The 63,793-nt window shown below is 45.2% G+C and overlaps 1 protein-coding gene across 1 annotated transcript; it reads left to right on the plus strand.

The window, feature by feature from the left end:
* Positions 1–19,038: 19,038 nt before the first annotated feature.
* On the plus strand, positions 19,039–57,687 carry LOC147104264 (uncharacterized). Its single transcript, XM_085962176.1, has 6 exons — positions 19,039–19,054; positions 20,374–20,424; positions 22,902–23,015; positions 41,704–41,769; positions 55,633–55,698; positions 57,620–57,687. The coding sequence occupies exons 1-6, from the start codon at positions 19,039–19,041 to the stop codon at positions 57,685–57,687; spliced, it is 381 nt and encodes a 126-aa protein (XP_085818302.1).
* The last annotated feature ends 6,106 nt before the right edge of the window (positions 57,688–63,793 follow it).

Consider the following 63,793-nt stretch of genomic DNA (forward strand, 5'->3'; position numbering starts at 1 on the left):
ATCTGTCCTATTATTATGTTCGGGTCACTTCTTGGGAGATACCCGCAGGTCGAATAGAGGGGAAACGGGGTCAAGGCATTATGGTCAGTAGGTGTGAGGGTTTGATATGCCGTTTGTCAAGCGTGGGTAATGGAGTTGAGCTTTCTGGGAAAGCTGGGCGAATTGGGGAGAGGGGCTGAAAAATATATTCTCAGGCAGTTATAACAGTAGAGTAGAGACAGTGCTGGGGTAGATTGTACATTGTTTATGAAAGGAGTAGCCTTAATTGGCCAAAACATCTTTCCTCATTGTTGTTGTCATGCTCCGTGCACCACAGAAATGGGCCTGCATTAGTACCATTCTGCTGGGGAAAATTCAATAGGGATGACTTGACTTTTAGACATGTTGGCATCATAATGTTGGGAGTATTGTGCATATTGTATCAAAGATAGACTACACATGTGAGCCTTCAGTTAATTTATCCCAGTTTAAAAATGTCCTACAGTTCAACATTCACATCTTTTTCCCTCAACTGATCTCATGTCACCTGGCACCATTAAACATCTGAATCAATCTAGTACACCATCAGCATCATCTGATCGTGAAATGTCAACGAAGACTGGCATGGCATTGTTATTGTGCTGACTGCTGACACTTGAGTCTGGCACCAGTCAAGATCAGCATTGGCTCTGGAGGAGGTTGGAAATATGTTGTCACTGACTGATGCCAACCAGCAGAGCCAGCTTGTTGCCAATTGACACTGAGGAGTGTGCTTTATTCACTGCCTCATTGGTACGAATCGGGATTGGCTAGATCTGATCACCATTCGGCAACAATGGAGGATGCCCAGGCACTGAATAGTGACAAGGGCCCAAAGAAGAAATAGAAAAAATACTATCTGTCATACTACTGAACTCCACAAATAAACTCTAAAGCCTGCACATCTGCCAGTGCACTTTATTATGTTTATGTTAATGTATTACAAGCCAAATGAATGTTGAATGTTTCAATGTCTTAATCTAAATGTACACTCTCGGGAGCCGCAAGCCTACATTTCATTGTACTGCACTTGTGCACTAACAATGACAATAAAGTTGATTATTATTATTATTATTATTATTATTATCACTCCTCTTACAGAAGTCTTTATTAGCTACCAAGTACAGTTCTTTCTCCAATATTGGCATTGATTCCCTTACACATCACACAATTTGAGTGCACTACTTCAATTAAATGAGCCGGACCCCATACGTGACGTTAAGAAAATCCAGAATCCTTGTCCCCATTTTTTTATGAGCCTCAGTTTCCACCTACCACTTTGCTTCACTCACTGTTAACTTTTTACATTTACTGGGCTATGTGCTGGTGCTTAGGGCTTTGTGCCAATGGAGTGGGAGCTGATTCCTCTGTGACACCTGTGGTGTACTGATGGCTCATCGCTGCCCATCTCCATGCATCCAGGCCTTCCCCAGGTTCTTCTCTGTCAGTTGCCTGGATGTCCCAGCTTCTGGAGAAAAATTAGGAATCTGACCTGGTTTGTGAGGCATAAGATGACCCATAACCCCTGAGAAATCCCATGCACAATCAATCTGTCTGGAGTATTTAATTCATTTAGCACTCGGGGTCACTCTAGGTATCCTTGTCTGAAGATGTTGTCTCTACTATTAACCTTTGCAGGTTGGGACTAGCTCGCCTTCATCTGGAACAGAACTAAGGGAGTTTAGCTGGACAAATAAAAGCCCAAATTGAGAGAAGAGATAAGGACCTAGAAATTGGGTTGCCTAGCGCCCGTTTTTCAGGTGCTACTCAGATGACTAAGACCCCAAAATGGTGGGCAGGAAGCATGCCTACACATCCGGCTGGAAGTGTGCTGACCGTAATATTGGGTAGGAGAAACAAGAGGAATCCTTTACCCACGCCATTGTATGTGCACATAAGGGACCTACGCCTGCTTGAGGTTCCCGCTCCAACATCAGTCAGGAAGCATGCCTACACATCCGGCTGGAAGTGTGCTGACCGCAATATTGGGTAGGAGAAACAAGAGGAATCCTTTACCCACGCCATTGTATGTGCAAATAAGGGAACAACGCCTGCTTGAGGTTCCCGCTCCAACATCGGTTTGCCCTGAGGCAGCCAGCGCCATTGTGGGCTGCCCTCAGGGAAAATAGCCTTACAAAACACTTGCAGACCAAGAGCAGGAGCTCCTCCTGACCCCACATTAAATAACCCGATCGCCACTCCCGACCCCGCCTTGCCCCCATCCTCATCAATCCCCCTGCGACACCAACAGCGGGCAATTTTTATTTGCACTTTCTCCGGTTTTTGCTGGTGAGCCATTGCACTGCGCCACCGCTTTGACAATGATGTCTGAGACTCTACATATTGGGAGTCTTGTACCTCACCATTGTGGCACAGGTTCAACTCGCCCCTGCACCTCCGCCTCGCTCCCCCCACCCCCGCCCAGCCCCTTGAGCGCCTAAAATTAGGTGCTCCAAAATTTCTAGGCCAAAGGGTTTCTGAGAAGATTCAAATGGTTCCAAGGAAGCGTTAGGATGCTTTCTAAAAGAGATGTTGTAAAGAACTTTTGAAGTAAATTTGCAAAAAGCAGAGACTGTGAAGATTAAAACATGTCAAGAGTTTAGATTTTAAAAATTGTGAAGTGTATCGTAGCTATAAGTCAATTGCTTAAATCTCTGAATCCAGAGAAAGTAAAGTTACAATTAGAGACATAATATACATGCAAGGTTAATTAAGCTAGAATGAGAGGAAGATGACCGAATAAAGAAGACAATCACCAGCAGTGACTTGTCAAGCTGAGTATCACAGAAGAGGTCAAAAAACAACCATTGCTACAACAGCCAACCTACTAAAAGGAAGAGGTTAGGAACAAAGGAACGTAGAAATGATGAAAAAGGACCACGGTCCATGTAGTTCGCCTTCTACCATCCTGGTAGTTGCATGCTACAATAATGGAATTGTTGACTAATACTAGCAATCAATCTCTATATATTAGTCTACAACAGACCCAAACATGATGCAAGGAAAACTGCAATAGTTTTCCAAAGTCTCCTGCTCCTTCAAAGCATGCTACACTTACCACATCATGTCTCAAATTACTCCTATGCTGTATCCCAAAATGTTATTTGCTGAAAGAAATCTATCTAATTTGCATATGAATGAATCAGTCCTAACTGCTTCTACCATCTCCCTAGGGAGCCTGTTATATAGCTTCACCACTTACTCACAAATATTGTTTCCACACATTTATTTTGAATTTACCCCCCTTCAAGGGCAGGCCGTGTCCTTTGGTTCTGGTATTCTGGACAGGGTGCAATAGCTTGTCATGGTCTACTTAATCTAGATTGAATGTTTCATGTTCATATTTTGTCAGTGTCAAATTAAATAAAAACTCTGTACTTAACCCTGCCAAGCTGTAGTGTAATCTTAGACATTGACCATAATTCTGATGCTGCTATTAAGCAAACCTCACTAAAGGAGATATGGCCTGAGATTCCTGGCCATTCTAGCTCACCTTCTGTGAGAGAAAAGAAAAAAAGTCATGAATTTTGCAGTGAAAGCTAGGCAGGGTCTTTTGTTACAACAGTTTGACATATCAAGTTATTTTAGGGGCAAAAATTGAGAAAAGGCAGGTGTGCTGACTTAGGGAGGCTTTCATATACTGTGAAGAAAGGTACATTTGTGGGTAGCAGATGTCACAGGATGGAAGAAAGGATCAGAAGTTCAGAGTAATGTCCTAGAGCACTGCATGGGTATGAACGAAGGAGTGCCACACAGATCAGGGGAGTAGGTAGCGTAACTTGGCTGCTCTGGTGAAATTGTTGAACTTCTGACACAGCAAAGGAGCCTTGGGGTCAAGAAGGTGACACTCAGCGTCAGTGCGACCTCCTTCCAAAAAGTGCAGATGTCATGCTTCATGGGTTTCCCGCATCCGATTCCAAACAGCTTGTCCTTTCTGCTCCATATCTTCATAAGGAGGACATCCAAATCAGACAACCTGAAGATTGCCGCTTGTCTTTGTTCCTTGCTGCCATCCTTCTCACTCAGGTTGCCTGCTTTCCCGCTTCTCCCAGTGCTGCTATTTTCCCTTTAAGCAGCAACAGATTTTATATCCTGCTGCACCAGGTTTCCAATTCCTCCAGATGCTGCCTGATCAGGTGAGTATTTCCAGCATTTTCTGTTTTTATTCCAATTCATAGATCTACTTTCTGTCTACCTCAGTGCTTTGTCAGCCATTTAGGACATTATTTTTTCATAACTCCTGCCTTTGCAGGAGCTTTACACATCTCTGTGCCCTTCCGGCAGCATACCTGAGGTGTTGCAGGCTGGATTTACACAGCCCGCATGTCTCTCCATATTCAAATTATCTAAATCCGCAGTTTAGAATTGGGTCAAAACCGGAGCATCGTGACGGGTTGAAGTCCTACAGTGGCAGTACAATGGCGCTGTTAGAATTTCAAAGCTCCCAAGTTTAACCTGCATTAGAACCTTATTGTCAGTGAAGAAAGACCAAAGCGCCCTTGGCTCCTTCTCAGCACAGTGTAGAACTGTGTAGTTGCTAACCTTGTCATCCCCTTGGAGACTCAAATACTAATATGAAGTAACAATTGGGACAATAATCCATTTAAGACTTTCTCGAGTCATGCAAAGCCATAATACAGCACTTGGAAGCACCCACCAATGTATCCCACCGGCTAGCCCAATGTTAAAGTAGCATACACTGGGAGTGAATTTCCGCTGGGGTTCTCCCACTCATCTGTCATGACCGGTGGAAGAGCCATAGAAATCCTTGAAAAATGGTGTAAACTTTCAAGGCCGGGGCTTGCTACAGATTCCAATGAAACTCCCAGACATTCCCTTGATGCCTGCGATAAAAAAAGCTTTCAGAATGTTCTAACAAATGAAAGCTGTAGGCCATAATCTCATAGCTGTCAGTTGCTGCATTTCCTCGAACTGATTTTAAAGCCTGCATGTAGGCATGATGTTCCTCAAATATCCTGCTTTTCAGGTGAATACCCATGAGTTCTGGGTCCTACAACTCTGAAGCCATGGGCAGCTTTCTACTCTGTTTCTGCAGGGAGGATTGCACATCCTCACACACTCCCCAGTCCTCTTACTTCCTTGTGCTTTATGGATCACCCAGTATTCTCCCCTTTATATGTAAGGGGCCTAATGTCTGTTTTAGGCAGCCGCCCAATTTTGGGTTGGACGCCTTAAGGCATCCTTGGAGCACAGGAAATTGTGCCTGAAATTGGACCTCGTTTTGCTCGTTTTATGCCTGTAAAACAGGGGCATAGAGGTCCAATTTCTACCCCATTAACTCACTGGATAATAAGCCCCCTCTACATGAGACAATCTGTGCAAGAAGTATCGTAGAAATTATCAGAATGAGCTGACCTTGTGAAATGCCACTAAGTCACTTTAGCTCCACATGTTACTTGCATTCTGTGCATAGAGTTCCTACTGCCTATGGCATTCGCATTCTCATTTAAGTCTTATCAAGTGTGTAGTTACATGTTAAATAAGTTTTAGTCACAGTAGATGTTTGTAAATGTAAAACTTGAAATGAGCCAAGAAAAGTTATTCATTTAACTGTTGACTGCAGTTAGCTCTTAAATGACTTTCAGATGGAGAAAAGGCAGAATTGGCTCTCTTTGGACCTTCTCACATCGTGACAGGTATATTTTGCATATGTACTGTAATATGTAAGTGCTTTTTCGGATTTATTTTCCTTTCAGAATACTTTTCTTCAAATTAAAACTCCAAATTTTCTGAAGCTCCTGTAGCCGCACAGAGCCTCACTGATGGCAGGCACATGTCAGAAAATCAGATCCTTGAACTCATGCGCTCAATTTACACCATGATAATTTTTCGATGTATATTTTAGGGAGCTGCATATGACTATGCTATAGGAAAATGTGAGCCTCAATTAATAGAATCATAGAATGATACAGCATAGAAGGGGGCCATTTGGCCCATCGTGCCTGTGCTGGCTCTTTGAAAGAGTCCCATTCCAATTAGTCCCACTCCCCTGCCCTTTCCCCATAGCCCTGTAAATTTTTCTCCTTCAAGTATTTATCCAATTCCCTTTTAAAAGTTATTATTGAATCTGCTTCCACCACCCTTTCAGGCAGTGCATTCCAGATCATAAACGTTCACTGCGCAAAAATATTGTCTTCATCTCGCCTCTGGTTCTTTTGCCAATTACCTTAAATCTGTGTCCTCTGGTTACCGACCCTTCTGGCACTGGGAACAGTTTCACCATATTTACTCTATCAAAACCTTTCATGATTTTGAACACCTCTATTTAATCTTCCATTAACCTTCTCTGCTGTTAGGAGAACAACTCCAGATTCTTAAATTTTATCTGCCATGTGTTTTCCCATTTCACCAGTCTGTCTATGTCCTTCTGAAGTCTATTACTTTCCTCCTCATTGTTTACTACTTTTACAAGTTTTCTGTCATCTGCATACTTTGAAATTATGCCCTGTATACCCAAGTCCAGGTCAATAATATATATCAAAAAGATCAGTGATCCTAATACCGACCCCTTGGGGACACTGCTGTATACTTCCCTCCAGTCTGAAAAACAACCGTTCACCACTACTCTCTGCTTTCTGTCTCTTAGCCAATTTTGTATCCACGCTGCCTATGCCCCATCAATTTTGCTAAAAGCCTATTACAGTATATGGTACTCATTTTGAAAGTTCATATACACATCAACCACACTACCCTCATCAACCCTTTCCATTACTTCATCAAAGAACTCAAGTCAGTGAAACACAATTTGCCTTTAACAAATTTGCACTGGCTGTCATTTATTAACCCATATTTTTCCAAGTGACAATTAATTTTGTCTCAATTATTGTCTCTAAAAGTTTTCCCACCACAGAGGCTAGGCTGACTGGCCTGTAGTTGCTGAGTTTATCCCTCTTCCCTCTTTTGAACAGGGGTGTAATATTTGCAATCCTACAGTCCTCTGGCATCCCGTTTCTAAGGAGGACTGAAAGATTGTGGTCAGAGCCTCCGTTATCTTCACCTTTACTTCCCTCAACAACCTAGGATGAATCCCATCAGGACTGGGTAATTTTCCTACTTTGAGCACTGCCAACCTTTTAAATACCTCCTCTTTATCTATTTTTATCCTATCCAATATTTTTACTACCTCCTCCTTTACTGTGACATTAGCAGCATCCCCTTCTTTAGTGAAGACAGATGCAGTGTTCTCATTTAGTACCTCAGCTATGCCCTCTGCCTCCAATAGAATAGATCTCCTTTTTGGTCCTCAATTGGCCCCACCTTTCTTTTGACTACCGTTTTACTATTTATATGTTTCTAAAAGACCTTTGGGTTCCCTTTTATGTTACCCACTAATCTATTCTCATAAACTCTCTTTGCCCTTCTTATTTCCATTTTCAATTCTCCTCTGTATTTTCTGTATTCAGCTAGTTTTTCTACTGTATTATGAGCCTGACAGTTAACATAAACCTCCTTTTTCTGTTTCATTTTAATCTTTATGGCTTAGAAATTCAATGTTGCAGCAACGGCCTTTAAGGCTGGTATAGTTGAAAAATTGGCAGCCGCCTCGCTTCGGCCTGCTTCTGGCGAGAGACACGGCGTCCACCATTTTGGTGAGGGCCATAGCACTGCCGTTGACAGCGCTGGCTTCTCAAATTTAAATAAGCAGATTGTGACGTTAATCAGCATGCAACGCCTGATTTGACACCACGGCTGCTATTTTGAAAATTTTTGCTTTCCATAATGCTGTATCCTAAATACGCACAGAGAAACGTGCATGAAGCAGCCCTGCAGAGACGCTGTTAGCGCTTCTTAAAGGGACACAAACATCTTTCAGGTAAGTTTGGATTTCAGCTTTTGGACTTTTTTTATATTTCATTGAATTAGTGGCTTGGAGCAATAGATGTGAAAAGGTGTTCAAGTATGCAGGGAGTGCTGCTGGGCACTTGCAAAGTTTTGGATGGTAAAGGAAGGCTTCTGAGAAGACACAAAATGCTGGAAATATGCAGCAAGTCAGGCAGCCTCTGTGGAGAGATAAACAGAGTTAACGTTTCAGGTCAAGATGCTGCCTGACGTGCTGAGTATTTCCAGCATTTTCTGCTATTCAGATTTCCAGCATCCACAGTATTATGCCTCTGAGAAGACCACTTGCTCATAGTCCTGAGGGGCACATGGAGGTGAAGCAGAGGCAGCAAAGGGGACAAGCTGCTCACAGAGGGAAGAGAAAGAAGCAGAAGAGGAAGACGCAGAAGAGGAGGAAGTTGAAGGAAAGATGCAACCCAGCCAGCCCCTTTTTTTCCTTTATTCGTTTATGGGATCAGGGCGTCGCTGGCAAAGCCAGCATTTATTGCCCATCCCTAGTTGCCCTTGAGAAGGTGGCGGTGAGCTGCCTTCTTGAACTGCTGCAGTCCGTGTGGTGATGGTACTCCCAGTGCTGTTAGGTAGGGAGTTCCAGGATTTTGACCCAGCAACGATGAAGGATGGTGTGTGACTTGGAGGGGAACTTGCAGGTGGTGGTGTTCCCATGCACCTGCTGCCCTTGTCCTTCTAGGTGGAAGAGGTTGCAGGTTTGGGAGGTGCTGCCGAAGAAGCCTTGGCGAGTTGCTGCAGTGCATCTTGTAGATGGTACACACTGCAGCCACGGTGGAGGGAGTGAATGTTTAAGGTGATGGATGGGGTGCCAATCAAGCTGGCTGCTTTGTCCTGAATGGTGTCGAGCTTCTTGAGTGTTGTTGGAGCTGCACTCATCCAAGCAAGTGGAGAGTATTCCATCACACTCCTTACTTGTGCCTTGTAGATGGTGGAAAGGCTTTGGGGAGTCAGGAGGTGAGATACTCGCCGCAGAATACCTAGCTTCTGATCTGCTCTTGTTGCCACAGTATTTATGGATGGGATAATCGGGATAGGATCATCTGCCTGCGGTACCATTGACCACAACCCCAATTCCCCTTTCAACATTTGTCCCACGCCTTACCTTCCCTCTGTTACTGACCATCACAGTGTCCTCCTGGCCACATTGCTGAAATAAAAGCCACCACATGGCAAACTTTCCAATCCAATGTTATCCATATACTGTCTTGTGTGTACCTTTGCCTATCCTAGTGATGTCATGCGGTGCTATCCCAATGACTTCAGCATGGCTGGCGGAAGGCTGCTGACTTTCAGTGGGGGACACTGCAGATAGCCTTGCAGGATGACCTCGAGGAGCTGGGGTTGGGAGTGCCAAGTCGAGTGTAAGTGTTTCTTCTTCTTCTTCACTCTCCTCTCCCTCTTCTTGGTCAACCACTGGCTGGGCAGGCAGCAAAATAACTGTGCTGCCTGTGCTCTTTTTACGGGCGGGAGTTAACCTCGTCCCACAGTGGCACCGGCCGTTTTCCCGCGCTATCGGATTTCTAGGCCTATGTCTTTAGTCATCCAGGGAGCTCTAGATTTGGATGCCCTTCCTTTCCCCCTTGTGGGAATTTGTCTCATCTGTGCCTCTTTGAAGGCCTACCATTGCTCATTTACTGTTTTACCTGCCAATTTTTAATTCCAATCCACCTGGGCCAGACGCCCTGTCAACTCATTGAAATTAGCCCTACTCCGGTTGAGTATTTTCACATTTGATTGTTCCTTGTCCTTTTCCATAACTCATCTAAACCTAATGATATTGTAATCACTGTTTCACAAATGCTCCCCTGCTGAAACAAGCTCTACTTGCACCATTACATTTCCCAGAACGAGATCCAGCACTGCTTCCTTCCTCGCTGGGCAGGAAACATACTGATCAAGGAAGTTTTCTTGTACACATTTCAGGAATTCCTCCCCCTTTTTGCCCTTTACACTGTTATTTTCCCAGTTTATTTTAGGATAATTGAAGTCCCCCATTATCACTACTCTATAGTTCTTGCATCTTTCTGAAATTTGTCGACAAATTTGCTCCTCTATCTTCTTCCCCCTATTTGTTGGCTTATAGTACACATCCAACAGCGTAATAACTCCGCTGTTGTTCCTTATTTCTAACCAAATAGATTATGGCCTAGAAATTCGTGGCCACCACAAAAGCTGCCGGTGCCACCGCAGCCAGATGTTAACGGCCAATGAAAATGGTGCCGCTAGCAGGACCGAAAAATTGCCGCTGGAGACTAATTATCATTAGCCCAGTACTAAACTCACAGTGTAACGCTATCCTGGAGGCATTGGTCCCGGCAGCAGGCCCCAGTGTGGTGTGGACCAAGGAGCGTTGCTGCTTCAACCGCCTCTGAAAGCGAGGCTGTGATTTCACATTGCATTGTGGTATCTTAATAGGGCAATGCCTTCTGAAGTTATAAAAATAAAATGATGTAAAAATATGCAGATTTTAGCCCTTACAGCTTGTTATAAATCTCATCATCATAAAGAAACTACTCATGAAATAACACTGGACGGCAACACTGAGAGGATTTGCTTTTAACCCTTTCAGCGCCATCCAAGGAGTATAAATACTCGGATGTGGGCCCAGCTTGCCCGGGGACATTTTGTAAGACAGGAACTAGTGAAGTACAACTAGATCTCCATGTTCTGAAACAAGTTGATTAAAGCCTTGCTTTATACTCAAACCAAGTGCGTAGTGAGTTTTATTACGTCAATTTAATCAACTTGATATCGACTCCATGCTCTGTGTGATTTCGGGAACAGCCAGCTATGACTTCAACTGCAGAAGGGAACTCCGGCATAGTAATCAATCCATCATGGACAAACTACTCAGACCCGCCCGTCTTGACCTGGACCCGAATTCAGCTACAACTGCTAAGGTATGGAAACACTGGTATCGCACTTTCAGCAACTTCCTCAGGGTGTGTGGTGAGAATGTTCCTGATGAATTAGAGATACTTGCTAATTATGTATCTCCTCATGTGTTTGACTATATCGAAGACTGTGTAGAATATGACTCCACTATCCTAATATTACAGTGACTATATGTTAAGGCCCCAAACGAAATATTTGCTCGGCATCTACTGGCCACAACTCGACAACAACCTGGGGAATCACTTGATGAATTCCTTCAGAAACTTTGCAGGCTCAGCAAGGATTGTAATCTTAAAGCTGTCACAGCTGAGCAGTACCAGGAGGAGTTAATTCGTGATTCTTTTATTAATGGGATCGCATCTCCCTTCATACTCCAGCGTCTGTTGGAGAATAAAACCCTTGAGTTACAGGCTGCCTATGACCAGGCATGTTCCCTGGACTTAGCAAAGAGGAATGCAGATACCTATCTTTTACCTCATGCACGGGCTGCTGCTATCACTTTTAATAACTCCTTCGATAGGTCTCAGGCGGAAGCCCTCACTGATGGTGACTCTAACCTAGCGGATGACAACCCTACCCTAGAAGCCTTCACTGATGATGACCCCACCCTAGCGGCATCTTGGCAATCTGGAAGGAAGTGTTTCTTCTGTGGAGGTGCGTTCCATTATAGGAAATTTTGTCCTGCTCGTAACGCAACCTGCAATCATTGCAGCAAGAAAGGTCACTTTTCTAAGGTATGCCAGTCAAGAGCCTCTGTTAGTAAGAAAGGCCACTTTTCTAAGGTATACCGGTCGAGAGCTCCTGTTAGTTTTGCAGCTACTATCTATAAAACTGCTCCTCCCCCAAGAGCCACTACTAAGGTTACAGCTGCTATCTATGAAACTGCTCCTCCCCCAAGAACCACTACTAAGGTTACAGCTGTCAAGGGTAAAACTGCCCCTCCTCCCATCACAGCTGTTTTTCCCCAAAGTCTGTCCCATGCAGCCACGAAGGTTTCGGTAAATGGACACATTTTGAGCGCACTAATCGACTCATGCAGCTCTGACAGCTTCATTAGTGAGCAGGCTGTCAGTAAGTTAAAACTGCGTATTTACCCCTCAGACAGGGAAATTGCAATGGCTGTGACGACACTGACCATCAAGTCTTCTGGCTTTTGTCTTGTCGACCTTATTCTCAATGGCCGCACTTATTTCTCCACCCGGCTTGGGGTGCTCAAAAACCTATGCAGTGATGTGTTCCTGGGACAGGATTTCCAGAAACAACACAAAAGACTCACTTTTGAGTTTGGAGGGTCAAAGCCGGAGCTTACCACTTCCAAAGTACCGTTTTGTGTGCTTTCGGCGGCTTCGCTCAACGAGCCCTCCTTGTTTGCCAATCTTTCCCCCCGATGTAAGCCCATAGTCACTAAACCACGACATTTCAACCAAGATGATCAATCCTTTATCGAGGCAGAAATCTCTTGCCTTCTAGCTGACGGTATCTGAGCCATGTTCATCTTCCTGGCGGGCTCAAGTCGTCGTTAAAAATCCTCTGAAGTAACACAAGAAATGTCTTTGCATCGATTACTCGCAAACTATTAACCAGTATACCGACCTGGATGCCTACCCACTACCACGCATCAATGACATGGTCAATAACCTTGCCAACTACAAGGTATTTTCAACTTTTGATTTAAAGAGCGCATATCACCAAGTACCGTTAAAGGACTCTGACAAAAAGTATACAGTCTTTGAGGCCAGTGCTCGGCTTTACCAGTTCTGTCGCCATCCATTTGGGGTCACCAATGGGGTGGCCATCTTTCAACGGGCAATGGATAGCCTAGTCAAACAGGAGAACTTAACAGACACTTTTCCATATCTGGATAATATCGCCATTGCTGGTCATGACCAGAAGGAGCATGATGCCAATTTCCAGAAATTTTTTGACGTTCTCCGTCATCGCAACTTAACCTTAAATGAGTCCAAATCTGTGAAATTAGTACCATCAGTCAACATCCTTGGCTACTGGGTGGGCAACGGTGTCATCAAACCGGATCCAGAGCGACTTCGTCCGCTTCAGGAGCTCCCTCCCCCTACGACTCTCAGCTCTCTTCGTCGGGCACTCGGCATGTTGGCATATTATGCGAAATGGATACCCCACTTCTCTGACAAGATCCAGCCCCTGCTTCACGCAAAGTCAATTCCATTGGAGGCAACGGCTATTTCAGCTTTCAACCTCCTCAAGCGACAACTGGAAAAAGCCACGCTTCGTTCCATTGATGAAAATCTTCCTTTCGTGGTTGAGTGCGATGCATCGGATGTGGCGATCTCTGCTACCTTGAATCAAGGTGGTCGACCCGTTGCATTTCAGCCCAGAACTTTGCAGGGTAGCGAGCTGCATTATCCTCCTGTCGAGAAGGAGGCTACGGCCATCATCGAAGCTGTACGTAAATGGAGTCATTTTCTCGCTCATCGCCATTTCACACTTATAACTGATCAGCGCTCCGTGGCCTTTATGTTGGATAACCGGAAACACACTAAGATCAATAATAACAAAATACAACTCTGGAGGATGGAATTGGCCACCTTTGGATACACCATACATTATCGACCCGGCAAAGAGAATGTGGCCCCGGATACCCTCACACGGGCATTCTGCTCTTCCATGTCAACTTCGACTCTTGCGGATCTTCATACTGACTTATTCCATCCTGGCGTTACCCGTATGTTGCACTTTGTGCGATCTAAAAATCTCCCATTTTCTATGGAAGATGTGAAAAGAACATGCTCCTCCTGTAGAATTTGTGCGGAATTAAAACCGCAATTCTTCCGTTCATCGGATGGCTCACTCATACACGCTATGCAGCCTATGCAGCGACTCAGCATTGACTTTAAAGGGCCATTGCCTTCCTCAACACGAAACACTTACTTACTAACTATGGTGGACGAATATTCACGCTTTCCCTTTGCTTTCCCATGTCCCAATATGCTTACTTCCACAGTGATCAAATGCCTTGATCAAGTCTTTTCCCTTTGCGGTACGGCCAATTTCATCCACTCTGATCGGGGTCCCTCCTTCATGTCAAGCGAACTCAAAAGTTATCTTTCCCAACGGGGAATCGCCACAAGTAAAATGACACCATACCATCCCATCGGTAACGGACAGGTTGAGAGATACAACGCTATCAGACCAGCAGTGGGAAACTATGCTCCCTGACGTGTTGCATTCCATCAGGTCTCTTCTTTCTACATCCACCAATGTCACACCTCACGAGCGATTCTTCAGCTTCCAGCATTGTTCCACTCATGGGACGTCCCTACCGTCATGGTTGGCATCTCCCGGTCCCGTGCTGCTCCGAAGATTCGTCCGATCTTCTAAAAACGATCCCCTCGTCGACAAGGTAGAACTCACGGACGTCAATCCCACGTACGCGCACGTGTGGTACCCTGATGGCCGGGAGTCCACCGTTTCGCTCCGGGACCTGGCTCCCTGTCCAGCCGGTTCCACGGACCCAACTGATAGAGGGACCCACGGTGATGATGCCGACACTCTGCGCTCCCTTGAAGATGACGCCCTACCTGGGACATCGAGAGATCTGCCGGCTGCCCCACCGGATCCACTCGGGGAGCCGAGCGCTCCCCGTGGGATGGCCACCCGAGGCCAGGATGCCGGTCAATCCCCGGCTATCAAACAGGGTGAAGCCAGCTCTGTGCCTGTGGGGACCTGCACCCGGAGTCACAATCTCCCCAGCCTCCCATGGGTCGATCAGGGCAACACGGGCCCTGTCGATCCACCAGTATGGATCAAGCGGCCCAGGGACCAAGACACGGTCTGGGGAGACGAGCCTTCTAGCCATAAACAAAGATCTAAAAGACTGCGGCTATTCGTGGTCCGCCTAATCCGTTAAGAGGAAGTCGTCGGACTTCCAAATCTTTTAGGCAGGAAGAATGTTATAAATCTCATCATCATAAAGAAACTACTCATGAAATAACACTGGACAGCCAGCTGGTGGCGCCGTCCAAGGAGTATAAATACTCGGGCGTGGGCCCAGCTTGCCCACAGACATTTTGTAAGACAGGATCTAGTGAAGTACAACTAGACCGCCATGTTCTGAAACAAGTTGATTAAAGCCTTGCTTTATACTCAAACCAAGTGCGTAGTGAGTTTTATTACATCACAGCTCAACTGCCTTCTGAAAAAAAAATTTACATTAAAAAGCTCTTAAAGCGGAATTCCCTGCCGCACCTAAAAAAATTGGGAAAGTGCTTCAGCACCAACACAAATGGCTCAGCAAGCCAGGGAAGGAGCACCCAAGGTCTTGCACGTGGCACTCCAGCTTTGTGCAGCGGGTCAACACTGCAAGACTAACCCTCTACCCACAGGGGCCAGGAGGCCCTCCAGAAAGAACAATGTGAGACCATATCACTGAGGCCATCGCCGCCAGCAGTGTCACCCCCACCCCCTGGCTCCAGTGCCCAAAGAAGTGTCATGACCTCAGACCAGTGGTCAAGGTCAGTGAATGCTTCTTTAAAAGTCATCTCCTACGAACTGCACCACTAGCCTCACACACTTCTCAATATACAACTCATCCCCCCGCCGCAATCACTCATCTACCAACAATCTATACCAACCACGAGGCACATCTCCCATTCCTAGCTTCACCTCACCCCCTTGGAAGAGACGTTGCTGCCAATTCTTGGCAGGGGCATGGCTGAGCCCTTGGCCAGCGGTGGGCTGAAAGGATACAAGATGTTGGTATCTTCATACGTTATCCTCCTTCTCGCATGCACCTCTTGCATTCCCACCCTACCTTCACCACAACTCAACCCTTGTACCTTCCTCATTTTAAACACCCAAAAAATGCAGCCTGCCCAGCCCAGTGGTTGACCAAGAAGAGGGAGAGGAGAGTGCAGAAGAAGAAGAAGAAGAAACACCTACACTCGATTCGACACTCCCAGCCACCAGCTCCTCAAGGTCGACCAGCAAGGCCATTTGCACTGTCCCGCACTGAAAGTCAGCAGCCTTCCACCAGCCATGCTGCAGCCACTGGGGTAGCACTGCATGACATCAGTAGGATAGGCAAAGGCACACACAAGACAGTCACTAAGGGAATGCATAAGAGTGATGAGTTGATTTCTTGATATCATATTGGATGGATAGATGTATAAAGTTGAATTGGAAAGTTTGCTTTGTGGTGGCTTTTATTTCAGCATTGTGGCAAAGAGGACGCTGCGATGGTCAGTAACAGAGGGATGGTAAAGTGTAGGACAAATGTTGAAAGGGGAATTGGGGTTGTGGGCACTGGTACCGCAGGCAGATGATTCCATCCAGATATCCCGGGCAGAAAGGGGCTGTTTGGGTTGCACCCTTCCTTCTGCTTCATCTCTTCTATTTTTTCCTCTTCTGCATCTTCCTCTTCCCTCTGTGAGCGGATGCTGTAAGTCTGAAATAAAAGCATAAAATGCTGGAAATACTCAGCAAGTCGGGTAGCATCTCGACCTGAGGCGTGAACTCTGTTTCTCTCTTTATGCATGTTGCCTGGCCTGCTGAGTATTTCTAGCATTTTCTGTCTTCTCAGAGGCTTTCCTTTACTATCTGAAGCCTTGCAAACATCCAGCAGCACTCCCTGCACACTTGAAAACTTTTAACATGCATTGCACCAAGCCACTACTTCAATAAAATTAAAAAAATCCAGTCCAAAAGCTTAAATGCAAACTTACCTGAAAGATGTGTGTGTCCCTTTAAGAGGTGCTGACAGTGTCTCTGTCAGTCTGCTGAATGCTGGGTTTTCTTGGCGAGCTTAGGACCCAGTGCTGAACTCAGCGCTAAGGCCCAAGTTTGCTTGGGCCAGTGCTGCTATCGGCAGCGCTAAGGCCCTCACAAAAATGTGCCCACCGAGTCCTATGCCAGAGAAGGGCGCTAGAGTGGCGGCTGCCATTTTTAGATCATGGCGAAAACTCGTGGCGGTAAGTGGGCCAATTTCTAGGCCAGTAACTTTGAACAAGTACATCATCCCTTCCAGTGCTGTAACAGTACCTTTTATCAATACTGCCACCCCAACTCCTATTTTTCCTTCCCTATCTTTCCTGAATACTTTGTAGTGAGGAAACCTAAGTTCCCAATACACCCCTTGTTGGAGCTAGGTCTCCATTATTGGCACTGTTTCATAATCCCATGTGGCAATTTGTATCTGCAATTCACCAACCTTATTTACCATGCTCCCTGCATTTCCACACATACACTCCGCCCCATCCTAATCTGCCTTGCATTTACCCCCTGTCTGATCACTCCTAATACTGAGCTAATGCTGTTTTTCTCCTCTCTAATGCTTCACCCTCATGGCCATCACTCTGCCAAATTAGTTTAAACCTTCCCTGCAGCACTAGCTGACCTCCTTGCAAGAACATTTTTCCCAGCCCTGTTGAGGTGCAATCTGTCGATCTTGCACAGGTCCCTCCTGCCCCAGAGCTGGTGCCAATGCATCAGGAATCTGAAGCCCTCCCTCCTGCACAATTTTTCCAGCCACACATTAACCTGCCTCATCTTACTGCTCCTATACTCACTAGCATGTGACACTGGGAGTAATGCAGAGATTACTACCCTTGAGGTCCTGATCTTTAGTCTCTTCCCTAGCTCATGAAACTCTGACTGCAGGATCTGAACCCTTTTTCTTCCTATCTCATTGGCTCCAACATGGACCACGATTTCTGGTTGTTGCCCTTCCTTCCGCAAAATATTTTGGACCTGTTCAATGACATCCTTTACCCTGGCACCAGGGTGGCAACACACCATGCGAGACTCATGTCTGCGGTTGCAGAAACACCTGTCTATCCCCCTGACGATCGAATCCCCCATGACCACTGCATTTCTACACTTTGCTGTCCCCCCAGTGCAGTCATTTGTTGCATGGTGCCGTGGATTTGCTCTGGACAGCACTCCCCGAGGTGCCATCAACCTCACCAGTATTCGGCACTGAAAACCGGTTTGTAAGCACCACACTCCCGGACGATTCCTGAACTGCCTGCCTCTTCTTCCTACTCTGCCGATGGTTACCCATTTACTGTCTTCCTGAAGTCTCTGTGGCTGCGGGGTGGCCACCTCCTGGAATGTGCGATTCAGGAAACTTTCACCTTCCCGTATGCCCTACAGTGACACTAGCCACTCCTCAACTTCAGAAACCCTGAGCTCAGGCTCAAGCAACAGGACCACTTCCTGCACACATGGTTATCCAGGACACACAAAGCGTCCTGGAGTTCCCAAATGGCACAGGAATTCCAGGTAATGGATCTCAGCTGCCCATCCATTGCACTGGAATTAACTGTCTCTTTACTTAAAGTTCTCTTTACTTAGAGTGCCTCACTCTCTCCCTCTTTCTCTTTTGCTGTTGTCCATCAGTTTATATTACTTAGCATTTCTTTCCCCCTTTGCACAATTCCCACTCTCACCAAATTCCCATTTTAAAGTCTTCACTCTGTTTGCAATTCACTCCGTTAAGTTCACTCTCTCTGTACTTGAGCCCTCTTAGTATATACCACTTAAATGGTATATTTGTGTAAATAAGGCTGCACGCTGAATTCATACTTCAGTGAGGTTCCATTTCCAGCACACACATTGCCTCTATAGAATTAGCACATGACAGGGAAACAGGCATACTGCATGAAACCTGTTTGTATGGAGTCTCCAATGTGGGTAAAGCCTGTGCCACTACTGTTTTAAAACAATCTGCTACTCTGTCAAATTTTAATGGTGTCAGTCACAGCGTACAGGAGAAAGGGTTGCTCCACACTTATTCCCTCTGTGCTTTGGGGCTTCCCTGCAGATAGCCATAAAGTTGCCCCCTGTTCCTTGGTACTTTCTATTACAGTAAATCCCTCCCACATGATTGCAGTGATGTCAGAGGTGCATTGCTATACATTTTCAACCAGTTGTTACAGGCTGCTTATGGCAGACAAAGAGGATATTGAAAAGCCTTTTGCTCCCGTATACCAATCCCTTGCTCATACAGTTGACAAAGGACATGGGGTTGTGGTGTCGGTAGGTCTTTCTTCCTCCTCTTCTCACTTGTGACTTGTCATTGACCTCGTGCCCTTCCTCAAATTCACTAACTACATTCTCTAGGGTTCTAACACCTGTGCTGCTGCTAGGGGCAGGTGGAGTGCTTGATACAAGATGCTGTGAAGTGCCTGGGTTGGTGATGCCACTTCCTCTGGCTTCCTTAACGTGGGAAGAATCTAAAGGAAGAAAATAGGAATAAGATTTGCAATGCACCCCTAGCCAATGGCTTCCAAGATAGGTAAGATCTTAGATTTTTAAGCATATCATGCAGCTGTTTTGCAAAAGTATGCCCTGATGTCAGGATTTACAACGGGAGTCAATGTATGAAGTATCATGACAAATGAAGAATACTTTCTGCCTGGTGGAACTACAGAACAAAGCTCAACTTTGTCAATGTCTTCTATAAATTCATGGTCAAAAAGAGTGAGGGCCATTTCCTCAAAGTTAGACAGCTGCTTCAGCACAGCTGGCTTACCAACAATGCTGTTTCTCTCCCAATGGTTGACCTGTAAGCAGAGCATATTTATGAAGATGTCAACAGTTGTCTGACCATCACAAGCAGCATCCTTGTGTCCTGATAACCTACCTCCCTCTGCCAGGTCTTTTCATACTAGCTTGTGTGGCGCTTTTCTTGCCAGTACTCTTTTGCAGGTTATCTATGAAGTGCCATGTGCATGGTATTATTGTTGTCAACTACAAATGTGTCATGCAGCTTCTATTGAATGAAGGAGTGTTGCAAATAGGTCTCAGTGTTCGGTGCATGCTTTACATTTCATCTCCCTAGGGTGCAGCAGATTAACATTTACATTGCATGAAGGAAGAATATATATGTACGCAAAGGTGTCTACACTTACCTTGACACATTGTCGGATGCCAGTGACATTTTTCCACACTTGCTTGCAGGTTTAGTGGACCTGGGAGCTTACATTTATTTGCTTAGTGACCTCCTCCATTCAGCTTGCACCTGAGATTTTACAGGTGGGTGGCCTTGGCACCAAACAGGGTTATCATCCTTCACTGCGTGTGCTGCAGCAACACTTCAAGAACTGCTGCTTTGTCCAGTTTTGCAACTTGCAACCAAGCAACATGCAGGCCTGACTCCTTACCATGTTCCATGTGCAAGGAGTTTATTCCGATGAAGGAGAAGGGTTTGCCTCAAAAAATTCGGCTAAGCCAGCCTCCCACTGCCGGCATGTATAAGGCCACACCACGAGTGAGCATAGCCCTGATGCTGTCAGAGTCATACAATCAAGCCTAATATCCTTGACAAAATCTGAAGAATGCGAAGTGTAAAGGTTTAGAATTTTACTGACTTCAGTGACCCTTAAATGTCTTTCAGATGCAGGGTTGGATCTCTTTGGAACTTCTCACTATCTGACAGGTATACTTAGGGTTGTATTTGCACATACCTTTTTAAAATTAATCAGGTATCATTTTAGTTTTTTTGTTTGAGGATACATATCTTTAAATAAAATCCCCGATTAAACCTAAAGGACAAGGTAAAGTGTAAAGGTTTACAATTTGATGACTGCAATTTCTCTCAAATGTTTTTTTCAGTTTTTCATTTCGCGAAGTTTGATCTCATTGGATCTTGTCACCATCTGCAAGGTATTGTTTGGGATGCATGTAAATACTTTTTACTGTCATTAAAGGCTGTATTTTCCTTTGTCTGTTAAGTTTAACAGCAAAGTAGGCATGTATAAACAGTTGAGCAAGATTTGCAGGAAGTGATAATGGATCCTTTTCCATTTTTACTGCTACTCAGTCTTGCTCCCAACCTAAAAACATGCTTGTTGACTGTTAACTCCAAGGCTGAAGCATTGAAACCATCTTCAGCCAGAAGTGCCAAGTGAACAATCCTTCTCTGCGTCCTCCTGAGGTCCGCACCATCACAGATGCCAGTCTTCAGCCAATTCGATTCACTTCTCGTGACATCAAGAAACGGCTCAGTGCACTGGACACATCAAAGGCCACGGGCCCTGACAGCATCCCGGCTGTAGTGCTGAAGATCTGTGCTCTAGAACTAGTCCCACCCACAGCTATGCTGTTCCAGTACAGCTACAACACTGGGATCAATGAGGAAAATTGCCCAGGTATGTCCTGTCCACAAAAATCAGGACAAATTCAACCGGGCAAATTACGACTCGGCAGCCTATTCCCAATTATCAGCAAAGTGATGGAAGGAGTCGTCAACTCTGCTATCAAGCGGCACCTACTCACCATAACTTGCTCACGAATGCTCAGTTTTGGTTCCATCAGGACCACAGCTCCAGACCTCATTACAGCCTTAGTCCAAACATGGACACAAGAGCTGAATGCATATACAGATGTGAGCTCCTGACACAAAGCTTGGCCCACTCGGAGCGCGTATTAAGATATTGTGTATGCCCACACAATTTTCTGTCCATTAAAATGAATGGACAGAAAAACATGGAAGGTGCGCAATTTATGCATTCTGGTGGGTGAGGCTGGATGTAGGGATCATGCATTTATTAAATTTACCCTGTAGAGTGAAAAGCTGGGACCCCAGTACTAACCTCTGGGGCAGGACTTGTCACTGACTATCAATTCAAGAATATCCCTTTTATCCCAACTCTCTGACTCCTATCTCCCAACCAATTTCCTATACATTCCACGAAGTTGCTTCCAGTTCCATGCTTCTCAATTTTAGCTAGTAATCCCTTGTGTGATACTTTGTCAAATGCCTCCTGATAGTCCATGTATATGGCATCCATTGATCCTCCTCTATCCACCATCTCAGAGATTCTGTCAAGTAACCCTATTAGGTTAGCTTGACGTGGTCCACCTTTCACAAAAAAACATACTTATCAGCTTACATCTGGGCTGGTGCCTACTTCAAGTAAGAATGATGCAGTGTGCTGTATGAGGCTTGTTGGTTGGAGGATTCATTTTCTGCTCCTGGGATTTATGTATATCTGTAAAATGAAAAAAACGACACATGATCAGTATGTGTGCATAGTTAGTAATGTTGTTGCCAGAGTATATATAGCATATTTCATTCACATCACTTGTAAGATATTTGCAGAGTTACGTTATACAATTATAATAATACAAAGCAGTAGCATGGTCATCCTATCACTTCTTGTCACCAATGCCATATACGGCATTCCATTCTATGACCTCTATAATCCTTGAATCCGTTAAAGTCTTTGATGTGCCATGACCTCTATAATTGTCTCCTTTAATCTGTTAAAGATTTTGATGTGCTTCATCCTGCAGGCTGTTTGGTTTTGGTGTTTTCTTTTGAAAGCCATATCTCATTCTCATCACTTGTTGAAAGATATTTGCAGAGTTACTTTATACAATTACAATAATACAAAGCAGTAGCATGGTCATCCTCTCACTTGTTGTCACCAATGCCATATACGGCATTCCATTCTATGACCTCTATAATTGTCTTTTTGAAGCTGTTAAAGGTTTTGATGTGCTTTGTCCTGCAGGCTGTTTGGTTTTGGTGTCTTCTGTTGAAAGCAGCCTCTTTCCACAATGAGAAGAATAATATACACTGAATGAGCAAATATTTCGCATTGTGTGTTTTTATGACCTTATACACAGATTACCTGAATGTAAAGTTTCTTGGCTCTAGAATTTCTGGTAGCCGATTGAATGCATGGGAACTATTAAGTATATTTTTGAATAATGATAATTATAAGTCTTTTTCACCAGCATCTATTCATTCCTTCTTTTCTACTATATATTAACAATCTACATTAGTTCCATAAAGTGTTGCAAATCGAGCAGGTCACTGGATCAATAAGCTACTCAAGGAAATATCAGAAAATTATTTCCCTTGCCATATGTGGCTTCGCACACAAATTCCTGCTTCCGTTTAATGCACTCTGTGTGCATGAAGGGTAACTTCACCCCAAGTGCACATTTCTAGTGGCATAGTGACTAGTGATATAATTATGCAATTGTGTCTAAGAATTATCTTGTTTAATTATTCAATGACTATGTTGTTATTGCTCTTGATAAAAATTAAATGGCACATTGACACAAATTACAGTTAGGAAAAGGTCTTATCAATTTGGAGTTGACTGTGATAACTGTTAAATTTGTTTCAGCTGTACAAATGGATCATGATTCATATCCTCTTTCACTTCCAATACCTGAAGAACCTAAAGTCGAAACACCAGTGGAAACACCAGTGGAAAGTGAACATTGTCACTACATATCAGGTATGATTTTAGTATTTTTTTTAATCAGCGTTTATCTTCAAATAATGTCAATGACAAAACTTGAAAAGGCTAAGAGAAAGAGTTCAGATTTTTTATTTTTAGGTACTTTAAATTATAAATGAAAGGTGATATCCATTAAAGACTTTTAGACAGCATTGTAGTGGTAAATGTATTCACTTTCCACTTAGATGAAAAGGCAATTCCCATACATAAGCATTTTAATTTACTGCTGCCGGTAAGACACCCAATGCGGGCTTCCAGTATGAAGCGTCTCCAGAAGAGCATATCGAAAAATAATAGGTACACTCCCACAACTTTAGGATCATTCATTTTATTGAACTGAAAATCACAGGGAACCTATTGACAATTTTATGATATGTGTTCAGTTGTGAGTCTCTGCTGGGAGCGTAATTTGGTAAAATTGGTCCTGTGAACCCCAGTAAGAGGCGATGATGGCCATGTCTCCTGAGCCAGAATTATTTGTTTGTGCAGTATAATTTAGAGATACCAAAAAGTAGAATATCAATAACACTGCCAAAACCTGAAGAAAGGGTGTATGCATGAACCTTCTTAGCTGAAAAAGTATCTAAATTGATCAAATTGCATAAAATCTTACAGAATTTGGAAACGCATGGTGTTATTGAAATGTGTTGACACAAATGAAAATGAGAACCTGGCCAGAAGGCAAATTTTCAAAAATATTCAAAATCATTCCTGAGGTTGAAATTTTCCCTGTAGTCCCACGACCAGTAAGTTTAACATGTAATTTTGTCTTCCTTACAGGCTGCCATTACAACAAAAGTAGCTAGAAAAGTATTGTTCATTAAGCAGCACAACAGTAAAAGTCTTTAATGTCTCTAATATACATGCAGAAACCCTTTTATACAATAACTTATTGTTGTACATAATCTGCATCTTCTTGCAAAATGTCTTCAGCTTTTTGTTTCCTTCTGGCATTAGCTTCTTTTGGGTCTTTGTGCCAACTATTGGAGTGTATAACAAATGATCAGCTGCAGAATAGAGCTATAACTTAAAAATATTTGTATTACTGTACCATCATTATTGGATTCAGTGCTCCACTTGAATTGCAATTAGTTGAGGGGGGTCATCAAAAGTAGGAAAGACAACTAATGTAGTAAGGTGGCATAAAGGAATACAGCAATGCATCAAGCCCACCATCCCAGACACAACCACCTAGGAATCACTGATAAGAAATGTCTTAGCAGGCTAAGGCTAAGCAGGAAGCCAGAGAGAGCTGTGTCATCTCCTTGGTGAAGACCTCTAGACATGTTTAAAAACCTTACAGCATTGCTAGTGACCATGAAAGTCCTCAATTTAGATGCATCTGAAGCTTTCCGGTCAGCATTGGTGCTCGTTGCTGTACACCCATATATCAAAAGGTTCAGCAAAGCTAATTATTTCATTATTCTTGAAAGTGACCTAACAGTCCCAGCATGATAGAGCAAACACATTTCTACAGCTCTTCTGGCTTCCCAAAAGTGCAGGAAGTTACTGATTCTCAATACTGGTTTGGGCTGATGACAGGTCAATTAATTGATTGCGTAAGTTGTGCCATTAACTGTTCTCTGATTGACTATTTTTCCTGTGGCAGTTGGACTATTGTGTAAATTAAGACCACATAAATGTGAGTTCAGCTTTTGAGAGAACCCAGCCTTGAGGTGCAGTTGTCCTAAAATTATATTTGAGAGGTGAAATCGATAGATTCTTGTGTTTAATTTTATTAAAATTTTAAGAAATTAGTTTAGATTAGTATAGGGGACAGCTGAAGTCAATAAGGTGCTGTACCTCTGTAATGTTGGATTATGGGATGAACTACATGTGTGGAAAATGTCTCCACTTGAGCTCAATGTTTCTGAATTTGAGGAACAGCTGGATGCTCCATCAAATAAGAGACATGTGGAATGCACATTCCACATGATCATTCTACAGGCAGGGTGAGTTACATAGAAACATAGAAGATAGGAGCAGGAGTAGGCCATTCGGCCCCTCGAGCCTGTTCCGCCATTCAATGAGATCATGGCTGATCATCCAAATTCAGTACCCTGTTCCTGCTTTCTCCCCATATCCCTTGATCCCTTTAGCCTTAAGAAATATATCTAACTCCTTCTTGAATATATTTAATGAATTGGCCTCAACTGCCTTCTGTGGTAGAGAATTCCACAAGTTCACCACTCTCTGGGTGAAGAAATTCCTCCTCATCTCAGTCCTAAATGGCTTACCCTTATCCTTAGACTGACCCCTGGTTCTGGACTCCCCCGCTATCGGGAACATCCTTCCTGCATCCAGTCTGTCCAGTCCTGTCAGAATTTTATAAGTTTCAATGAGATCCCCTCTCATTCTTCTAAACTCTAGCGAATATAAGCCTAATCGACCCAATCTCTCCTCATACGTCATTCCTGCCATCCCAGGTATCAGTCTGGTGAATCTTCACTGCACTCTCTCCATGGCAAGAACATCCTTCCTCAGATAAGGTGACCAAAACTGCACACAATACTCAAGTGTCTCACCAAGGCCCTGTACAACTGCAGCAAGACAGCCTTGCTCCTGTACTCGAATCCTCTCGCTATGAAGGCCAACATACCATTTGCCTTCTTAACTGCAAGGATCATGTCACATTGGTCCCCCTTCCTAAGTATATTTAAAGAGGCCAGCTGTCAGCACTATGCAGGCTGCTAACTGGCTGTTCATCTGATGGGCTACCTGAAAATTGGGCATCCCTGATGCCATTTGAAGGCTGCAGCAATTCTTGAAGGGGCCGTGCAGCTTGGCAGGGTGATGCTCCCAATGCAGACCCCTCTGGTCCTCTAAAATATACGTGTTGCCAGTCTTTGTCCTGGTGCTTGCTAAGGTACGGTTGAGTGGCGCTATATCTTCATGAGTGCTGCCCTCGTGAGTTTTCTAACTTGAATAGAAACGATGGAGAAGGGTTAGCAGTTAGTGGCAAGGGTAAACAGAGCCAAATGAATGACTGCTCAAAGCAGCTGAACTTTGTCATGCAAAGTATATAGGGAGAGATAGCAGTGAGAAGAGAAAAAGAGGGAAAGATGTGAAGAAACCCTGTGGGTCATGTCCTGCCGCCTCATCCGTTTCTATGCCTCCTGCCCACAATGCCAAGCATCTACTCCTCGAGTGGGGACAGGATGTGGCCTCGCACTCCTCAGGTCCTCATCTGCTCCCACATATTGTGTGTCAGCTTGTCCTGCAAGAAAGAAGGGAGAGTGTTAGTGGTGGCCTAGTGAGATGTTTTGAGGATGTGCATGTGTGGGTAGAGTAGTGTGAATGTTGTGTGAAAGATTGCAGAGATATGGGTGGTGAGGGAAGTAATAATGAGGACAAGAGGAGGTGCAGAGTGTGGCAGTAGCAGCAGAAGGAGCTAAGGTGAAATGTGGTAGCAATAATTAGAGGAGAGTGAAGGAAATCAGGGGTGGGAAGACTTGAGAGTATAACGCTTCCTCCTTCCAAGCAGATGATATTATTTCTGGTAGTTATAGAGTCATTGGGCAGGATTTTCATTCAGGAGTCGGGTTGGAGGCGAGACTACAACTTTCGGGGTTGTAGTCCCGCCTCCATCGAGATGCGGCCAATCCACACGATTTTAACTTGATTGACCTTGTTGAGCCCACCCAGCGGGCTCAGCAGGCCAATTAAGAGCCACCCGGCAACAGGTGACGTCACAGACTGAAATTTCATCTGTCAAGACGTTTTGACAGATGAAATATCAGCGTTTCACAGCTGTTTGAAGCTGTCAAACACTGACGGTCTTACTTCTAACACGAGTCCTTCTCCACAGACTCAGTTAGAAATCTCTCCTGCACAGAAAGCTGCAGGCTGTCACTTTTGACAGTTCGCAGCCATTCTGCTTTCTGTGCCGGTGAGATGAGGGACTCCCGAGACCTGAAGGAAGGAAGGCTGCATTATTAAGAAAAGGTATGTAAAACTTATTTAATCACTTTAGACACACCAAACACACTTACCTTTGCACTCATGCACACATCGCTCACTTGAACACCGGCATCTCGACCCCTCCAAATCCTTCAACTTGGCGTGGTTTGGAGCCATCGGGAATCCCACACTTTCACCTTAAAAATAGGGATTAGGCTAAAAACTGCCTGTTAACTACTTGTTAACAGGCAGTTAATTGGCACTAATCCCTTCCCGCCTCGGGTAGGTGGGTCTCAGTGCTGGGCTGGTACCCGCCTCCTTTGAAACTGGCATGGAGGCGGATTTGGGTGCGGGATGGGGTCGGGGCCCCTGATTTTGGGATTTTAACCCCCCGCACGCCTCCAATCCCGACTCCACGGCCCAATGAAAATCCTGCCCATAGAGTCGAAGGGGGGGATTTTAACTCATGTGCCGGATGGTGTCGTGTTATCCGAATTTCATGTTTCCCCACACGAATCTAAATGGATGTGGGAGATTGATGCAATTTTAACTTAAGTGGCCAGTTGATTTCCAACGTGTGGGAAGCCTTTGCAAATGGGTTTTTCATGACTGAATGTCCCCTCCGATGACGTCATCATTGCTGCTGCATTTAAGGTCCACAGCAAGCCTTGCTTCTTCTACAGACTGCCAAGCTTCTTGACTATGCAGTGTGAGGGAGCTGCAGCAAATATGACAAGCGGGAGGGCCAGATCAGCTCCTCACTTTGATGAGGTGGCACTGCAGGCATTAGTGGATGGAGCTAGGGCCAACAGGGAGGTGCTCTTCCCTTCATCAGGGAGGAAGAGGCCTCCCACTCAGACCAAGGCAGTGTGGATGCAGATGGCTGAGGAGGTCAACTCCTTGGGAGTCACCCACAGAACCTGGATACAGTGCAGGAAAAGATTTCATGACCTTCAGCGCACTGAAAAAGTGAGTATGAATTTCCCATCACCCTCAATCTGATCCCCATTGCCTTTCCTCACCAGCACTCAGCTTTAGCAATCTCTTCCTCCACATCCCACTTGACACTGACATCCATGCACCCTTACCCATTCCCTCTCTCTCTATGCTCACATTCACGTAACTATTCGACCATGCAGCCCTCACACTCCCTATCACTCTGATGCTTTGAACACAACTGACAAAACAACAGGGAGGGCCCTTGGTCTTGCAACCTCACTCCATCTTTGTCTCCTTCTAAGTATCTATGCTATGCAATCTCTACACTCACTCCTTCATTCTCACTCAACCTCCACTTGTCTCCCTCATTGCAGGAAAATAGAGCTCACAACAAAAGAGAGCGAGCGAGCCAGGACAGGAGGGACGACAGCCGCAATAGCCCACCTGACCCCCTGGGAGGAGGCCGTCCTGGAAATTATGGGAATAGAGGATGATTCGCGTGTGGGGGACGGACAGACGGGTGTAACACAGCAAGCTGGTGACAGAAAAGTTTCCCATCTCTCTCTTTGACATTGCATGAGTCGCTGATAATGATTGTGAAGCTGTAACAGATGGACTTATGAGCATCTACAAAAAGCTATGTGCATGTAGTCTTTGCATCACATCATCACATCTCTGACTCTTTCCTTTACTCCCCCACAGGACCATCACAAGCATCCGTCCCCCCTAGCCAGGAAGAAGAGGCTGAGCAGCCAGACTCCTCAGAGGAAGCTGCAACCTCCGAGGGCGCAGCGTCAGCAGAATTCAGCGCACCCAGCACCAGCGCAGACACTCACACCTCGGTGGGACTTTCGGGACATAGAGTAGTGTTGTCACCTGGTGTATCACAGCTCACAAATGAGCATCAGCAGATTGTGGAGACAGGGACAGCAGTGGAGAGTCCTAGTCGGAGGGCGCAGGACTCTGCCAGCTCAGCTCAGCAGCATGTCGACCCTCTGCCTCTGGGTCCATCCATAAGATCAGAGGTGATGGAACTCCAGCCACAGATGCAGGAGTCTCTGGCAGATTTTGTCTCTAGGGTCGCTGCGAGTGTGGAGTGAATGGAGGAGTCCATAGCGAACATGAGCAGAGCCTTTGTGGAGTCATTGGCGCATGAACGCATCACCACAGAAAGGATGGCTACCTCCATGGAAAGGATTGCTACCTCCGTGGTAAGGCTGGCTACTGTAGAGGAGAGGATGGCTGCGGTAGAGGAGAGGATGGCTATGGCCATGGAGGAGCTTAGTCGCCAGGGTATGGAAAACATGGTCATTGTTCAGAATAGAATGACATCTCTTGAGGAGCGATGGGCATCTATTGAACAGTGAAATCAGACCTTCGTGGAAGTCCTTCTGAGTAGGACTGCCATTGCAGATACGGGTCCCCATGGCCCCCCTGATGTGCAGCAAGGTGCTCTCCAGCCACTTGCAGGCGCTGAGGGGGACCTGACCCATGAGAGGGAGGTTGGTGGCAGACCTCAAGGAAGTGGGGGCTCCTCTCCAAGCGCTCACACTTCCATGCCACTGCAGAACCCTCGGTTAGAGCCCCACCGGAGTCCACACCCAAGTGAGATAGACGCCTCAACCCCTGCACAGCCGCAGGAGTAGCAGACTGTTGACGAGCCCTCACAGGTTCGCAACCCCAGAGGACGCCCGACAAAGGTGTCGAGACAGGAGCAGCAGGAAAGTGAGCAAGGGGCCTCCACATCTGCTGAAGCCACAGGGGAGGCACCATGTAGGAGCACGCGTAAGAGGAAAATTCTGCACAAATAGTCACAAGGGTAGTCATTTGGGTGCAATTTTGTGTTTATTGTAAAAATACCATCACGTCGTTATTGAACATAAAAATTCTGATGGCAAATGTTGCAGTTGTGGCCATTTCGCTATTGGGACTTCCACATTGAGGCCTTAGGAATACTTGCAACTGTCAGTATGGTGGTCAGAGCGCTAGGAATCCTCTCGTTCTTGGCCATTGTCAAAGCTCTGGTAAGCAACAGCGAGGCAAAAGTGTTTGATTGACTAGGCTAAGCAAATCTGGCCAGGATTAGTGCGTTCCTTGCATCCCGGGCAGCAATGTTCTCGCGTAATGCTGCCGTTGGTTGATGGGCCTCTGCAGGATGTTCATTTTCGCACTCCTCCTCCTCCTCCTCATCTGAGGAGGATATGTGAGGAGCCACTTGGTCCTCAGGAATCTGCAAGCCATGATGCTATGCCATGTTGTGAATAGCACAGCAAACTACGACGATTCTGGAGACCCTGGCTGCTGAGTACTGTAGGGCTCCACCTGATCTATCCAGGCATCTGAAGCGCATCTTCAGCAAACCGATGGTTTGCTCGATAATGGATCTGGTGGAAATGTGGCTGGAATTGTAGCGCTCCTCAGCTTCGTTGGCTGGCCTCCTCAATGGCGTCATTAGCCACGTCCTCAGGGGATAGCCGTTGTCTCCAAGTAGCCATCCGTTAAGTTGGTCTGGCGGACTGAATAGCGGAGGCACACTAAACTGGCGCAGTATGAAGGAGTCATGGCAACTGCCAGGGTACATGGCACAAACATGCAAAATTTCCTTCCTGTGGTCACACACCAGCTGAACGTTAAGGGAGTGGAAGGCCTTGCGGTTGACAAAAATACCTGGATTGCGATGGGGTGCCCTAAGGGCCACATCTGTGCAGTCAATCACGCCCTGCACCCTTGGAAAGCCTGCCAGATTAGCTAATCCAACCGCTCGCGCCGTAACACTTGCTCGATCCTTGGTGAAATGGATGTGATTATGCGCGAGGGCAAAGAGGGCATCGGTTACCTGCATGATGCAAGTGTGTGCGGCCGCCTGGGAGATGCCGCTGATGTCTACTGCTGATCCCTGGAATGAGCCTGAGGCAAAAAAGTTGATTGCAGTGGTGACTTTGATGGCCACTGGTAATGCTTGTCCACCTGGTCCTCTGGGCTGCAGGTCTTGCTGTAGCATTGCGCAGATGTCAGTCACTACCTCTCGCGAAAGTCGGAGCTGCCTTTGGCACTGCTGCTCAGACATGTTGAGGTAGCTAACCCTGTGTCTGTAGACCCTGTTTGGGGGGTATCTCCTGCGCAGACGGGCTTCCAGGCGCTGGCCCCTTCTGGCCTGTGCAGCTTCAGGTGGGTGAGCAGCAGCCTGGCGCTCCTGCTGCTGCTGCTGTTGCTGGTGCTGCTGCTGTTCCTGGTTCTGCTGCTGCCGCGGCTGGTGCTCGAGCTCCTCTAATGCCCAGATGGGAAGGAAATAAATGGCTCCCATGCTTCTGGTATATGCCTCCGTTGAGGAAGCGCTGAGTGAGGGTGGCGAGAGGGGTATCCCAGGAGGTCACACTGGAGATGGGTGTGAGGCTCCAACCTTCCACAGGTGCGGTTAAGCCTTCTAAATGTTGCCCCAGACCTGAGACCACTAAGTCCTGCCACCTGCAAATCATGGCTGATCAAATCTCCTCTTTAATGGTTGACCTCCTGTTGATAGTCAGCAATCCAATAGTGCTCCCGCCAGGTTTCACATTCGTGTTTCCCACCAGGCGTGTTTCACGTGGGAAAAGGGTTAAATTCGCAAGGGCCTTTCAAAATAGGATTATAGAGGCCATTTAGTGGTTGTTAAGGGCCTTAACGACCAGTCCCGCCTGTTGGATGCGGGACGGAGTCGGGACCATCAGACACGACTGAGTTAAAATTGCTCGTAGTCGGGAGCTAGGCGGCGGGGGGGGGGGGGGGTTCCGCCTCCCGCCCAACAGTTTTTGTGATTTTAACCCCCCGCACGCCTCCAAGCCCGCCTCCATGGCTCAATGAAAATCGAGCCCGAAGAGTTATACAGCACAGAAAGAGACCCTTCAAGCCCTGTCTATTCTAATCCCATTTTCCAGCACTTGGTCCGTAGCCTTGTATGCTATGGCATTTCAAGTGCTCATCTAAATGCTTCTTGAATGTTGTGAGGGTTCCTGCCTCTACCACCCTTTCAGGCAGTGAGTTCCAGATTCCAACCACCTTCTGGGTGAAAAAGTTTTTCCTCAAATCCCCTCTAAACCTCCTGCCCTTTACCTTGAAACAATGCCCCCTGGTTATTGACCCCTCTACTAAGGGGGAAAGTTCCTTTCTATCGACCCTATCTATGCCCCTCATAATTTTGTACACCTCAATCAGGTCCCCCCTTAGCCTTCTCAGCTCTAAGGAAAACAACCCCAGCCTGTCCAGTCTCTCTTCATAGCTGAAGCGCTCCAGCCTAGGTAACATCCTGGTGAATCTCCTCTGCACCCTCTCCAATGTAATCACATCCCTCCTATAACATGGTGACCAGAGCTGCACACAATATTCCAGCTGTGACCTAACTAACATTTTATACAGCTCCATCATAACCTCCCTGCTCTTATATTCTATGGTGTGGAGATGCCGGAGTTGGACTGGGGTGGACAAATGTAAGAAGTCACACAACACCAGGTTATAGTCCAACAGCTTTATTTGAAATCACAAGCTTTCGGAGCGCTGCTCCTTCGCCAGGTGAAGTGTCACCTGACGAAGGAGCAGCACTCCTAAAGCTTGTGATTTCAAATAAAGCTGTTGGACTATAACCTGGTGTTGTGTGACTTCTTACACTTATATTCTATGCCTCGGCTAATGAAGGCAAGTATCCCATATGCCCTTTTAACCACCTTATCTACCTGTCCTGCTGCCTTCAGCGATCTATGTACATGCACAACAAGGTCCCTCTGATCCTCTGTCCTTCCTAGGGTCCTACCATTCATTGTGTATTCCGTTGCCTTGTTTGTCCTCCCAAAATGCATCAGCTCACACTTTTCAGGGTTAAATTCCATTTGCCACTGTTCTGCCCATCTAACCATCTCGTCTATGTCGTCCTGTAGCCTAAGGCTTCCCTCCTCGCTATTTACCACTCCACCAATTTTCGTGTCATCTGCGAACTTACTGATCATACCTCCTACATTCATATCTAAATCATTAATGTACACTACAAACAGCAAAGGACTCAACACCAATCCCTGTGGTACACCACTGGACACAGGCTTCCAGTCACAAAAACAACCTTCGACCATCACCCTCTGCCTCCTGCCACTAAGCCAATTTTGGATCCAATGTGCCAAATTGCCCTGGATCCCAAGGGCTCTTACCTTCTTGACTAGTCTCCCATGTGGGACTTTGTCAAAAGCCTTACTGAAGTCCATGTAGAGTACATCAACTGCACTACCCTCATCCACACACCTAGTCACCTCCTCGAAAAATTCAATCAAATTGGTCAGACATGATTTCCCCCTGACAAAGCCATGCTGACTATCCCTGATTAATCCCTGCCTCCCTGTGGAGACTAATTCTGTCCCTCAGAATTTTTTCCAATAATTTCCCTACCACTGATGTTAGGCTCACTGGGCTGTAATTCCCTGGTTTATCCCTACTACCCTTTTTGAACAATGGTACTATGTTAGCTGTTCTTTAGTCCTCTGGCACCTCCCTTGTGGCCAGAGAAGTTCTGAAAATTTATGTCAGAGCCCCTGAAATCTCATCCCTTGCCTCACACAGCAGCCTGGGATACATCCTGTGAGGGCCTGGGGATTTATCCACTTTTAAGCCCGCTAAAACCGCTAGTACCTCCTCCCTCTCAATACTAATTTGTTCAAGTATATCACAATCCCCCTGCCTGATTTCTATGCCTACATCACCCTTCTCCATAGTGAACACAGATGCAAAATATTCATTTAAAACCTCACCTACATCTTCCGGCTCTACACACAGATTGCCACTTTGGTCCCTAATGGGCCCTATTCTTTCCCTGGTTATCCTCTTGCCCTTAATATACTTATAAACACCTTGGGATTTTCCTTTATTTTGCCCGCCAGTGTTTTTTCATTCCCCCTCTTCGCGCTCCTAATTTCTTTTTTAAGTACCCCCCCTGCACTTTCTATACTCCTCTAGGGCTTCCAGTGTTTTTAGTCCTTTGTATCTGCCAAAAGCCTCCCTTTTTTTCCTAATCCATTCTTGTATATCCTTTGACATCCAGGGTTCCCTGGGCTTGTTGGTCCCACCCTTGACCTTTACGGGAACATGTTGGCGTTGCACTCTCTCTATTTCCTTTCTGAAAGACTCCCATTGCTCAAATGTGGATTTTCCTACAAGTAGCTGATCGCAGTCCATTTTGGCCAGATCCCGCCTTATCATATTAAAATTGGCCTTCCCCCAATTTAGAACCTTTATTTCCGGTCCACCTTTGTCCTTTTCCAAGACTACCTTAAATCTTACCGAATTATGGTCACTGTCACCAAAATGCTCTCCCACTGACACATCTACCACTTGCCCGGCTACATTCCCTAGAATTCGGTCCAGTACCGCCCCCTCTCTTGTAGGACATTCTACATGCTGGCTCAAAAAACTCTCCTGGATGCACTTTAAGAATTCCGCACCCTCTAAGCCTTTCACACTCTGACTAGCCCAGTTAATATTGGGGAAGTTGAAATCCCCTACTGTTATTTCTACGCTCCTCTGAGATTTGCCTACATATCTGTTCCTCTATCTCCCTCTGACTGTTTGGGGGCCTATAGTATACTCCCAGCAACCTTTTATGTGGCACCTTGTCAAATGCCTTTTGGAAATCCAAATACACTACATCTATTGGTTCCCCTTTATCCACCCTGCTCGTTACCTCCTCAAAGAACTCTAGTAAATTTGTCAAACACGATTTCCCTTTCATAAAACTATGTTGACTCTGCTTGATTGTATTATGATTTTCTAAATGCCCTGCTACGACTTCCTTAATAATGGATTCGAGCATTTTGACAATGACAGATGTTAGGCTAACTGGCCAATAGTTTCCTACTGTCTGTCTCCCTCCTTTTTTGAATAAGGGCCTTACATTTGCGGTTTTCCAATCCGCAGGGACTTTTCCAGAGTCAAGGGAATTTTGGAAGATTGGAAGATTACAACCAATGCATCCACTATCTCTGCAGCCACTTCTTTTAAGACCCTAGGATGCAGGCCATCAGGTCCAGGGGACTTGTCAGCCTTTTCCCCAATCTTCTGGCCTACCACTAATCTTTGCAACATTGTATGCCTTTTCTTTCAATTTGATACCATCCTTAACTTCCTTGGTTAGCCATGGTTGGTTCATCCTTCTCTTCAAGTCTTTCTTTCTCACTAAAATATATCTTTGTTGAGAGTCATGAAATACCTCTTTAAATATCTGCCACTGCTTTTCTACCATCTTACCCTCTAATCTATTTTTCCAGTCCACCTTAGCCAACTCTCTCCTCATATCTTTGTAATTGCCTTTATTTAAGTTTAACACTCTAGTTTCAGACCCAAGTTGCTCACCTTCAAACTGAATGTGGAATTATATCATGTTATGATCACTCTTCCCTGGAGGATCCTTTACTATGAGATCATTAATTAATCCTGTTTCATTACACATTACCAGATCTAAAATAGCTTGTTCCCTGGTTGGTTCTACAACGTATTGTTCCAAGAAACTATCCGGAATACATTCTGAAATCGTCCTCAAGGCTGCTTTTACCAATTTGATTTCTCCAATCTATATGAAGATTAAAATTGCCCACGATTATTGCAGTACCTTTCTTACAAGCCCCCATTAATTTTTGATTTATACTCTATCATATAGTGTAGCTACTGTTAGGGGGCCTATAGACTACTCCCACCAGTGCCTTCTTTCCCTTACTATTTCTTCCCTCCAACTTTTTTAAAGAGCCTTTAATTTTTTCTTTTTATCATTTTTCCCTACTCTGACCTTATTTGCTGGTGCACTCTTATGTTTGTACAGTCCCTTCCTGTCACACTCTGGTTTTTATTGCCCATATCGCTACCCTGCACTATTGCCCTGTCCTTTCTCTTTAACTTTCTAAATTTCCCTTCACTTGAACCCTCCCCACTACTATTTAGTTTAAAGCCCTATTTATAGCCCTAGTTATTCAATTCGCCAGGACACTGGATCCAGCATGGTTTAAGTGAAGGCCGTCCCAACGGAATAGCTCCCTCTTTCCCCAGTACTGGTTCCAGTGCCCCATGAATCAAAACCCATTTCTCCCACACCAATCCTTGAGCCACGCATTCAACTCTCTGATCTTATTGACCCTATGCCAATTTGCTCATGGCTCAGGTAGTAATCCAGAGATTATTACCTTTGTGGTTCTGCTTTTTAATTTAGACCCTACCTGCTCATACTCCCTCAGCAGAACCTCTTTCTTAGTCCTACCTATGTCGTTGGTTCCTATGTGGACCACGACCACTGGATCCTTCCCCTCCTACTCCAAGTTCCTCTCCAGCCCCGAGGAGATGTCTTTAACCCTGGCACCGGGCAGGCAACATAGCCTTCGGGACTCACGCTCTCAGCTGCAGAGAACAGTATCTATCCCCCTAACTATACTGTCTCCAACCACTACGACGTTCCTTTTTACACCCTCCACTTGAATGGCCCCCTGTACCACGGTGCCGTGGTCAGTTTGCTCATCCTCCCTGCAGTCACTGCTCTTGTCCATGCAGGGAGCAAGTACCTCATACCTGTTTGACAAGAGCAAGGCCTGAGGCTCCTCCAATGCTACCTCCTGGAACCCCATACCTGCCTCACTCGTAGTCGCACACTCCTGTCCCTGACCACGGGCCAAATCTGAAGTATTTAACCTAAGGGGTGTGACTGCCTCCTGGAACAAAGGGTCCAGGTAACTTTCTCCCTCCCTGACGTATCGCAATGTCTGCAGCTCGGACTCCAGCTCATCAACCCCGAGATGAAGTTCCTCGAGCTGCAGACATTTACTGCAAATGTGGCCGCACTGGATCACATTGGTGTCCACCAGCACCCACATGCTACAGCTGCAACACATCACATGCCCTGCCATCTCTGTTGTATTTTGTTTAATTAATTATGTCAATATCAATCAATTGTCTATTTATAGTTTTTAATCTAGGTAAACTAGGTAATAACCTTGTTTAATTTATTAAATTTATTAAAATAAATTTAGTTGGTTATAAATTTAGTTATATGCTATAGCTCTTTACTGTAACTAAGCCCTCAGTCCTAAGAGAAAAGAAATACTCACCACCAATCACCTAGCTGCTTACCTGTGACATCAGACTTTGATTTTTTTTTGTTACAGAATCAGAGCCTCGCTTCACCCTTCTCCGCTGGCGCTGCTCCCAGGCCTCCTTTTGCGCGCTCTTTATTCTGTTCCCACTGCCACTCGGGTTCCGCCCAGGTCCTCTGGCGCTGCTCCCAGGCCTCCTCTCACCATGCACTTTATTCTGCTCCCACTGCCGATCCAGTTCCACCCAGGCCCGCTGGCGCTGCTCCCAGGCCTCCTTTTGCGCGCTCTTTATTCTGCTCCCACTGCCGCTCCAGTTCCGCCCAGGACCGCTGGCGCTGCTCTCAGGCCTCCTCTCGCCATACACTTTATTCTGCTCCCACTGCCGCTCTGGTTCTGCCCAGGTCCTCTGACTCTGCACTTAGGCCTCCTCTCGCCGTGCACTTTATTCTGCTCCCGCTGCCGCTCCAGTTCCACCCAGGACCGCTGGCGCTGCTCTCAGGCCTCCTCTCGCCATGCACTTTATTCTGCTCCCACTGCTGCTCTGGCTCCGCCTAGGTCCACTGGCTCTGCTCTCAGGCCTCCTCTCGCCGCACTCTTTATTCTGATCCCACTGCCGCTCTGGTTCCGCCCAGGTCCGCTGGCGCTGTCAAAGAGCTTACTCCCCGGAGGGTGAGCCTTCAACTACTGGAAGCAGTCTTCTTCTATCTACCCTGCCCTATCCTTTCATAATTTTAAACAATTCTATTATATTGCCCTGTAATATGAATTGTTCTAATTGAGCTGACCACTCATTCCATGGTTAACTGCATAGTGTTGATTCCATGCACGAAGACCCCATACAAGTTGAAACTGGACCGTCCATGATCTCTGCCATTGTGCACATTCTTGCTGGCAGGCAGACCAGTGCACTTATAAGTTCCCTGTGTATAAGCTTGTGTAGACTGAGCCCCCGAGGTTGACATCTGTACCCTCTGGAGCAGGGCAAGGATGCGAGTTCATGCTCTGGGGAGTAAGCTCCTTGGCCATGCTATCCCCCTGCCTGTGTTCCTGTGCACTTTTGCAGGGTGATGCTCCCAATGAGGACCCCTCTAGTCCTCTAAAATATGCGAGTTGCCAGTCTCTGTCCTGGTGCTTGCTAGGTTACGGTTGAGTGGCACTAAATCTTCATGGGTGCTGCCCTCATGAATTTCTTAACTTGAATAGAAGAGATGGACAAGGGTTAGCAGTTAGTGGCAAGGGTAAACAGAGCCAAAAGAATGACTGCTCAAAGCAGCTGAACTTTGTCATGCAAAGTGCATAAGGAGAGATAGCTGTGGGAAAGGCTTGTAATAAGGGAACATCTATAATTATGGGGGATTTTAACTATCATATTAATTGGACAAATCAAATTGGCCAAGGATCCCCTTGGAATAAGTGACCATAACATGGTTGAATTCCATATTCAATTGGAGGGTGAGAAGGTTGGATCTCAAACAAGCATGCTAAGCTTGAATAAAGGAGACTATGAAGGTATGAGAGCGGAATTGAGTAGAGTGGATTGGGAAAATAGATTAAAGGGTAAGACGATACATGATCAATGGTGTACATTTAAGGAGTTATTTTACAACTTCCAAAAAATATATATTCCACCGAGAAGAAAAGGGTGTAAAAGAAAAGACAGCCATCCGTGGCTATGTAAAGAAATTAAGGATAGTATTCGACTAAAAACAAGGGCATATAAGGTAGCCAAATCTAGTGGGACGATAGAGGATTGGGAAAACTTTAAAAGACAGCAAAAAATAACAAAAAGATTGATTAAGGGAAGATAGATTATGAAAGTAAATTAGCAAAAAATATAAAAACAGATAGTAAGAGTTTTTATAGTTATATAAAAAGAAAAAGGGTGGCTAAAGTAAATGTTCGTCCCTTAGAGGATGAGACCAGGAAATTAATGGTGGGAAATATGGAGATGGCAAAAACACTGAATGAATATTTTATATCAGTCTTTACAGTAGAAGACACTAAGAATATCCCAACACTGGACAAACAGGGGGCTAAAGGGGGGGAGGAGCTAAGCACGATCAAAATCACTAAGGAAGTGGTACTCGGTAAAATAATGGGACTCAAGACGGATAAATCACCTGGACCTGATGGCTTACATCCTGGGGTTTTGAGGGAAGTGGCGGTCGGGATTGTGGATGCATTGGTAATAATTTTCCAAAACTCCCTGGACTCGGCAAAGGTCCCGGCAGACTGGAAAACTGCTAATGTAACACCCTTATTTAAAAAGGGCAGTAAACAGAAGGCTGGAAACTATAGACCGGTTAGCCTAACATCTGTGGTAGGTAAAATTTTGGAGTCCATTATTAAGGAGACAGTAACAGGGCATTTGGATAATCATAACTTAATAGGACAAAGTCAGCATGGTTTTATGAAGGGGAAGTCATGTTTGACAAATTTGCTGGAGTTCTTTGAGGAAGTAACATATAGGGTGGATAAAGGGGAACCAGTGGATGTAGTGTATTTAGACTTCCAAAAGGCATTTGACAAGGTGCCACACAAAAGATTATTGGTTAAGATAAAAAATCACAGGATTGGGGGTAATATTCTGGCATGGATAGAGGATTGGCTATCTAACAGAAGGCAGAGAGTTGGGATAAATGGTTCATTCTCAGACTGGCAATCAGTAACTAGTGGTGTTCCGCAGGGGTCAGTGCTGGGTCCCCAACTCTTTACAATCTATATTAACGATTTGGAGGAGGGGACCGAGTGTAACATATCAAAGTTTGCAGATGATACTAAGATGGGAAGGAAAGTAGTGAGTGAGGAGGACATAAAAAACCTGCAAGGGGACATCGACAGGCTAAGTAAGTGGGCAGAGATTTGGCAGATGGAATACAATACTGGAAAATGTGAGGTTATGCACTTTGGCAGGAAAAATCGTAGAGCAAGTTATTATCTTAATGGCAAGAAACTGGAAGTACAAAGGGATCTGGGGGTCCTGGTGCACGAAACTCAAAAGGTTAGTATGCAGGTGCAGCAAGTGATTAAGAAGGCCAATGGAATGTTGGCTTTCATTGCTAGGGGGATAGAATATAAAAATAGGGAGGTATTGCTTCAGTTGTACAAGGTATTGGTGAGACCGCACCTGGAATACTGCGTACAGTTTTGGTGTCCATACTTAAGAAAGGACATACTTGCTCTCGAGTCAGTACAAAGAAGGTTCACTTGGTTAATCCCGGGGATGAGGGGATGGACATATGAGGAGAGGTTGAGTAGATTGGGACTCTACTCATTGGAGTTCAGAAGAATGAGAGGCGATCTTATTGAAACATATAAGATTGTGAAGGGGTTGGATCGGGTGGATGCGGGGAGGATGTTCCCGATGATGGGTGAAACTAGAACTAGGGGACATAGTCTTAGAATAAGGGGCTGCTCTTTCAAAACTGAGATGAGGAGGAACTACTTCACTCAGAGGGTGGTAGGTCCATGGAATATGCTGCCCCAAAAAGCTGTAGAAGCTACATCATTACATAAATTTAAAACAGAAATAGACAGTTTCCTAGAAGTAAAGGGAATTAAGGGTTACGGGGAGCAGGCAGGAATTTGGACATGAGTCTAGGTTCGGATCGGTCATGGCCCTGTGGGTAGTGGAGCGGGCCCAGGGGCCGTGTAGCCTGATCCTGCTCCTATTTCGTGTGTCTAATACTGTTAGATTCAGGAGATGGTTCTGTAATGGTGGATTGGCGGTTAGGATCAGATCAGCCATGATCTTATTGAATGGCGGAGCAGGCTCGAGGGGCCGATTGGCCTACTCCTGCTCCTATTTCTTATGTTCTTATGTTCTTAAAAAGAGGGTAAGCTGTAAAGAAACCCTGTGGGTCGTGTCTTGCCTCCTGTCCACAATGCCTAGCAATTACTCCTCGAGTGGGAACAGGATGTGGCCTCACTCTCTGGTCCTCATTTGCTCCCACATATTGTGTGTCAGCTTGTCCTACCAGAAAGAAGGGAGAGTGTTAATGGTGGCCTAGTGAGATGTTTTGAGGATGTGCACATCAGGGTGGAGTAGTGTGAATGTTGTGTGAAAGATTGCAGAGATATGGGAGGTGAGGGAATTAATAACGAGGATGGTAGGAGGTGCAGAGTGTGACAGTAACAGCAGAAGGAGCTGGGGTGAAATGTGGTAGCAGTAATTAGAGGAGAGAGAAGGAAATTGGGGTGAGATGGCTTGAGAGTATGTAGCTGTCTCAATCAAGCAGCAATTCTGTCCTCATCACCCCTATCAGATGAGCAGCCAATTAGAAGCCTGATTGGCGCTGACAGTTGGCCTCTTTTAACGTAATTAGGAAGGGGGACAATATGGCATGGTCCTCGCGTCCACCTGAACGGGTGCATGCAGCATTGTGTAAGCCCAAATCTTGCATATATTCAGGTGCAAACCAATCTCCCGAACAAGGGTTGGAAAACTTTTTTTTGTAACATTAGAGTAGATTTTCACCTTGTCCACCTGCGCGTAGAACCGGTATTGTGGATGGGCCGGTTGTTATAAAAAATATATAATTCTGCTTTTCATTGATTTAATCGTTTCTATAACGGGCAACTTATCCGCATCGCTAGTTTTATTCTCGGGAGGCAAATTCTATCCCATTATTTTAAGTCATGCTAAGCAATGCAATTAATTGTAATTGCTGTTGTTGAAATGGATTGAAAAAATGAAAGCAGGAAAAGTCACCATTGTATATGTTACCTGCTGCTAATTACACTACTTCTTAAACTTATTTCAGATGCAGAAGATACTTCCAAATGTAGAAATGGAAAATCAGATCATGACCCTTGTCACAAACTGAAAGGTATATAAAAAATGTCTGTATATGTTAGTGCTTTAAACTACGTGTCATTAATGGGCAATCTCTCTATTTTCTAGTCAATGTAATTATATTCAAGGAGACACTGCTCTATATCCTTTATATGTGAAATTGGATGGACATTGGAGAGCTATCCATAAACAATTTAAAATATGCATTTCCTTAGTAATTTGTTCTGCTCCGTAAAATAATTTCAGTGATAACTGTTGAAAGAAGGTTTTTTTCTTTCCTTTTAAATTAATTGTTAAACTCACTATGACCTTACTTAAAGCCTGAGAGGTTTTGCTTCCAAAGTATTTGATCCCATTGTTTGAAATCAGTGTTGTTGTTCTGACAGTGAATTAACACACACATTGATGATAATTTGGAAAAAAATCTTCCTCATTCATTCAAACAATATAAAATAAGAAATTTCCTCCAGACCAGTTTGGGTAATTTAAGAAAAATTGAAAATAGGGTATCAAGTGATCTCGCTCTTTCACATTCTGTTGAATCATTGGGCAGGAATTTCCTTTGAGCTGTTCCCACTCTGCCACCGTAACTTCAGTAGAAATGAACTGAAAGCTCCATTTACCTATGTAAATGGGGTCTTTGCTGCACTTCCAGCAAAGTTATGGCGGTGGAATGGGAGCAACTCCAAGGAAATTCCTGACTATAGCTTTAATTTGGGACAGCCCTTAGTTTAGAGGAGATTTCCCCAGAGACAGTCATAAAATTAGGTTATAATAAGGATACAGGCCATTCAGCCGAACCAGTCTGTCTTGGTGTTTACCCTTAACATGAGCAAATCACATATACCCACCCTATTCCCATATCCTTCATTACCTTTTCTTTCATTCACCTATCCAATTTAATCTTGAGTGCTGACATAGGCCGCGATTTTCCCAGCGGAGGTGGGTTGGAGTCGGGTTGGCTGGCCGTCGGGTTCCGGTCCCGCTGTCGTTTTCAGCCGCTCCGAAATAACGATTTTAATTTAACTGGGCTTATTAAGCCCGCCGTGTGCGCTACCCGGCCCAATCAGTGGGTGCGAGTGTGCTGCTCGCCTCTGCTGACGTCTTCGATTCAGGTGCTTTTAAGGGGCCCCTGTAGCCTTTGCCTTTCATTTCCTTTCTGATGATCCTGATAACTGGTCTTTGGAAGGTAACTGTTGCAAGAGCAAAAGCTGCTCCTCGATTTGATGATGACTCCCTCCATGCTCTTGCGGAGGGAGTAAGATGGCGCAGGGAGGTTCTGTTTCCTCCCAATGGCCAGAGGAAGCCTCCTTAGCACACAAAGGTAGCCTGGCTGCAAATTGCTGAGGAGGTAAGCACTAGGTTGATGTGTTCACACACCTGGGTGCAGTGCCGATAAAGCTTCAATGATCTGCTACGCACAGCAAAAGTGAGTATAACATCACACTTACCTTCAATTTGCTTCTCATCTCTTCTCATCACCAGCACTCTGCATTGTCAACCTACTCTTCCACATCCCAAATTACCCTTACATCCCTTGCACCCTTAACTATCCCTCTCTCTCCATGTACAGAATCACTTCACCATCCTACTATGCACCCCTTACACTCGCTCTCTGTTATGCAATGACAACAACTAACAACGCACAGGGAGGCACCTTGGCATTGGCACCTCACTCCATATTTGTCTCCCTCTAAGCATCGATGTTATGGAGTCTTTACACTCACTCCATGAATCTCGCTGAAACTCCACTTGTGTCCCTCATTGCAGGAAAAGAGAGCCCACAATAAGAGGGAGAGGGACAGGACAGGAGGAAGCCCACCTTCGATGGCGCATTTAACAAACGCTGAGGAGGCTGCTCTCGACATCATCGGCGGTGTAGAGGAGCTGGAAGTGGAGGACGGAGAGACGGGCGCAGTAAAGCAAGCTGGTGACACAATAGATTTGCAACCCTCTCATTTAGATTTCATGAGTCACTGAGATAGCATCTGATGTTCACAGAGATTGACTTCTGATCATCTGCACAATAGGATGTGTCTGCTACCTAAATATCACATGCCTAACTCATGCCTTTACTCCCCCACAGAACCATCGAGAGCCCCCCTCCGCACTGTCCAGGAGGAAGAGCCGGACGACTCCTCAGAGGAACCTGCAACCTCTGAGGGAGCAGCGTCACCAGAAATCAGCGCAGCCAGCACCAGCGCAGATCCGCACACCTCGGTGGGTCATTCGCGACATGTAGTGTTGTCACCTGGTGTATCACAGCTGACAAGTGAGCATCAGCAGATGGTGGAGACAGCGACAGCAGTAGAGAGTCCTCGTCGGCGGCTGCAGGACGCTTCTAGCTCTGGTCAGCTGCATGTAGACGCTGTGCCTCAGGGGCCATCCAGAAAGAGAGCAGTGCTGGAACTTCAGGAACAAGTGCAGGAGTCTCTGACAGGGTTTGCAGAGAATGGAGGCGTCCATGTCAAACATGAGCAATGCCGTGGTGCACGCAATGGAGAATGTAGGTGCCAACATGGAAAGGATGGCAACCTCCATGGAGGACATAAATCGCCAGACTCAAATGAACATGGTGACTCTTCTAAATCGATGGTCTGCTATGGAGGATAGATAGGCATCTTTTAAGGAGAGGAACCAGAGGTACATGGACGTTCCCGTTATGAGGACTGTCAGTACAGAGACGGGTCCTCATGGCCCCACTGATGTGCAGCAAGGTGCTCTCCAGCCACTTGCTAGCAGCGAAGTGTGGGTGACCCATGAGAGGGATGTTGGTGGTTCACAACAAGGAAGTGTGGGCTCCTCTCCAAGCGCTCACACTCCCATGCCATGGCGGAACCCTCGGTCAGCACCCCCGATTGCTCAGCCAACTGAGATGGCCGTCTCAGTCCCTGCAGGAGGAGCAGACTGTTGTGGGGCCCTCCCAGGCTCCAAAACTCAGAGGACACCCGCCAAAGGCGTCTAAGTAGGCGCAGCATAAAAGTCAGCAAGGTGCCTCTACATCTGCTGAAACCACAGGGGAAGCACCACGTAGCAGCACGCATAAGAGAAAGTTAACACACAAATAGTCACAAGGGTAGTCACTTAGGTGATTTTATCTCATACAAAGTAACGTTTGTCATCGTGATTTTAAATGTATTAAAGAAATGCGATGACAAAGATTCAAAGAGCTGGCCTATGTGTGCTCAGAAATGGAAGTTGCACAGTGAGGGGTCAGGGTGCCTTTCAACTGTAATGTTGATGGTGAGAGTGATAGGAAACCACAGTTTATTGTACAGATGCTGTATGGTGTGTTAAGAAGTTCGGCCATGTGCCAGCTACATGTGGTTGATGCCTAAAGTTACACGGATCTGGCATGGATTAGTGTATCCCTTGCCTCACGGCCAGCAATGTGGTCGTGTGCTGGTGGAATTGGCACATCCACCTCCGCTCCCGGTCGCCTGTCACTTTAATTCACCGCTTCACTCCCGCTCTGATCTCTCTGTCCTCGGCCTATTACATTGTTCCAATGAAGCTCAACGTAAGCTCGAGGAACAGCACCTCATCTTTCGATTAGGCACTTTACAGTCTGCTGGACTCAACATCGAGTTCAACAATTTCAGATAATTATCCCTGCCTCCATTTTTCATGCAGTATGATTTTTGCCACTCCCATTTGCAACATTTTATCTTTCCTGCCTCTTACAAAAGTACAGGATGTTCTTTCAATTCCTTCCTCCCCTCCTAAATCCCGCCCCCCTGTCTCTGCACCTGCTTAATATCTGTTACATCTCCAGCTTTTTCCAGTTCTGATGAAGGGTCCCAGACCTGAAACGTTAACTCGGTTTAAGAACATAAGAACATAAGAAATAGGAGCAGGAGTAGGCCAATCGGCCCCTCGAGCCTGCTCTGCCATTCAATAAGATCATGGCTGATCTGATCCTAACCGCCAATCTACTATCACAGAACCATCTCCTGAATCTAACAGAATTAGACACACGAACTAGGAGCAGGATCAGGCTACACGGCCCCTGGGCCCGCTCCAGTACCCACAGGGCCATGTCCGATCTGAACCTAGACTCATGTCCAAATTCCTGCCCGCTCCCCGTAACCCTTAATTCCCTTTACTTCTAGGAAACTGTCTATTTCTGTTTTAAATTTATGTAATGATGTAGCTTCTACAGCTTTTTGGGGCAGCATATTCCATGGACCTACCACCCTCTGAGTGAAGTAGTTCCTCCTCATCTCAGTTTTGAAAGAGCAGCCCCTTATTCTAAGACTATGCCCCCTAGTTCTAGTTTCACCCATCATCAGGAACATCCTCCCCGCATCCACCCGATCCAACCCCTTCACAATCTTATATGTTTCAATAAGATCGCCTCTCATTCTTGTAGGGGGGCATCTATTACCTGGTTTATGGTAACATACCTGGCCAGCAGCCTTTTTGCCTGCTGCACTGTAAACCAATTTTAACAGCGGTTCCGAATCGCTACCCCACCTTTCAGTTCTGACTGGAGGACTTACAATTAATGATGTTAAAGCGGACAATTGGTTTGGATATGAGCAAAGTCAAAATTTATTAAACTAAAGAACCATAATCAAATATAAACTGTACCACACGAACACAGTAAATGCAGTAAAAGTATATAACAAGGGGGTACAGACGGCAAAAATGAGGGATACAATGACTACAATGTTATTTAAACAATCTTAGTAATTCCCTTAAATCACCACCCCAAACTCCTTGCTAGGTTGTCTTGTTGAGGAGTCAGAACACTCTGCTCACCTGTAGTCCAGCGAAGTAAAAAGAGGGCCAGATAGCTTCTCAGTAGCTATCTTTATACCTGTGTGCTGCTGCCATTCTGTCTGGAAAAATTCCCGCCTAAAGTTCCAGTATACAAACAAAAGGACTGTGATTGGTTGCTGAATTGCTTGTTTAAACATAGCCAGCCATAATCGGCCTTGGGTCAAGTGGGCAACTCCTGACCTCCCTGGTTTGATTGACAGGTCTTTCATGCTCCTGCCGTTCTGTCTGGCCAGTACACAAAAAAAGGACTGTGATTGGCTGCTGAATCATAGCCAGCCATAATCGGCCTTGGGTCAAGTGGGCAACTCCTGACCTCCCTGGTTTGATTGACAGGTCTTTCATGCTCCTGCCATTCTGTCTGGCCAGTACACAAAAAAAGGACTGTGATTGGTTGCTGAATCATAGCCAGCCATAACAACCTGTCTCTGTGGCCTCGGGTCAAGTGGGCAACTCCTCACCTCCCTGGTTTGATTGACAGGTCTTTCACACAAACACATTGGCCCAGTAATTCGGGTCCAAATGCGTGAGTATGGTCTGGGTACTCACGCATCTGGCCGGTGGAAATGCCGGCGTTCAGGAAGCACCGCGCATGCGGGGAACGCCGGCATTTCCAGTCCTCTGAACGAAGGGGTTCAGAGGCACAGCGCGCGCGACTGCACAGGCAGCGCGTGCGCAGTGAAATTCCCTTTTTTTTTCAGAGTTGCGCGTGTGTAAAGGCCTCCGATATTTACACACAGAAAAACCAGACGTAAGTACTTAGTTTTTCAGGTAAGTGGTCTATTAATACAATATAGAATTTTTTTCCCCACAGGTTTGTTATTTTTAAAGAATTTACAGTAAGGTAAGTTTAGTTTTAGCCCCGATTTTTTATAAAATTTTTTTTTCAAATTTTAAAATTATTGTTTAAAATAGTTTTTCATAGTTATTTATGGTTCATTAAAGTAGTGCAATGTTTTTTTTAATTTTCTTTCAGGTTTAAGTAGTGTTTTGGGGCCATGAGTTTTCATGAGTTTGACAGCTCTCACTGTCAAACTTATGAATGAACTTTTGCAACCTCCCATTGGTTGCCCAGTGCCCACGTGATCCCAGCCGGCTCATCGCACTAAGTACGCCGCTGGGTCACGCACGCACAGCGCGGCAGGACCTCAAGCTGGCCAGTCACAGGAATGTCATTGCGGGCCAGATTTCAGAAGTCGGCGCGCCGGGTAAGTCCACCTTGGGGCCTTACACGCGCGGCAATCACCCGAGCCGAATTACTGGGCCATTACAAGCTGCAAACCTCTGTTTGACCGGGCTCAAAAGCACAAGCCTTAATTAAGATGTTCCTTCTCAATGTGTGTGAATACTTCCACGAATTTCCTCGACTCCGTTGTAGTCCAGCCCAGCAGTCTGTCGTGGCTCTGAGCATGCTTCAAAACATTGATCTGACCCAGAGGCAATTCAAAACACATAAATCTTCATCCGCGATGTGGACCAATGTTTCTCTTGTTTTCAGGGAAATTTTGCGAAACTCCTACATTCTTCTGAACTCCAATGAGTAGAGTCCCAATCTACTCAACCTTTCCTCATACGTCCATCCCCTCATCCCCGGGATGAACCGAGTGAACCTTCTTTGTACTGACTCGAGAGCAAGTATGTCTTTTCTTAAGTATGGACACCAAAACTGTATGCAGTATTCCAGGTGCGGTCTCACCAATACCTTGTGCAACTGAAGCAATACCTCCCTATTTTTATATTCTATCCCCCTAGCAATGAAAGCCAACATTCCATTGGCCTTCTTAATCACTTGCTGCACCTGCATTCTAACCTTTTGAGTTTCGTGCACCAGGACCCCCAGATCCCTTTGTACTTCAGTACTTTCCAGTTTCTTGCCATTAAGATAATAACTTGCTCTATGATTTTTCCTGCCAAAGTGCATAACCTCACACTTTCCAGTATTGTATTCCATCTGCCAAATCTCTGCCCACTTACTTAGCCTGTCTATGTCCCCTTGCAGGTTTTTTATGTCCTCCTCACTCACTACTTTCCTTCCCATCTTAGTATCATCTGCAAACTTTGATATGTTACACTCGGTCCCCTCCTCCAAATCGTTAATATAGATTGTAAAGAGTTGGGGACCCAGCACTGACCCCTGCGGAACACCACTAGTTACTGATTGCCAGTCTGAGAATGAACCATTTATCCCAACTCTCTGCCTTCTGTTAGATAGCCAATCCTCTATCCATGCCAGAATATTACCCCCAATCCCGTGATTTTTTATCTTAAGCAATAATCTTTTGTGTGGCACCTTGTCAAATGCCTTTTGGAAGTCTAAATACGCTACGTCCACTGGTTCCCCTTTATCCACCCTATATGTTACTTCCTCAAAGAACTCCAGCAAATTTGTCAAACATGACTTCCCCTTCATAAAACCATGCTGACTTTGTCCTATTAAGTTATGATTATCCAAATGTCCTGTTACTGTCTCCTTAATAATGGACTCCAAAATTTTACCTACCACAGATGTTAGGCTAACCGGTCTATAGTTTCCAGCCTTCTGTCTACTGCCCTTTTTAAATAAGGGTGTTACATTAGCAGTTTTCCAGTCTGCCGGGACCTTTGCCGAGTCCAGGGAGTTTTGGAAAAGTATTACCAATGCATCCACAATCCCTACCGCCACTTCCCTCAAGACCCTAGGATGTAAGCCATCCGGTCCAGTTGATTTATCCGCCTTGAGTCCCATTATTTTACCGAGTACCACTTCCTTAGTGATTTTGATCGTGTTTAGCTCCTCCCCCCCCTATAGCCCCCTGTTTGTCCAGTGTTGGGATATTCTTAGTGTCCTCTACTGTAAAGACTGATACAAAATATTCATTCAGTGTTTTTGCCATCTCCATATTTCCCACCATTAATTTCCCGGTCTCATCCTCTAAGGGACCAACATTTACTTTAGCCACCCTTTTTCTTTTTATATAACTATAAAAACTCTTACTATCTGTTTTTATATTTTTTGCTAATTTACTTTCATAATCTATCTTCCCTTTCTTAATCAATCTTTTTGTTATTTTTTGCTGTCTTTTAAAGTTTTCCCAATCCTCTATCGTCCCACTAGATTTGGCTACCTTATATGCCCTTGTTTTTAGTCGAATACTATCCTTAATTTACAAAATCAAAAAATCAAATCAACTTTTATTGTCATTGTTAGTGCACAAGTGCAGTACAACGAAATGTAGGCTTGCGGCTCCCGAGAGTGTACATTTGGATTAAGACATTTAAACATTCAACATACATTTGGCTTGTAGTATATTAACATAAACATAACTATAATAAAGTGCATTGGCAGATGTGCAGGCTTTAGAGTTTATTTGTGGAGTTCAGTAGGATGACAGCCCTGGGAAAGAAGCTGTTCCTAAATCTGGTCGTACGGGTGCGAATGCATCTGTAGCGTCTCCCAGATGGCAGGAGGGCGAACAGACTGTGGCTGGGGTGGGTAGGGTCTTTGATGATGGACCGTGACCTCCGTAGACAGCGTTTCTGGTATATGTGCTCTATGGTCGGTAGCCGGGTGCCGGTAATGCGTTGGGCAGTTTTGACTACCCGCTGCAGGGCTTTCCGGTCATAGTAGCTACAGCTGCCATACCATACTGTGATACAGTTTGTCAGGATGCTCTCTATAGTGCAGCAGTAAAAGTTAGAGAGGATCAGGGGTGACAGGTTACATCTCTTCAGCCTCCTTAGGAAATATAGGCGCTGCTGGGCCTTCTTCACCAGAGAGGAGGTATTGAGGGACCAGGAGAGGTCTTCCGTGATGTGGACTCCGAGGAACTTAAAGCTTAGCCACGGATGGCTGTCTTTTCTTTTACACCCTTTTCTTCTCAGTGGAATATATATTTTTTGGAAGTTGTAAAATAACTCCTTAAATGTACACCACTGATCATGTATCGTCTTACCCTTTAATCTATTTTCCCAATCCACTCTACTCAATTCCGCTCTCATACCTTCATAGTCTCCTTTATTCAAGCTTAGCACGCTTGTTTGAGATCCAACCTTCTCACCCTCTAATTGAATATGGAATTCAACCATGTTATGGTCACTCATTCCAAGGGGATCCTTTACTTGGACATTTTTAATTGATCCTGTCTCGTTACACAGGACCAGATCTAAGGTTGCTTGCCCCCTGGTCGGTTCAGTTACATACTGCTCAAGAAACCCATCCCTAATACACTCAATGAACTCATCCTCAAGGCAGCCCTGCCCAATTTGATTTGTCCAATTAATATGATAGTTAAAATCCCCCATAATTATAGATGTTCCCTCATTACAAGCCTCAACTATTTCCTGATTGATACTCCGTCCAACAGAGTTGCAACTGTTCGGAGGCCTATAGACTACGCCCACTAGTGTTTTTTTCCCCTTATTATTCCTTATCTCCACCCAAACTGTTTCATTATCCTGATCTTTTGACTCAATATCATTTCTCTGTATTACAGTGATTCCTTCCTTTATTAACATAGCCACCCCACCTCCCCTTCCTTCCTGCCTGTCCTTCCTGATCGTTAAATAACCTGGTATGTTTAATTCCCAGGCATTGTCACCCTGCAGCCATGTTTCTGTAATGGCCACTAGATCATACCCATATGTAGTTATTTGTGCCATTAACTCATCTATTTTGTTACGAATGCTACGTGCATTCAGATAGAGAACTTTCAAATATGTTTTGTGACACTTAGTTCCTGCTTTTGCCCTTTTTATTACTTTACCTTTTACTCCATACCTTCTGCCCCTTCCTGACACGCTCTGGTTTTTAATTTCCCCACTGCTACCTAAGTCTATGACCTTCTCTGTTGTCATTTTTATTATTTGCTCTCTAGGAACCTCCCCCCCCACTAGTTAGTTTAAAGCCCTCTCTACAGCCCTAGTTATATGATCCGCCAGGACTCTAGTCCCAGCACTGGCCAAGTGAAGCCCGTCCCAACGGAACAGCTCCCTCCTGCCCCAGTACTGGTGCCAGTGTCCCAGGAAGCAAAACCCATTTCTCCCACACCAGTCTTTGAGCCACGCATTTAGCTCTCTAATTTTATTTGTCCTAGCCAAATTCGCTCGTGGCTCAGGTAATATTATTACCCTTGAGGTTCTGTTTTTCAATTTAACCCCTAGCTGCTCATACTCCTTTAACAGAACCGGCTTCCTAGTCCTATCTACGTCGTTTGTACCAACATGGACCACGACAACTGGATTCACCCCCTCCCACTGCAAGTTTCTTTCCAGCCCAGAGGAGATGTCCTTAACCCTGGCACCAGGTAGGCAACACAGCCTTCGGGACTCTCACTCTCGGCTGCAGAGAACTCTATCTATCCCCCTAATAATACTATCCCCTACCACTACAACATTTCTATTTACTCCCCCCTCTTGAATGGCCCCCCGTTCCATGGTGCTGTGGCCAGGTTGCTCATCCTCCCTGCAGTCCCTGCTCCCGTCCCCACAGGGAGTAAGAACCTCGAACCTGTTGGTCAAAAGCAAGGGCTGCGGCTCCTCCGGCTCTACCTCCTGGATCCCCGTACCTGCCTCACTCATAGTCACACTGTCCTGTCCCTGACCATGGGCTACATCTGAATTACTTAACTTCATAGGTGTGACCACCTCCTGATACACAGAGTCCAGGTACTTCTCCCCCTCCCTGATGTGTCGCAGTGTCTGAAGCTCAGACTCCAGCTCATCAACATGGAGCTGGAGTTCCTGTAGCAGCAGACACTTGTCACAGACGTAATCACCGTGAGCCTCAATGGGGTTCACCGGCTCCCACATCTCGCAACAGTAGCACATCACCTGCTCCATTCTATGTAATTAATTAAATGTTTTATTGTTAGTTATGGACACCCTCTGCCCGATTTTAGATGCTAGTATCCCCTTTAATTAATTGGATTTAAATTAACTCAATCCCTCTAGTTACACCAGTTAAATGGTTTACCAATAGTCACTCTGCACCAGAAAGGCCTTATTAACTGCAACCCACAGAGTTAAAGTTTGAAAAGAGCACCTAACACCCAACTTACCCTAACTCACACTTACCCAAACTCACAGCACTCTCTGCTGACCTCGCACTCAGTGCTTGCTCGCACTAGCAATGGTCTTTTTATACTGTTTGTTTGTTTACAGCCAAATGAGTCACCCCTGCTGATTGGTTAGAAAACTGGTTTTCACTGCCTGCTGTGCCAATTTACTCCTACTGCAGTGTAACCTTGTTTTACTCTTCTTAAACCAACAGAATCCCAAATATTTAACTTTTCCCCTTTACTTAAACTGCTTAAGTAATCTTATCAAGAATGATTTAAAGAGAAATAACAATTAAAGAACTCTCACACTTACCCAAACTCACAGCACTCTCTGCTGACCTCGTACTCAGTGCTTGCTCGCACTAGCAATGATGCCTCTCCGCGGATGCTGCCTGGCCTGCTGAGTATTTCCAGCATTTTCTGGTATATAAAAGATGTGTGTATATGTTAGTACTTTAAACTATGTGTTGTTAATAGGCAATCTCTATTTTCTCATCAATGTAATTAAATTCAAGGATACACTGCTCTATATCCTTTACATGTGAAACTGGATGGACGTCGGAGAGCATTACTATCTATCCACAAACAATTTAAAATATGCATTTCCTTAGTAATTCATTCTGCTCTGTAAAATAATTTCAGTGACAACAGTTGAAAGAAAGTTTTTTTCTTTACTTTTAAATTAATTGTTAAATTCACTGTGACATTACCTAAGATTTTGCTTCCAAATGCATTTTGATCCCAAGGTTTGGAATCAGTGTTGTTTTTCTAACAGTGAATTAACATACGCATTGATCATAATTTGGAAAAAAATCTTCGGCATTCATTCAAACAATACATAAAATAAGAAATTTCCTCCAGACCAGTTTGGGCAATTTAAGAAGAATTGCAAACAGGGTATCAAGTGATCGCGCTCATTCACATTCTGTTGAATCATCGGGCAGGGATTTCCTTTGAGCTGTTCCCACTCTGCCACCGTAACTTCAGTAGAAATGAGCTGAAAGCTCCATTTACCTATGTAAATGTGGTCTTCGCTGCACTTCCAGCAAAGTTATGGCGGTGAAACGAGAGCAACTGCAAAGAAATTCCTGACTATAGCCTTAATTTGAGACAGTCCTTAGTTTGTAGGAGAGTTCCCCAGAGACAGTGATAGAATGAGGTTATAATATTCAAACAGGCCATTCAGCCCAACCAGTCTGTGCTGGCGTTTACTCTCCACATGAGCAAATCACATATACCCACCCTATTACCATATCCTTCAATACCTTTTCCTTCATCCACCTGTCCAATTGAATCTTGAATGCCGACATAGTTTCTAGCTCAACCACTAAGCCTGGAAGTGAATTCCAAAGCCTCACAACACTCCATTGTACATTCCTCCTGTTCTCTGCTCTAAATCTCATTCATGACCCCTCAATTACTGGAAGCAGTCTTCTTCTATCTACCCTGTCCTATCCTTTCATAATTTTAAACACTTTGATTATATTGCCCTGTAATCTGTATTGTTCTAATTGAGCTGACCACTCATTCCATGGTTGACTGCATAGTGTCGATTCCATGCACGAAGACCACATACAAGTTGGAACTGGACCGTCCGTGATCTCTGCCATTGTGCACATGCTTGCTGCCAGGCAGTCAGAGCACTTAAAAGTTCCCTGTGTACAAGCTTGTGTAGGCTGGGCCCCCAAGGTTGAAATCTGTGACCTCTGGAGCAGGGCAAGGATGCGAGTTCACGCTGTGGGGAGCTAGCTCCTTGGCCATGCTATCCCCCTGCCTATGTTCCTGTGCAGGGTGATGCTCCCAATGCAGACCCCTCTAGTCCTCTAAACTATGCGTGTTGCCAGTCTTTCTCCTGGTGTTTGCTAAGGTAAGGTTGATTGGCACTACATTTTCAGGAGTGTTGCCCTCCTCTTCCTCTGTTCTCTCAGGGCACTCTTGAGTTTCATAACTTGAAATAGAAGAGATGGACAAGGGTTAGCAGTTAGCGGCAAGGATAAACAGAGACAAATGAATGACTGCGCAAAGCAGCTGCACTTTCTTACGCAAAGTATATTGGGAGACAGAGCAGTGAGAAGGTAAAAAGAGGGTAAGATGTGAAGAAACCCTGTGGGTCACGTTCTGCAACCTTGTCAGTTTTTATGCTCCCTGCCGACAATGCGAAGCATCCACTCCTCGAGTGGGGATAGGATGAGGCCTCGCCCTTCTCTGGTCCTCATCTGCTCCCACATATTGTGTGTCAGCTTGTCCTGCAAGAAATAAGGGAGAGTGTTAGTTGTGGCCTAGTGCGATGTTTTGAGGATGTGCATGTCAGTGTAGAGTAGTGTGAAGGTTGTGTAAAAGATTACAGAGACATGGGAGGTGAGGGAATTAATAATGACGACAGTAGGAGCTGCAGAGTGTGGCAGTAGCAGCAGAAGCAGCTGGGGTGAAATGTGGTAGCAGTAATTAGATGAGAGTGAAGGGAATCAGGGGTGGGAAGGCTTGAGAATATGTAGCTGTCTCAATCAAGCAGCAACTCAGCCCTCCCCACCCTATCAGGTGAACAGCCAAATAGAAACCTGAGTAGAGCTGACAGCTGGCCTCTTTTAATGTAATTAGGATGGGTGACCGATATGGCATGGTCTGTGCATCCATATGAATGGGCGCATGTAGTGCTGACTAAGCCCAATTCATGCATATATTCAAGCTCGAACCAATCTCTCGGCCAAGGGCTGGAAAACATTTTTTTTGTAACATTGGAGTCGATTTTCACCTTACCCCCCGGCGGAAAACTGGTATTGTGGATGGGCTGACTGTTATAAAAAAAACATACAATTTTGATTTCCATTGATTTCCTCATTTTTATAACGGGCAACTGATCTGCATCGCTAGTTTTATGCTCGGGTAGCAAGTTGAAAATCTATCCTCGGATGGCATGTTGAAAAACTATTCCATTATTTTAAATCATGCTAATCAATGCAAGTAATTTTAATTGCTGTTGTTGAAATGGATTGAAAAACTGAACAAAAACAAAAGCAGGAAAAGTCACCATTGTATATGTTACCTGATGCTAATTTCACTACTTCTTAAACATATTTCAGATGCAGAAGATACTTCCAATTGTAGAAATGGAAAATCAGATCTTGACCCTTGTCACAAACTAAAAGGTATATAAAAGATGTATGTATATGTTAGTACTTTAAACTATGTGTCATTAATGGGCAATCTCTCTATTTTCTAGTCAATGTAATTATATTCAAGGAGACACTGCTCTATATCCTTTATATGTGCACCTGGATGGGCATTGGAGAGCATTGCTATCTATCCACAAACAATTTAAAATATGGATTTCTTAGTAATTCATTCTGCTCTGTAAAATTATTTCAGTGACAACAGTTGAAAGAAAGTTTTTTTCCTTTAATTTTAAATTAATTTTTGCATTCACTATGACATTACCTAAAACCTGTATTTTGATCCAATTGTTTGGAATCAGTGTTGTTTTCATCATAGCCCTGATCTCCTGACTGCCATCTGTCCAGTCTCCCTGTGCCTTCAAATAATTTGGGCACAGCAGATTGGCACAAAATGAAGGCATCATTAGAAATATTTCCAGGTATTGGGCACTGACTTTCATGATAATATTTTCTGTGGTACAATAATGCTTGCATATTAATGGAATAGAAATCATTTCCATTCATGTCGGCCATGGTGTTAATGTAGTCACGTAGGTCCATGTACTCAGGCACCCCTCCAACCAGTAAACAATACCTGACCGGTCCAGCTAATGCCTAAATCCACACAGAAACTAATGAAGATGTTACCCCATGCATGCAAGCATTTTTCATTTGCTCATTGCATCTATAGACAGCAGACCAAGTGATCTGTCATAGATCCCCTGAGGTGACTTAGAAGGAGCAAACTGTATAAAAGCTGAATGCAGTTTTGACTTTTGCAGTTATGTGAATAGTCATTTTGTAAAAGTTATCTGCAGTTTGCTAGGAACAGATGGTACAGCACAGTATACCATCTGTTCCTAGCAAACAGTGACCCCGAGCTTCCGGTCGCCTGTCATTTTAATTCACCGCTCCATTCCCACTCGGACCTCACCGTCCTTGGCCTCTTGTATTGTTCCACGGAAGCTCAACGTAAACTCGAGGAACAGCACCTCATCTTCCGATTAGGCACTCTGCAGCCTTCCGGACTCAATATCGAGTTCAATAATTTCAGATCATAAGCTCGGCCCCCATTTCATTTTCTCTTGTAATTGTTCCACTCCTTTCCCCCCCCCCCTTTCCTTTTGTTTCTCTCTCACACCTGGCAGCTATCTTTTGCCCTGCCAGTACACTTTACACCTAATCCCAGCCTATTACCATCGCGTCTAGCTTCTAATCTCTTTTACTTCTTTTGTTTCTTTTATTCTTTTGTCCGATCGCAGCCCTGCCTTCGATCTAGTTTCTTTTCTTTCCAGTTTTGAAGAAGGGTTCAACCCGAAACGTCAACTCAAATTTCTCTCCACGGATGTTGCCTGACCTGCTGAGTTTTTCCAGCATTTTCTGTTGTTATTTTAGCACAGTAACAGCCTTGTTTGTGAAATGGAGGCAACCTTCTCAGCAGTACGACCAGCTGTAGCCCCTCCATAGCTACTTCCTCGAATGGTGCTGTTTGGAATCGGCCTCACTACAGGCATTTAAACTCATGAATAGCATTATCCCCTTAAAGTCAACCAGCAGCCCTTGAAAAGCTACTGGTGCTGTCTGCTATGCCACTTGACCTCTGCAGGATCCCAGCTCATCACATGCTGGACACTAGTAATGTCACAATAATGTGGCAATGAGCTGACCTTACATTATAGTGTGAGGTCAGCAACTTGTGTTAAAGATGAGCACTGTGAACAAGAAGACGTGGTTCCTGTGCCTCTGTGCTGGGACCACATTATCTGCTCCATTGTTTTATTGTCCTTTTTTACCTTTTTAGAGTGTTGAATTTTATTTACAATATTGGCAGGAAATATATTTAGATGTAGATATATTGACTAATCCAGGAGATTTGTTTCTGCTTAATAATGCACACCGTTGTTATCCTTCAAAGCTTTTGGTTCTTTCACTGATACTATTCAAGAGGAATTCCTGTCTATTCAGAAAGGTAAACATTCATGAGATATTTTATCATTTCTTCCATTCTTTTTCACTTCATTACTTTTTTTTAAAATTGTTCTTATCAGTTATCATTAGACTTTGAATTCCTACTAAATTAGTTGTTGCTGCCAACTGTAAGTATGGAGCTGTGGCTGCAACCGTAACAAATTATCATTTCCTGTCTTCTTCAACCTCTCTATGGCATTTGATACAGTTGACCACTCCATCTTCCTTCACCACAGCCCTTCCAAGGTTCTTCTCCTGACTGTCCCAACATACCCAGCACATCTCCTGCAATTGCTCATGTTCCCAACCCTACATGGTCACCTTGAAAATGCCCCTAGATTCCATTCCTCGCCTATATGTTATCCCCCAGCAACATCACCTCTCTGCCACTGCTCTGAACACTGCTTAGTCATTAGCAAGTGATGGATGTGCCAGGATATTCCCCAACACAATATTGACAAAACCTGAGCCATCCTGTTTGTCTCACATAAAAACTGCTCATTCTGGATCCAGATACCATCCCCCTTGCCCAGCTGAACCTTATGGTACACACCCTTTTGACCCTGAATTCAGCTTTAACCCAATACCCCATCATCAAAAAGACTATTAATTTCCACAGGATCCCCACTCTCCTATCAGCCATGTCCTCTCCCAACAGATTGAACTCAAAATACTCAATAGTGTTTACAAATTCCTCCACAGTCTCATCCCACCCTACCTCTGTAACCTCCAACCCTATGTGTTAGCATGCATCCTTCACTCTTCCAACTGTGGCCTCCAATCCTCCATCTGCTCCATTACAGTGGCAGAGCCTCCAGCTGCTTTGACCCTACACTCTGGAATTGTTCCCTGTATACCTTCATGTTGATACTTTACTTCCCACCTTTAAAAGCCACCTCAAACCTATACTATAGTGTACAACTCTAAATTTAGGTGTAAATGTCTATATAACCTAATTTTTCTAAAGCTATCACCTGAAAGGGTGGTGGAAGCAGATTCAATAGCGACTCTCAAAAGAGAAACTGGATAAATACTTCAAAAGGAAAAAAATTTGCAGAGCTGTGGAGAAATAGCAGGGAGTATGACTAATTGGATAGTTGTTTCCAAAGAAGCACGATAGGCCGAATGGCCTCCTTCTGTGCTGTACGATTCAATGCTAATTTTTTTCATTTCCTGGCCGCGAAATTCAGCTCCTTAGTGCCGGTAGTTTTGGCCAGTTTTTGTAAAAAAAATGCATCTGTCTCGCTTCCGCCCTCCTCCGCCACAGCCTGCACTGTGTGCCATCTTGGTGAGGGTGATAGCGTGGGTGGTACGTGCGTGCGCCGGCAGTATGCAGAGTAGGCAGATCATGATGTCAATCAGTGTGTAGTCAATCAGTGCTGACTTGATTTTCGACTTTGCCGTTCCATTCAACGCTCTCTCCTAAACAAGCACAGTTGAACATGCATTCAGCTGCATGAGCACAACTTGCAGGTAAGTTTACTGTTGCTTTTGTACTGGCTCTTGCAAGGTTTGAAGGAATACTGGGGGCTTGATTTTGTTACTGGGGCGGGCTGGGGTCGTGTAATCCGCTTTTCATGTTAGCCACCCGATTCTAAATCGATGTGGGAGAATGATGCGATTTTAACTTAAGTGGGCAGTTGAGTTCCAGAGTGTGGGAACTCATGGCCCAATTAGTTTTTTCAGTCTGAAACTCGCCTCCGATGATGTCATCATTGCTGCTGCATTTAAGGTCTGCAACAAGCCTTGCTTCTTCTGCAGACTGCCAACCTTTTGGCCTTTCATGTTAGAGGGACCTGGAGGCAGAATGACCAGCGAGAGACCTAGGTCTGCTCCCAGGTTTGATGACATTGCCCTGCAAGCTTTAGTGGAGGGAGCAAGAGCCAATAAAGAGGTGCTCTTCCCTTCTTCAGGGAGGAAGAAGCCTCCCCAGCAGACCAAGGCTGTGTGGATCCAGGTGGCCCAGGAGGTCAACTCTTTGTCAATAACCCGCAGAACCTGGCTTCAGTGCAGGAAGAGGTTTCATGACCTTCTGCGCACTGGAAAAGTGAGTATGCCTTTCCCATCACCCTCAATCTGATCCCCATTGCCTCTCCTCGCCAGCACTCAGCTTTAGCAATCTCTTCCTCCACATCCCACTTGACACAGACATCCATGCACCCTTACCCATTTCCTCTCTCTCTATGGTCACATTCACCTAACTATTCGACTGTGCAGTCCTCACACTCCCTATCACTGTGATGCTATGAAAACAACTTACAACACACAGGGAGGGCCCTTGGTCTTGCCACCTCACTCCATCTTTGTCTCCTTCTAAGCATCTATGCTATGCTATGGCCAGAGCCCCGAGACCAGAGAGGCAGCGGACCTGCGAGGGATCGCCAGAGGCGGCGGAGCTACTTAAACAGCAGCCCGAGGCAGCGAGGCCCAGAGCCCCGAGAGGCAGCGGACCTGCGAGGGATCACCAGAGGCGGCGGAGCTACTTAAACAGCAGCCCGAGGCAGCGAGGCCCAGAGCCCCGAGACCGGAGAGGCAGCGGACCTGCGAGGGAGCACCAAAGGCGGCAGAGCTACTTAAACAGCAGCCCGAGGCAGCGAGGCCCAGAGCCCCGAGACCGGAGAGGCAGCGGACCTGCGAGGGATCACCAGAGGCCCGACCAATCCAGGTTCCGGGAGAGTGGTAAAAAGTAATCCAAGTGTGACATCAGCAGGAAGCAGGTAAGTGATTGGTTGGTGAGTATTTCTCTCTTTTTTAAACTTTAACTCTGTCTTATAGTTTCTAAGGTCTCTCTGATGTAGCGGGGACTGTTGGAAAACTATTTAACTGTAGTGTAATTCGTGGGATTGATTGATTTAATTTAAACTCAATTAATTAAAGGGTAAGTCATGGCAGGACAGCCCGGCCCCGTGATCTGCTCCTCCTGCGAGATGTGGGAACTCAGGGACACTTCCTGTGTCCCTGACAACTACATGTGCAGGAAGTGCACCCAGCTGCAGCTACTGACAGACCGCATTGCGGCACTGGAGCTGCAATTGGATGCATACTGGAGCGCTCACGATGCTCGGGACATCGTGAATAGCACGTTTACGGAGTTGGACACACCGCAGGTAGAGGTTGGACAGGAAGAAAGGGAACGGGTGACCAACAGGCAGAGTACTAGGTGCAGGCAGGTAGTGCAGGGGTCCCCTGTGGCCATCCCCCTCTCCAACAGATATACCACTTTGAGTACTGTTGGGGGGGATGGCTTATCAGAGGAAGGCAGCAGCAGCCAACTTCCTGGCACCAGGGGTGGCTCTGCTGCACAGAATGGGAGGAAAAAGAGTGGTAGAGCTATAGGAATAGGGGATTCAATTGTAAGGGGAATAGATAGGCGTTTCTGCGGCCGCAAACGAGACTCCAGGATGGTGTGTTGCCTCCCTGGTGCAAGGGTCAAGGATGTCTCCAAGCGGCTGCAGAACATCTTGGAAGGGGAGGGTGAACAGCCAGTTGTCGTGGTGCAACGATATAGGTAAAAAGCGGCATGAGGTCCTAAAAGCGGAATATAGGGAGTTAGGAGGTAAATTAAAAAACAGGACCTCAAAGGTAGTAATCTCAGGATTGCTACCAGTGCCACGTGCTAGTCAGAGTAGAAATAGAAGGATACTTCAGATTAATACGTGGCTAGAGGAATGGTGCCAGGGGGAGGGATTCCAGTTCCTGGGACATTGGAACCAGTTCTGGGGGAGGTGGGACCAGTTCAAACCGGACGGTCTGCACCTGGGCAGGGCTGGAACCGATGTCCTAGGGGGAGTGTTTGCTAATGCTGTGGGGGAGGGTTTAAACTAAAATGGAAGGGGGTTGGGAACCTGAGCAGGGAGACAGAGGAAAGGGAAACAAGGATAAAAGCAAAAGATAGGAATGAGAAAAACAAAAGTGGCAGTCAGAGAAATCAACGGTTTAAATCAAACGTGGCCACAGTAAATAATAATTCTAATAGGTCTAAGAGCGTTAAAAAAACAAGCCTGCAAGCTTTGTGTCTTAATGTGAGGAGCATTTGTAATAAGGTGGATGAATTGGCTGCGCAAATAGAGGTAAACGAATATGATTTGGTTGGGATTACGGAAACGTGGCTCAAGGACGGCCAAGACTGGGAACTGAACATCCAGGGGTATTCGATATTCAGGAAAGATAGGCAAAAAGGAAAGGGAGGAGGGGTAGCATTACTGGTTAAAGAAGAGATTAACACAATTGTAATGAAGGACATTAGCTCTGATGAGGCGAAATCTGTATGGGTAGAATTGAGAAATACTAAGGGGAAAAAAACATTAGTGGGAGTGGTATATAGACCTCAAAACAGTAAGGCGGAGGTTGGGGATGGCATTAAAAGGGAAATTAAAGAAGCATGCAATAAGGGCACAGCAGTCATCATGGGTGACTAATCTACATATAGATTGGGCTAACCAAATTAGTAACAATACTGTGGAGGAGAAATTCCTGGAGTGTTTACGGGATGGTTTCCTGGACCAATATGTCGAGGAACCAACCAGAGATCAGGCCATCTTAGACTGGGTATTATGTAATGAGAAAGGATTAATTAGCAATCTTGTTGTACGAGGCCCCTTGGGTCGGAGCGATCATAATATGATACAATTCTTCATTAAGATGGAGAATGAAGTAGTTGACTCAGAAACTAGGGTCCTCAATTTAAATAAAGGAAACTACGATGGTCTGAGGAGCGAGTTGGGTAGGATTGATTGGGGAATGGCACTCAAAGGGTTGACAGTGGATAGGCAATGGCAAACATTCAAAGACCGAATGGATAAACTACAGAAGTTGTTCATCCCAGTTTGGCATAAAAATAAAACAAAAAGGGTGACTCAACCGTGGCTAACAAGGGAAATTAAGGATAGCATAAGATCCAAGGAGAGAACATACAAATTGGCCAGAAAAAGCAATAAACCTGAGGATTGGGAGCAGTTTAGGATTCAACAAAGGAGGACAAAGGGATTAATTAATAAAGGGAAAATAGAATATGAGAGTAAGCTTTCAGGGAACATAAAAACTGACTGTAAAAGCTTTTATAGATATGTAAAGAGAAAAAGATTGGTGAAGTCAAGCGTAGGTCCCTTGCAGTCAGAATCGGGGGAATTTATAATGGGGAGCAAAGAAATGGCAGACCAACTAAATACATATTTTGGTTCTGTCTTCACAAAGGAGGACACAAATAACCTCCCAGAAATACCGCGGAACATAGGGTCTGATGAAAGGGTGGAACTGAAAGAAATCAGTATTTGTAGGGAAATGGTGTTCGGAAAATTGATGGGACTGAAGGCCGATAAACCCCCAGGGCCTGATAATCTACATCCCAGGGTACTTAAGGAAGTGGCCCTAGAAATAGTAGATGCATTGCTGGTCATCTTCCAGAACTTGATAGACTCTGGAACAGTACCCATGGATTGGAAGGTAGCTAATGTTACCCCACTATTCAAAAAAGGTGGCAGAGAAAAAGCGGGGAATTATAGACCGGTAAGCCTGACATCGGTAGTGGGGAAAATGCTAGAGTCCATTATAAAAGATGTAACAGCAGAGCACTTGGAAAGCAATGACAAGATCGGACAAAGTCAACATGGATTTACAAAAGGTAAATCATGCTTGACTAATCTACTGGAATTTTTTGAGGATGTAACTGGTAAAATAGATAAGGGAGAACCAGTGGATGTGGTGTATTTGGACTTTCAGAAGGCTTTCGCTAAGGTCCCGCATAAGAGGTTAGCGTGCAAAATTAAGGCACATGGGATTGGGGGCAAGGTATTGACTTGGATAGAGAACTGGTTGGCGGACAGAAAGTAAAGAGTTGGAATAAATGGGTCATTTTCCGAGTGGCAGGCAATGACTAGTGGGGTCGCAAGGATCGGTCCTAGGACCCCAGCTGTTCACAATATATATTAATGATCTGGACGAGGGAATTGGATGTAATATCTCCAAATTTGCAGACGACACAAAGCTGGGTGGGAGGGTATGCTGTGAGGAGGATGTCATGAAACTCCAGTACGATTTGGACAGGTTGGGTGATTGGGCAGAAACATGGCAAATGCACTATAATGTGGATAAATGTGAGGTTATCCACTTTGGTGGCAAAAAC

The sequence above is a fragment of the Somniosus microcephalus genome, chromosome 19 (assembly GCF_052327205.1).
Source record: "Somniosus microcephalus isolate GS21.2 chromosome 19, FLI_Smic_1.0, whole genome shotgun sequence".
Classification (NCBI taxonomy): Eukaryota; Metazoa; Chordata; class Chondrichthyes; order Squaliformes; family Somniosidae; genus Somniosus; species Somniosus microcephalus.

Excerpts from the sequence above, each read along its gene's own strand:
- LOC147104264 (XM_085962176.1), top strand. Across the intron at positions 20,425-22,901 it reads ATCTTGTCACCATCTGCAAG|CTGTACAAATGGATCATGAT; the intron begins GTATTGTTTGGG and ends AATTTGTTTCAG. Across the intron at positions 23,016-41,703 it reads ACATTGTCACTACATATCAG|ATGCAGAAGATACTTCCAAA; the intron begins GTATGATTTTAG and ends AACTTATTTCAG.